Source organism: Myxocyprinus asiaticus, chromosome 5 (genome assembly GCF_019703515.2).
Source record: "Myxocyprinus asiaticus isolate MX2 ecotype Aquarium Trade chromosome 5, UBuf_Myxa_2, whole genome shotgun sequence".
NCBI lineage: Eukaryota > Metazoa > Chordata > Actinopteri > Cypriniformes > Catostomidae > Myxocyprinus > Myxocyprinus asiaticus.
In genome coordinates, this window is record NC_059348.1 from 1,552,739 (window position 1) to 1,624,827 (window position 72,089).

The 72,089-nt window shown below is 40.8% G+C and overlaps 1 protein-coding gene across 2 annotated transcripts; it reads right to left on the bottom strand.

The window, feature by feature from the left end:
• Positions 1–12,030: 12,030 nt before the first annotated feature.
• On the bottom strand, positions 12,031–48,174 carry LOC127440781 (gastrula zinc finger protein XlCGF57.1-like). Of its 2 annotated transcripts, none has more exons than XM_051697676.1 (3): positions 47,832–48,172; positions 47,541–47,601; positions 12,031–21,785 (listed from the first exon to the last, which is right to left on the bottom strand). In XM_051697676.1, exons 2-3 carry the CDS (start codon positions 47,554–47,556, stop codon positions 20,530–20,532), a joined length of 1,272 nt encoding a protein of 423 aa, XP_051553636.1. In that variant the 5' UTR covers positions 47,557–47,601; positions 47,832–48,172; the 3' UTR covers positions 12,031–20,529. The 2 variants fall into 2 exon arrangements, with proteins under 2 accessions (XP_051553636.1, XP_051553635.1); XM_051697675.1 differs by lacking the exon at positions 47,541–47,601 and having other exon boundaries at positions 12,032–21,785; positions 47,832–47,961; positions 48,069–48,174.
• Between the last annotated feature and the right edge of the window lie 23,915 nt (positions 48,175–72,089).

Below are 72,089 nucleotides of genomic sequence, written 5' to 3' on the forward strand. Positions count from 1 at the left end.
AAGACATCATCTTAATGGCAACACATGTCTCTCTAGAATCCCAATATACGCCTCTGCATCAATGATACTTTCACACATATGCAAGTCACCCATGCCGTGGGCACTGATGCACCCCCACACCATGACAGATGTTGGCTTTTGCACCTTTTGCTGATAAAAGTCAGGTTAGTCCCTTTCATCTTTGGCACAGAGAACTCAACATCCGTTTTTCCCAAAAACAAACTGAAACGTGGACTCATCTGACCACAGCACACATTTCCACTCTCTTTCGGACCATCTGAGATGAGCTCGGGCCCAGAGAACTCGGCAGCGTTTCTGCATAGAATTGATGTATGGCTTTCTCCTTGCGTAATATTGTTTCAAGTAGCATTTCTTGATGCAGCGGCGGACTGTGTTAAGTGACAACAGTTTTCCGAAGTACTCCCCATGTGGCTATACTTAACACAGTAGCGTGACGGTTTCTCATGCAGTGCTGTCTGAGGGCTCAGTGGTTTCTGGCCTTGTCCTCACAGACTGCAATTCCTCTGGATTCCCTGAATCTTTTCACAATATACGGTAGATAGTGAAAGACCTAAATTCTTTGTAATCTTGTGTTGAGAAATGTCATTTTTTAACTGTTTGACAATTCTCTCACAAAGTTGTAGCCATTACCCATTTTTTTTGCAAAGACTAAGCCTTTGGTGGATGCTCCTTTTATACCAAATCTTGATACAGTCATCTGTTACCAATTCACCTGCTTATTGTAGAATGTTTCAAAACAGTGTGACTTGAACATTCTATAAACTTTTCACTCTTATTTTGCCCGTTCCAACTTTTTTTGAGTGTGTTGCAGGCATCAAATTAAAAATGTGTTTATATTTGCAAAATACAATGAAGTTGGTCAGCCAAAACATTAAAAGTCATTTCTTTGTACTTTTTGTCAGTTAAATAGGATCGATAGAATTAACAAATCACAGATTCTTGTTTTTAATGCATTTTACAAAATATCCCAACTTTTCTGGAAATGGGGTTTGTACACTGGCCTTATCTTTTAAAGTGCCACTATGCCATGAAATAAATTAAAATAACACCCCCTGAGTTTAAACCCTCTGACATATGTGATGTGTGGTTAAGCATGTACTAAAATAATACAGAAAATGATTCTTTAAAGTAGTCAGCTGTACTATAATTTTACTATTTAGTTTTTATAAACTTGTAAACTTGCATTTTAATGTGTAAAGATTGCTTATGTAAATCCTTTAATGTTAGCTGAACACTGTAAATGTGAAGAGATTTGCTTTCAAAAGCAACTTGTGATGTACTTTGAGTTCTTGAGCATTTTGAATAGTGTAAATAGAGATTTGCAGTCAGTATGAATTACTTGGGGATGTATTTTGCAATAATTATTGACATTTGTACATCTTCAAAGCTATATTTAAACAACGAATGTGTAAGAACTGTTTAAATCCTTAATATGTCTGATTGTGTAAATATACAGAAATTTCTCTTTGAATGCAGCTACTTATTAAAGGATTAGTTTGGTATTTTGAACTCTGGGCCCAAATGACATGTTTTTGGTCATGATCGCTATTAGTAGAAACCAGAACTTCACTAGCTCCCTGCTCTGACCGTCCCGTAACGCTGGAAAGCCCCCTCCTACTGTATTGCATGGGCATACGCGTCTTTGAAAACAATGATAAACGTTGTTTTGCAAGACACGACGCTCGCAGTGTAATCATATGTGTCAGTATGTTATCTTGAAATAATAATAATAAAAAAAGCTTTCTGTCAGCAGTTTTTATTCTTCTTCTGGCTCTCTTGGAGCTTACACCAGCTGAGAAGGTTAATATAATTTTTCCAAATAACGTACTGGCACCGGTATGATTATACTGTGAGCGTCGTGTTTTGAAAAGCGTTTTTCATAGTTTTCAAAGACTGTCTCATATGCCCATGCAGTAGAGTAGGAGGGGGCTTCCCGGTGTTACCGGAGAGGTGGAGCAAGGGAGCCAGTGAAGTTCTGGTCCCTACTAATAGGGATAATGAAAACATGTCATTTGGGCCAGTGTTCAAAATATTGAACTATTCCTTTAAGTATTTCTACTTATTTCCTAGTTTTTTTCACATGAAAAACAATTATCAGACAATTGTATAAAATAACTACTGAATACCTTACATTTACAGAGACTGCCTTTTAATATAGCTATTTTTCATGAGTTCTGACATACTAAGCTTGTTTTCCCACTGTCAAATGAACATTTTTAACAAATATTTGTTTGCAGTTCACTAAAATGACTGTTTAATGCCATAAATTAAAAGTACATTTTCTGTGTTTATACATTGTGTTGTAGTTTTTTTTACTTGGAGAAACAAAAATCTTACAGGAAATAACTGTAGGTAGATGGGGCAGTTGCATAAGGAAGCTACTAAATACCCTTAATTTACAGAGATTGTCCTTAAATGTAGCTATTTTTGATGTACTATGCTTGTTTTTCCACTGTCCAGTCAACTTTTTAAAATATAACAGTTCTGTAAAATGACTTATCAATATTGTAAATGTGCCGATATTGTCTTTGATTTTATGTACTTATTGCGTTTCTATACAATATTTCTTAGTTATTGTACATGAAGAAAACAACATTTTAATAAGAAATTATTGTAGATAGACAGGGCAGTTATGTTTAGCAGTGAAGTAAATTTACATCGCAAATTATGACAAATCAGCATTTCACTGTAGACTCTAGAAATGTCCCAAAAATAATTCTGACTCATTCCTTGTAAGGCTGGCACCAGGATGTCTACACCCAAAAAGCACCATTTCCGGTAAAAGTCAAAGAACTCTGTGAGAATTAATGTCATAGAACTCTCTCATAAAAGATGAAATCTTCACCTGAATATCACCACGTGTGATAAATTGCAAATCACCTTGCTGCCCCCTCTTCTTTCTCCCGCTTCTCCCCTTCAACAGCTCAGGACCAATACAAAGACACAAGATTTATATGTAAAAAATATAACAAATACCACGAAAACAAAGAATGCAACTGTATGTGTTTGATATCATTTAAGAGGTCTCTGTGCGACTGGTATAATGGTCTCTCTCCCATGTTAATAAAACTAATGGTGAAAAAGTTATAAGGTCTTTGCCAAATACTGCATAATTCTGGAGGTCGATCCCCCTCCTTGACCTACAATTTAAATGATCTCCTGTATGTTAACAAGGTTAAACCCCAGGAAGTCAAGAAACCATTCACCCCCAAATTCTCATAGTTCAAAGTATAATACCATTTGGTACACAATGTTTATTCTGTCTGGATATTTAAGGAAGGTTGGCCAAGAGCTCAGGGAGTCTGAATTCAGATATTCAGTTTTCCATTGCCAGGTATGTTTCTTTGACTTGTCTTTTATTTTTAGGAATGTTTATTTATTCTGATCATGTGTGAAATTGGCTTTGATTGATTTTGTAACTTACGTTTTCAATCCTACCTGGCAAATAAATTGTTACTTTTTGATTTATTCTGTATTCCTATCATCACTGGAGCTTATGAATAGGAGAAAACCACGTAAGACTACCAGTCACTGCTTAACACCGTCTTAGCAAGTTGTATGAAATGTGACTAAATAAAATCTGGTTAAATCATCTGGTTATGAGCAAGCAGTAGGTGGCCGAACCAGATGATATTAGTAAACCCTGCAACCGCTGACTATGAATGGGCTGGCGATTTTGTGTGCATGAGATCTATGCAATTAATCGGTCGGCATGTGACTCTAAGTGACAATCGGGACCCGAATGAAAGGATAATAAAAATTAAGATGATTCAGAGTAATCAATAACTTAAAAAGACCAAATTAAAAGAATGATCAGAAATCAATTAGAGCTGTAATCTAAATTAGAGGTCAATATAAATTGGAGTCAGATAAAATTAATCAATTGATAAAGTGCAAATGAATAAGTGTTTTTGGTTCAGCACTCAGAAAAGACAGAACAACACAGAAACCTTCAGGGACCATTCTATTGGAATCCAACATCGAACCAATTGTTTTGGTTTTACCCCTTTCCTATTTTTTACATCCTGCTTTTCTTTAAAAAGGTTAAAGTGTGGCACTTACAATGGAAGTCAATGGGGTCAATTTTTGGAGGGTTTAAAAGCAGAAATGTGAAGCTTATAATTTTATAAAAGCACTTTTATAAAAGATTCATTCTTCTACTAAAACTCATGCATTATTTGAGCTGTAAAGCTGTTTAAATCGTAATTTTTACAGTCATATTAAGGTTTTAGGGTTTGTTGACATTTTATCGTAATGGAAACAGTTGTAAAATTGGCTGTAACTTTACACAGAAAAGGTTAGAATGTGATTTTATCACACTAAAATCATGTTTACACGCATACAGTTTATGTCTTGTGGCTATACTTTTGAAACAGTGAGTATTTTAACGTTTATGGATTGGCAACATTCACTTCTATTGTCAGTGCCTCACTGGAACCCAGATTGTTGCTTTTTTCAAAGAAAGGAGTGGCAAGTCAAAATAATGTTTTGAGGTAATGAATATTATACCAAAAATGTTGTCGATTGAGCTTAAAGGAATGTTCCGGGTTCAATAAAAATTAAGCTCAGTTGACAGCATTTGTGACAAAATGTTGATTACCACAAAAATTAATTTCGACTTGTCCCTCCTTTCCTTTAACAAAAAAAGCAAAAATGGAGGTTACATTGAGGCACTTACAATGGAAGTGAATGTGGCCAATTTTTGGAGGGAAATGTGTATTAAAATAGAATGCAATGGATTTTTAAATAGAGGATCCAGAGAACATAGTTGATCAATTGGAGACAGTTTCATTTTTTTTAATAAGTGTGAAAAGTAAAAATGTGAGAAGGACAAAGTAATGCTCCTCTTTTCAATGAAGCTGTCGGCAAAAGTAAGGTGTTTCTGGGCCTTTGAGGTTCATAAATATAGGCTCTGGATGAAAGGGCAGCTTATATGCATGTGGCTGTAAAAGTAGTCAATGAGCAAGACAGATCCACATTAGATATCCCACTCCAAAGGACAAGCAGGTTATATGCCTTCATTGCTATTGTAATTAATTTAATAGTGGCATATGACTTAATACTACTTATTAAATGAAAGAGACTTACTGAAACAAAGTATTACTGGTTAGCACACATCACATCTCTGCTGATACGAATGTTCTGATTGGTTGCTCAGATGAGTTGGACTGTCTTTCTTGCACATGCCTTCTGTTCAGTGCTACTCATTGTTCTGGCAGCCATACATATCATCACTTATTTTAGGTGAGCATACGCAAAAGCATTAGAAAGATAGGTGGGCAAATGGCATGTGCTTGACTACACTATTGGAAGTAAATGAGAGAAGGAGGCTAATCAACTGGCCAAGATCTAAGTGACATTTTTTATGAAGAATGGTTAGGTAGATTTGGTGAAGCATTAGTGAAGAACAGTGGTTCCAGGGTGATGGGTAAGAGACAGAAGGAGATGAAAGAGTGGAAGCAGCTTTGTAAGGTATGGAGGAGGGCAGTGGAGTATGAGAAGGAGGACTTGAAGTTATTGCAGTATTGAGAAGGGCAGAGAGAATCTGACAGCAGAGAAAAGGAAGGAGATTGAGAGGGTGAAGGACCCTGTTAAGTTTGCTAGAAAACTGCTGGAAGAGAAAAGTAACAGGAAGCTGGTGATGGTGTATAAGGAACTAGAAGACCACACGAAACAGCAACTTGGTGATCCTCATAAACATAGCCTGCTCAGCTCCCTGGATATGTCCCACGACCAGCAGAGCCAGTAGTGGAATCTGATGGAGCGCCGCATAAGCTGACTAAGATCAGATATGTGATAGAATGAGCCAGGGCAATTTCAGCCTTGGGCCAGAATGGGATAGTCAAGTCAAGTCATTTTTATTTGTATAGCACTTATCACAACGCACATCGTTTCAAATCAGTTTTACGGAAAATTGTATATTAACAGAAAATGAAACTGTAATATCTATAAAGACAAAGGTGATGCAGGCAGAGATCAATGAGGAGCATTGCAGTTCAACCGGCAGGTCATTTTGGTGAGGTTCGGTGGGATCCATCCTAAGTCCAAGGTTCAGGCAGTGGCATATGAATCCCGAGTTTGTGACATAGAAACAAATAGAATAATATTAGCGTAGATGCCATTCAATTTTATGCAGATTTATAGATCATGATAGATGTTTCTGGTTCCGGCAGACCTAACTAAAGCAGCATAATTGTGAGCTGATGGATAAATTAGGTGTATGCTTGGCTAAATAGATGAGTCTTTAGTCTAGACTTAAACTGAGTGAGTGTGTCTGCATCCCGAACAGTGTTAGGGAGACTATTCAATAGTTTAGGAGTCAAATATGAAAAGGATCTACCTCCTTTTGTGGATTTTGATATTCTAGGAACTATTAACAATCCAAAATTTTGTGATCGTAATGAACGTGATGAATATAGTGTGTCAGAAGGTCACTTAAGTACTGTGGAGCTAGACCATTCAAAGCTTTGTATGTAGTTAACAGAATTTTAAATTAATTAAATTAACAGGTAGCCAATATTACGATGATAAAATGGGGCTAATATGATCCTATTTCTTGATTCTAGTCAGCAATTTGGCAGCTGTATTTTGAACCAATTGAAGTTTATTTATTGAACTTGCAGGACATCCTCCCAGTAATGCATTAAAATAATCTAGTCTTGAGGTCATGAACGCATGAATTAGTTTTTCGGCATCAGCAACAGAGAGCATGTGTCGTAGCTTAGCAATATTTCTGAGGTGGAAGAATGCTGTTCTACAAACATTGGAAATTTGATTTTCAAAGGACAGACTGGTTTCAAATATAACACCCAAGTTCTTCACTGTAGAAGATGACATGACAGTACATCCATCCAAAATATGCTGACCTGGCAGCTTTTAGTGCTTGTCTGTAGCTAAAGACATTATCCTTCCATGCACTGCAAAATACCTCTGTGACGAGGAGGAGGGCGTGGCGGGGCCGTGATGAATCAGCTGATCAGCGGGAGAACGAGATAAAGGGGCAGCCGGAGATGCCCCTCCGTCCCCAGGCAGGCGGCCGTGGCTGCTCCCCTGGCGGATGGCAGTGGCGAGGAATCCGCAACAGCGCATCCCTCCTCGCTCCCAGGTTTCGGCACCACTGTAAAAGTATAAGGATGGGCAAGGAGGAGGCAGGAACCGACTGAACAGTTAACATAAACTTTAATGGTAAACTTAAAACCCAACCCTCGAACCGGTGTCTCCGGCCGCCCCTTTGTTTCGCTCTCCCGCTGATCAGCTGATTCAGCGCCGGCCGTGCTCCATCACCTAATTTTGTATTCTTCCACTTTCGCTCCATTTTCCGAGCTGCTCTCTTGAAAGCATGAGTGTGATCATTGTACCATGGTGCAGGGCTTTTTTCTTGAATTGTCTTTAATCGAAGGGGGGTGACACTATCAAGAGTGCTAGAGAAGACTGTATTTATATTTTCTGTTATTACATCAAGTTCTTCTAGACTTTTTGGCTGTGAGACAATTCTGGAAGATTATTAGTGAAGCTATCTTTAGTGGTCGAAAGAATAGTTCTACCTGAACGATAGCATGGTGTAGATTGAGTGACATTAGCTGATCACAGCAAACAAGAGACAAGGTAATTATCTGAGATGTCATCGCGCTGCGGTAGAATTTCTATTGTATCAACATCAACTCCATATGACAAAATTAAATCTAGCGTATGATTATGGCGATGCATTGGTCCAGTCACATTTTGTCTGACTCCAAGAGAGTTGAGAATATTGATAAATGCTAAGTCCAATGTGTCATTTTAATTATCTGTTTGAATGTTGAAATTACCAACAATTAAAGCTCTAACTTCATTAGCTACTAGATCTGATAGAACATTTGCAAATTCAAGGAAATCTGAGTACGGCCCGGGTGATCTATATACTGTAGCAAGGTCAAAAGACAACAGAGATTTTTTATTTATATCTGACGGTGTCACATTAATTCTTAACATCAAAAGACTTAAACTTATATCCTGTCCTCTGAGTAACACCAAAAACTTCACTGTAAATTGTAGCAACACCTCCTCGACCCCTCAGACGAGGCTCATGTTTATAACCTGAAATTTTGACTCTCAAACTTTTTTCAAGTTTGACCTTAATCACATTTTTTCTAAATGATTTAGTGAGGGGTTTGTGTTTTGTAGCTCGAGGAACAGACACAGTCTCTATATGATATCTAGGCGATACAGTCTCTATGTGTTGTAGTTTATGTGACCTGTGTATCGTCTCAAGGCAGCTTGTAGACATTTGGATTAACCAGCTTGTCTGCTTCCTGACCTGGGCCCTCATGTAGCCTATTATAAATTAATATAATATAATTAAAGTAGTAATATAATATTTATTATGAATATCTTTCTGCCTAAAATACTATAGTTAATACAGTTAGTGTTACTATATTAAATTCGAGGTGGTGATGTGAAAAATATGTTAATTTATGTCTTTCCATGTCACAGTGTTTTCTCAGTGTTTCAATAGTGTTTTGTCTGGCCTTGTCGTGAAGTAGTTTCATAGAGGTTTGCACCAGAGAATTCTGTGCTGAATTCAAATGTTTCCACAACTCACACCGTGCTTCTCACTGGTTCTCACAGCGCTGTAATGATTTACGCTGCACAGTTGAAAGCTCTAGACTGGTCCACAAGACGCGAGTAAACGCACCTGCTTCACGCTGCTCTGTCCATTGATCCATGTAACAAATAGTGCTGTTTTATTCCGCTTTCGATGCATTTGCCATTTGATACTGCTAAACAAAAAATGTCAATGCTAAACATGGAGAGAGAGTCTTGTGCCAAGGCAGTCTTGCACCCAGCCAACATGTGCTGCAGATTTGCTCTTGGGGCCTCACAGAGGGGACAACACTACTCTTTGCCACACCACAGTGACAGATTTCCAGGGCTTGTAATGGTTTCATGGTTGGATCTTATTAGAAAACTTAGCCTTCCACAGGTCGGCCCATCCTAAAACTCTAGCAGATGTACTGTCCCATTCTGTCCAGCACCATTGCTGCTAGCTCACTGCTCTAACCATATACCCTTCCTCTTCCATCCTAGATACTTCTGTCACTACCATCATAAACATTCTTCTGCTTTCTGGAGGCTGCTGACCACAGTTTGGGAGACATCCACCATCCAAGGCCTGCTCTTCCTGACTGGGTTCTTCCAATAATCTTTTGATGCTTCAGCCTTCAAACCACCCTGTTTAGAACCTCCTCTGCCTTCCAAGCATGGCCTGTTCAGAACTAGGCTTGACCAGTACTCACAGACTGGTCTGTCGATCCCCTTAGCTCTAGGACCACAGAATTATTAATTCCTTTTCCAAGTTCTCAGGATACAAAGTCAATTGGTCTAAATCCGAAGCTTTGGCTCTGACAGTGTACTGTCCAGTAGCGGCCTTCCAGCTGGGTCCCTTCCAGTGGCCCAAACAGGGAATTAAGTATTTGGGTATTTTATTCCCAGTAAATTTGTCTGGTTTATTTAGAGTTAATTTTGACCCTTTAATAAAAAGGTTTTCGAGCAATGTGGACAGGTGGGCTTCATTACATTTATCTATGATTGGGAAGGTTAATGTTATTAAAATGAACTGTATTCCAAAATTCAGCTACCCGCTACAGTCACTCCCTATAGATGTCCCCCTCTCTTATTTCAAGCAATTTGAGAGCATAGCAAAGTCTTTTATTTGGAATGGTAAGCACCCCAGATTACATTTTAGTAAGCTGCATAGGCCGATTGACAAAGGTGTGAAAGGCCTACCCAAGATTATGTTTTATTATTATGAGTTCGGTCTCAGACACTTGGCTCATTGGTCACTTCCACCTGAAAGAGCCCCTCCCTGGTTCTGTATTGAAAAGGAATTTCTTGCCCCTATTTTGCCATTGCAAAGCTTTTCTATCAATCTAACCAGAGAAGTTAAATTACACCCCGTTATTTCGCATTTGCACTCGGTATGGACAAAAGTGTCCAGAGTGTTTAATTCGGATATTTATCAAAATGTTTCCTCAAGCTTATGGCTAAACCCCAAACTATGTATTAATAAGTCCCCTTTCTGCTGGTCAGAGTGGATTGAGAGGGGGGTTAATACACTTGGTGACCTATATGAGAGCAGTGTGTTGAGATCCTTTGAAAATTTGGTTCAACATTTTGGGATCCCCAGATCTCAGTTTTTTAGGTATCTACAGCTGCACCACTTGCTCTGTACTATTTATGGGAATAGCATACCCCCCAAAGCAGCAGATACTATAAGACTGGTAATTACTGCTTTTGGAAAAGGTCAAGAGGCATCAGTGTATTACTCTTGCTAATTCAGAGTCTAGGGGACGGAGCCTCAACCACTCTCAAGAGATTATGGGAGAAAGATTTAAACTTGGAATTGGAGGAGGGAGAGTGGGCTAGGATTCAAAACTGCATCTAGAGAAGCAAGGGTGCGCCTTATACAATTCAAGATTTTATTGTATAGGCTTGGTCTTAAAGACACACCCACCTGCTGGCAATGCCAATCAGAGGACGGAGACACAACCCATGTCTTTTGGAGGTGTGTTGAGATACAGAAGTTTTGGTTAAAGGTTCAGAGTCTGGTGTGCGATGTATTAGGCACTCGGGTATCATTTTGCCCCAGACTCTGTATCTTGGGTGATGAGGCGGTCATCAACATTGAAAGTGGACACATAAAGAGTTGGGTTTTAACCAGTTTCATGATCGTCAGGCAGATTATTTTAAGGGGCTGGAGGTTGGCTGGAGCTCCCTCTTTTCAGGAATGGTGTTCGGAGATGGGAAGGGTGGCGGCCTTTGAGGAAGGGGCATTTAGAAGAATGGGGAGGTACAACATGTTCGTGGAGAAATGGGGAAGGTATATGTCATTTATGGATATGGGATTATTATTATTATTATTTTTTTTTTTTTTTATCTATTTATTTTGTATTTTATTTATTCATTTATTTTTTATGTGCATGTGTGTGTCTATATCATTTGAGACCACTGTGATGTTGGGGTCAAGGTGGTATTGGGGAGGGGGAGGGGTAATAGTGGGGATTAAGATTGATTCTCTCTCTCTCTCTCTCTCTCTCTCTCTCTATATACACTGTATGTTTTGTTTTACGGTGTTCATTTATGTGAATCAATAAAAAAAAAATGTAATCTGAAAATATCTCTCCAAAAATATTTCAAATATACATGGGCAACCTAAAATCAATTAACAGCCTAAATCTCCTCTCTCTCTCTCTCTCTCTCTCTCTCTCTCTCCTGCATGTACACACTACTAAAAAGAGAACAGAATCATTTTTTTGGGCAACAGGAAGTTAAGAAATTCTGATAAATTACTGTGATAAAGCCTTTGGTTTTTGGTTTCATGGAAGGAAAAATATATATAATCAGAATGAAATGACATTTTGAACTGGTTACCAACATTTAAAATAATGTTTTCTCACTGGAACAACTGAAAGAGACTTTAAAAAGGGAAATTTTTAATTTTGTTCCTTGAAATGTCCATGGTTTAAAACCTGGTTTCAGATTGTGGAAATACCTGCAATCTAACTCATAAGCATCCCCACATGTATCCGTAAATCTATTACATAAAGTCAGAGTGGGTTAACAGATTAGAAGAGTTAGCAACTAAACTGGGCCAGTTTACTTCTAGTAAGTGGTTAACCTAAACTTCGGTTCAGAAAACCATAGTATCTTTCAGAATAACCATAACTAACCTGCTCCAGAGTAGGTTATGTTCTAGAGTTCGTTTATTTCAGGTAAATCCCATTAAGTTTCAGAGGTTGTCGGTGCATATGTGACCTTTTTATACCAACACAGTTGTCGTGGAAGGTCAGATTACAGATGACTCACAATATTATAATTTTAAAGCATTACATACACATGATATACAGCAATCTTTGCTTTACCTCTCAAATCTTCTGTCAGGCATTTCCAGTCTCACACACTGCAGATTTGAAAGATTTGAAAGTGAACAAATTGAGCTTTTATTAATGGGAAGGTTTTATACTGTAATATTTTCAACATAGAACACATTGTAAAGGCCTCCATACTCATAATTGTAAAGAGAGGGCTTAGCGTATTTATATTTAGCACAAATAATAATTTAATGATATTAATATTATTAACATACTGTATTTAAAATATCATAGAATAAAATTACACAACCCACAACTTTTTACAGTTCCTTCAGTCAATGAATGTTAATTTTAAAATGACATTGAATAGTATCAATATGCATGTAATTTCTGTCAATTTAAAGTTAAGGCAATAAAATTCATCACTCATTATTCTTCTTCACTAACTAGATAATATGTGATCATCTCATGGACCACAGATATACAGTAGCAAAGAGTTTAGGGAGTTGATTTATCACTTTAATTCATGTACATGAAAAAATGCACAGATTTCCAGACTTGTTCATTGCACTCTTTATTATCTGAAAATATAAATGAGACATGCTGTTATCAGTCACCTGCAGTGCCCTCCTTGAACTGGTGGTCAAGTGATTAAGTCTAAAGATATACTGAATCTCTCTGATGCTCAGCCTCCTCTACTCCACTTGGAGCTTTATATGGTCCTTCTCTAAATTACATTTTTAATCTGCCTTGCATAATTTACCTTTTACAGCTTCCTTTGCAACTAGGAAGAGATGAGAGTTACTTTTTCCTAATTTTGAGATCATAAACATCCACAATGTATAATCAGACACATGATTTTCAATTAAAACAACATCATTTCATTCAGTACCAAGTTGCTGGAGGCAGATGGACCCTCCTCTACATGAGAATGCCCAGCCATGGCCTTTTAGTTGACAAGACAACAAGCAAGTTTTAATGTCACACCAAATAAGAAAAGAACATAATGGACATGTAACTCCTATCATTGTCCACGTCTTTGTCATCTTATAATGCACATGAATAATCATGTGTGGCCAACTGAAAAACAGTACATTAAATCTATGGGAAATCACAACAACTGAAAGAGGGTCCATTAATGCAGTGACACCATCTGTCATCTGCAACTGTGAGAATTGAAAGATGCTAAATTTTTAGAAACCCAAATGTTAAACTGGGTACATCAAATGGTATTAAAAATAAAAGTACATACAGTACACATAACATACAGTACAATAAAATAAGCATGTACAGTACATGGTAAAACACCAGTAAAATTAACTGATTTTTTTTAGTTTTTTAGAGAACCTACAGAATACAGGTAATTATTCTAATGTTAATATCTGTTATGAAGTTTAGTGAAAACAAATAACAACGGTCGGCATATTAAACATTTAGGTAGCAGTAGGCTTTTAAAAGTATGGTAAAACTTTGGTTTTATGAATTAAAAAAATGCACACGTTGATTCTGTATGCTTTCCGTCAAGCAGACTCTCAGTCCTAAACCAATACAGCTATTGCTATTACGAGTGAAGACAACTTTATAATGCTCGTTCGGAGTTATTAGACATCATCTGTGACTTGGGGGTGCTGGTGGAGTGGCGGCTTATGCATTGGCACCAGTGTTGGGTGTAATGCATTACTTTTAAATTACTTTTTCATTGAAAAAAGTAATGATTACTCTTAATTTTTCAGTAATTTAATTACAGTTACTTCTGATGTAATTGCATTAAATACTGTATAGACTACAGAACAATTCTATATAAAACAATAGTGAATTTAAAATCTAAATTTAACGTCTAATGTTAAAATACAGGTGCTGGTCATATAATTAGAATATCATCAAAAAGTTGATTAATTTCACTAATTCCATTCAAAAAGTGAAACTTGTATATTATATTCATTCATTACACACAGACTGATATATTTCAAATGTTTATTTCTTTTAATTTTGATGATTATAACTGACAACTAAGGAAAATCCCAAATTCAGTATCTCAGAAAATTAGAATATTACTTAAGACCAATACAAAGAAAGGATTTTTAGAAATCTTGGCCAACTGAAGAGTATGAACATGAAAGGTATGAGCATGTACAGCACTCAATACTTAGTTGGGGCTCCTTTTGCCTGAATTACTGCAGCAATGCGGCGTGGCATGGAGTCGGTCAGTCTGTGGCACTGCTCAGGTGTTATGAGAGCCCAGGTTGCTCTGATAGTGGCCTTCAGCTCTTCTGCATTGTTGGGTCTGGCATATCGCATCTTCCTCTTCACAATACCCCATAGATTTTCTATGGGGTTAAGGTCAGGCGAGTTTGCTGGCCAATTAAGAACAGGGATACCATGGTCCTTAAACCAGATACTGGTTGCTTTGGCACTGTGTGCAGGTGCCAAGTCCTGTTGGAAAATGAAATCTGCATCTCCATAAAGTTGGTCAGCAGCAGGAAGCATGAAGTGCTCTAAAACTTCATGGTATACGGCTGCGTTGACCTTGGACCTCAGAAAACACAGTGGACCAACACCAGCAGATGACATGGCACCCCAAACCATCACTGACTGTGGAAACTTTACACTGGACCTCAAGCAACGTGGATTGTGTGCCTCTCCTCTCTTCCTCCAGACTCTGGGACCCTGATTTCCAAAGGAAATGCAAAATTTACTTTCATCAGAGAACATAACTTTGGACCACTCAGCAGCAGTCCAGTCCTTTTTGTCTTTAGCCCAGGCGAGACACTTCAGACGCTGTCTGTTGTTCAAGAGTGGCTTGACACAAGGAATGCGACAGCTGAAACCCATGTCTTGCATAAGTCTGTGCGTAGTGGTTCTCCCCCACAGTTTTGAATGGGTTTTGTTTCACAATCCTCTCCAGGGTGCGGTTATCCCTATTGCTTGTACACTTTTTTCTACCACATCTTTTCCTTCCCTTCGCCTCTCTATTAATGTGCTTGGACACAGAGCTCTGTGAACAGCCAGCCTCTTTTGCAATGACCTTTTGTGTCTTGCCCTCCTTGTGCAACGTGTCAATGGTCGTCTTTTGGACAACTGTCAAGTCAGCAGTCTTCCCCATGATTGTGTAGCGTACAGAACTAGACTGAGAGACCATTTAAAGGCCTTTGCAGGTGTTTTGAGTTAATTAGCTGATTAGAGTGTGGCACCAGGTGTCTTCAATGTTGAACCTTTTCACAATATTCTAATTTTCTGAGATACTGAATTTGGGATTTTCCTTAGTTGTCAGTTATAATCATCAAAATTAAAAGAAATAATCATTTGAAATATATCAGTCTGTGTGTAATGAATGAATATAATATACAAGTTTCACTTTTTGAATGGAATTAGTGAAATAAATCCACTTTTTGATGATATTCTAATTATATGACCAGCACCTGTATATGTTTTCTAATTTAACGCTGCTCCCTTAAATTCTTTGGCCAGTTCAAGAATAATTTATTTGATTTTATATTAATTATTTGAAAGAATTAAAAGAACAGTTTCATGTCAATCCTTGTATTTTTCATCTGGTCGAGGTTGATCAGGTTTTTAGAAAGTAATTAGTAATAAGTAATGCAGTTATTTTTCAGACAGAGTAATTAGTAAAATAATCTAATTACAATGTAGAAGATGTAATTAGTAGTTAGTAATTAATTACTTTTTTCGAGTAACTTACCCAACACTGATTGGCACAGGCGACTGCCTAGTATGCCTATGCCTAGAAACGGCCCTGATTCGGCGCTCTGCTGAGAATACCTTTCTGAGTTCACTGTGAACACGCATCAGAGACTATTTAACAGACACGGGTCACTTCTTTTCAAATGAATGAGAGAAAATGGAAGGGACTCTAAAAGGGACTTTTACATGCATAGACTCGCAAATTCAGGGTTGACTGAACTAACCCAAACTTATATTCTAGAGTAAATAACCGTGAGTAATCTCTGTTTAATCACCTCGGGGTTCATGCCAGAGTTGGTTAACGTGGCTTTCTGGAATACCCCCTGGTTTACAGACAGTTTTGTAATCCATATTCATCATGTTTGTTTGTTAACATGTCAGTCAAATAAACCCAAATCAGAATTCAAAGAATGTCTGTACACAAAGACCATAAACTAGACAGTAAGACAATGACCATGTTTACATACACTTAAGAAATCGGTTTATTCCAGGGTTTTGCAGAAAGTGGTGCTCTGAAACAAGAAACGCTGGTTTCCTTAAGCCATTAAAGGGAATTTTATAGAAAGTGGTTTAATGTGGCATGTAAACGCATAATCTGCATTCTGATGGGTGTTTGAAGAGTACACGTGTGTGAAACAGACTTACGACGTAGGATGGAGCCCAACAACAAGTCAACACAACAGGTAGAATTAAACAGGTTTGGGAGTACAATGGGAAACTAAACTATACCCATTCATACCCAGCAATTTAAAATATTGACAGTCCCTCAAGTTCGCATATATGCGCTCATACATTTGGAGAATCCCGGAGATTCTGCTGCATGTCGCGACAGAACACAAACACAGCAACATTTCTGGAATATCTGTAAATAAAGTGAAGCAATGGAGAATAAAATAATGAAGTCTTCCTTGGATACCATGATTGTTATTTACCAAAGCGTTGCAGAGAAATTACGTTACTATGAAAAAAGCTGCTTTCTGATCGAGTCGCATGTATACGGGAGTAAAGAGTACACGATTATACAGTGCAAGTAAACGTGATTGCAGCTTTCTTGCAAAAACCCGCTTTCTGGAGTCCATGTAAACGTAGTCAGTGCAAATAATTTCTCAATGCAACCCATGCTTTGCAAAGACACAGTAAAACAAAACATCTAGCCTAAACAATACAAACAGGAAATTAAGAAAAGGTAAGAACAATGAGAGTTTATAGATGAGCATTGATAGAGGTGAAACTCAGACAAGGTTCTCTCTGGTGGGATGAAGGGGATCATTTATACGCACTTCAGTTAAATCGTTACAGTTTTAGTACTGCTATAAAAAAAATCAGTTTCCCTTTTTTATATAACCACAGCATTATATTTCATCGAAGCAGGAATCTGCAGTACTACTAGAGTTGAAATGATTAACCAGTGTTCTCTCAAATTTGTTCTCTGAATCCATTAAATATAGGTCAATCAATACAAAACGTGCTCCTTTTAATTTCTGATCATTTTATTAAGAACAATAAGCACATTTAATTAAATACACACATTAGTGTCCTTGGTTATAAGACAAATAAATGAAATGAATTGAAATGAATTTAATTAATTTAAAAGTTTCTCAACTATTTTATTGCAAGCGTTGGACCTGAATTTGATTGGACAATAATTTTCTTTTGGACAATTCTTCACCAATATGAATTCTTTGGTGTCTTGTTTTGCTAAAGGCTTTCCCACACTCAAAACACACAAGAACTTCAGTGTGTATTTTAGAGATCGATCGCTATATCGCTTTTACCAATTATTTGGTGCCGATAGTTGTTTTTTGGAAGATATCTGCAAAAATCGACACTGAGTTTTTTTTTTTTTATTATTATTCCATGTTTCTCTGTGGTCAAAACCCTTTTTCTGGTGAATATTTAGACTACAAAAACAATTTTTTTTTTAATATTTTAATTCTGAGCAATGTAATGGAGCCAAGACTCTGCCACCATCGCCATTTATAGAGGAATTCACGATTATTAATGTGAAATGTTATAAGACATATGACAACTGACAAGCGATCACTGATTATCTACTGTTGATTAATTACTGCTCATACAGTATTTTTTTTAGGCCATAAGACAATGTTTACTTTATAGTGATTCTAGTACATTGTACATTCAATTAGACTGATTTTAAAAACCTCTGGCCAGTTAACCAGTTATCGTCCTCTTCCACAATCGGCCGACAACTTAGAATGCATTCTCTGGTTCTTTTTTCAACCACTTGCTTGATCTGCACAAATTTGGTGTCATTTTAAAACTTTGACTTTTATCTTTACAATGAATATAGCTGTTCTGACCAGTTCTAAAATACTGCTTTTAAATTTGCTGAAAAATAAAAAAAAAAGCACATTTGTGATAATCATATATAACAAAAAAGTAAAAAAGATACTAAATACCAAACAGCCATGTGTTACATATCTTTGGAAAGGTCTTGATTAGTAGAATATAATGAGCATATAATTTAATATAATATAATTTGTTTCATTCATAGACCAAACTACAGTGAGTATTAGCATGTGAAATCCACATGTATTTATATAAACTCAGCAAAAAAAGAAACGTCCTCTCACTTTCAACTGCTTTTATTTTCAGCAAGCTTAACATGTTTAAATATTTGTATGAACATAAAAAGATTCAACAACTAAGACATAAACTGAACATGTTTCACAGACATGTGACTAACAGAAATGGAATAATGTGTCCCTGAACAAAGGGGGGGTCAAAATCAAAAGTAACAGTCAGTATCTGGTGTGGCCACCAGCTGCATTAAGTACTGCAGTGCATCTCCCCCTCATGGACTGCACCAGATTTGCCAGTTCTTGCTGCGAGATGTTACCCCACTCTTCCACCAAGGCACTTGCAAGTTTCCAGACATTTCTGGGGGGAATGGCCCTGGCCCTCACCCTCCGATCCAACAGGTCCCAGGCGTGCTCAATGGGATTGAGATCTGGGCTCTTCGCTGGCCATGGCAGAACACTGACATTCCTGTCTTGCAGGAAATCACACACAGAACAAGCAGTATGGCTGGTGGCATTGTCATGCTTGAGGGTCATGTCAGGATGAGCCTGCAGGAAGGGTACCACATGAGGGAGGAGGATGTCTTCGCTGTAACGCACAGCGTTGAGATTGCCAGCAATGACAACAAGCTCAGTCCGATGATGCAGTGACACACCACCCCAGACCATGACGGACCCTCCACCTCCAAATCGATCCCGCTCCAGAGTACAGACTCGGTGTAACGCTCATTTCTTCGACGATAAACGCAAGTTCGACCATCACCCCTGGTGAGACAAAACCGCGACTCGTCAGTGAAGAGCACTTTTTGCCAGTCTTGTGTCATCCAGCGAAGGTGGGTTTGTGTCCATAGGTGACGTTGTTGCCGGTGATGTCTGGTAAGGACCTGCCTTATAACAGGCCTACAAGCCCTCAGTCCAGCCTCTCTCAGCCTATTGCGGACAGTCTGAGCACTGATGGAGGGATTGTGCGTTCCTGGTGTAACTCGGGCAGATGTTGTTGCCATCCTGTACCTGTCCCACAGGTGTGATATTCGGATGTACCTCCCTGTAGCGCTGTCTTAGGCGTCTCACAGTATGGACATTGCAATGTATTGCCCTGGCCACATCTGCAGTCCTCATGCCTCCATGCAGCATGCCTAAGGCACGTTCACACAGATGATCAGGAACCCTGGGCATCTTTCTTTTGGTGTTTTTCAGAGTCAGTAGAAAGGTCTTTAGTGTCCTAAGTTTTTATAACTGTGACCTTAATTGCCTACCGTCTGTAAGCTGTTAGTGTCTTAACGACCATTCCACAGATGCATGTTCATTAATTGTTTATGGTTAACAAGCATGAAAAACATTGTTTAAACCCTTTACAATAAAGATCTGTAAAGTTATTTGGATTTTTACAAAGTTATTTTTAAAATACAGTGTCCTGAAAAAGGGGCATTTCTTTTTTTTGCTGAGTTTATATATATAAAATGATAAACAGCCTTTCCATCATATTTTGGTTTATTACTTCATGAAAAATAAACATCATATAAAAAATGTAATATATCATAACTTACAGCAGGTAGTCCTGAATCAAACAAGCCCTCACTCGACATCATATGATCGGTAAATCCACAGATATACCTCAAAGAGTTTCACAAACAAGCTATGCTGGCTAGCGCTAATAGAGATCGCTATAGCAACGGCGACTCAATGAAACAGGATTCTTCACATCATATATATGTCAGATCACTGTCATTGGATATCCAGAGAGTGTCAGATTTCACAAGTTACGTGTTCCACATGTGGACCAGAACCAGTGCGCACATACATAGACTGCGCACAAGAGGGCACTCAATGCACTTTTTTTTTCTTTTTTTAGAGTGATGGAACAAGTGATGGAAAAATATGTGAAATGTGTTAAATGGGACTAGTTTAAGTATTTTTATATTTTTGCATTCATAGTTTTCAGTTATTCTGTTTTAATGTTCAATAAAACACATTTATTATTGTTTGGAGAGGTTATTTGGACACTTTGCTAAATAAAAGTCCACTATTGTTCCATAAGTTTAGATTGCTTTGTTCTATCAACTATTTTTTTTTTCCTGGTATAGTTGTATGACATGTTGTAGAACAACACCATAACATTTTTGACCATCCATACTTACTGTCTAAAAGGTATAATGTCAAATTTAATAATTAAAAAGTAAAATTTAAAAGTAAAACTTTAAAAGTAAATTTTTAGCGTTATGTTTGTATGTTTTGTCAGCAGTGTTTAAGAGTCTCTGAGCAGGATCCAAATATATTTTCATATATTTTGAAAGGTTTTCGAAAAATGTATACCAAGCAATTGATGTTCTTTGCCATTTTTTTAAAGTTATAAGCTCTTACTTTTGGGTATGCCATTTTAGTGGAAATCCCTGAAAATGCCTTCAGGGTGTAAGGGGTTAAGGTCTGTCATTTTTATGAATTGCCTGGTGTTTTTTTAAATATGATGCAAAGCTGAATTTTTTACTGCATTGGTCACAGCTAAATGGCCTTTCTATAGAGTGAGAGCGCAGATGACTTTTTAAATTGCGTAAGTCTACAAACCTCTTGCCACACTCAGAACATTGGTATGATTTCTCACCAGAATGAATTTTACCATGACTTATTAGGCTACTGTAATAGATGAAGCTCTTTCCACATTGATGGCATGAGTAAGGCTTTTCACCTGTGTGAATTCTAATGTGAATCTTAAGGTATTCTGGTAAAGTGAAACTCTTTCCACACTGAGGGCAAGTGTAAGACTTCTCTCCAGAGTGAGTTCTCATGTGATTCTCAAGGTTTCTTTTACTTGCGACACCCTTTCCACAATGAGGGCAAATGTAAGGCCTCTCTCCATTGTGAGTCTTTATATGGTTCTTCAAGCATCTTATCTGTGTGAAACACTTTCCACACTGAGGGCAGGTGTAAGGCTTCTCTCCAGAATGAGTTCTCTTGTGAATCTTAAAGTTTGATGGATCTGTGAAACTCTTTCCACAGTGATGGCAAGTGTAAGGCTTCTCTCCAGAGTGAGTTCTCATGTGAATCTGAAGACTTCTTTTGTGTTTGTAAATCTTTCCACACTGCTGGCATGTGAAATGCTTCTCTCCAGCATGAGTTCTCAAGTGAATCTGAAGGGTTTTTTTGTGTGTGCAAGTCTTTCCACACTGCTGGCATGTGAAATGCTTCTGTCCAGCATGAGTTCTCATGTGTATCTCAAGGGTTTTTTTGTGTGCGTAATTCAATCCACACTGATGGCATGTGTAAGGCTTCTCTCCACAGTGAGCTCTTACGTGAATCTCAAAGTTTGATTTGTCTGTGAAACTCTTTCCACACTGAGGGCATCTGAAAGGCTTCTCTCCAGCGTGAGCTCTCATGTGAATCTGAAAGCTTGATGGATGTGTGAAACTCTTTCCACACTGATCACATGTGTAAGGCCTCTCTCCAGTGTGAATTCTCATGTGAATCTTAAGGGTTCCTCTTTTTGTGAAACTCTTTCCACATTGAGGGCAGATAATAGGATTTTTGGCTCCTGTTTCTTTCAGTGAGATATAATTTTCACTCTGTATGAATCGAAGAAAAGATTTTTCTCCAGCTGAGACATTATCAGGTTCAAGATTCCGATGTTTCTTCTCCACTTCATTCAGTTCTAGACTTTCCTCTTTAACTTCCATCAGATCTAAAATGAATAAATTAAACATATTAGCTAATCAGTAGAATCAGGTGTGTTAGATAATGGAAACATCAAATCTATGTAGTGTTAGTGGTACTCCAGGAAATGATTGCGAAACACTGGTCTAAAGCAAGGGTCTTCAATAGGGGGTCCGCAAATTATTGTTTGATCCACCATTGGCACTCTTAATAGATAATCACTCACTCGTACATGAGCAATAGCAAGAGATGAATTTAGTTTAGTTAAAGCTGAAGTGTGTAATTTCTGCCCCACTGAACAGACTTGCAAAAATAAACATTGTTTTCAAAACAGAACACGCCCAACCCCCAACTCACGCCATTGACTGAATCAGTGTTGTTGTATGGGGCTTGATGGGCCAATCAAAAGAAACTGGAATTTCCATAGTGCCACAGAAACAATGTGTTAATAGTTTGAGAAAATGAACCCATGAATGGATTACTTATAGCTGCCTCTGCATATTAAGCTGGGATAGAAGAAAGTATTTTAATACTGAAAACGTTACACACTTCAGCTTTAAAAGTCCATCAACATGTTGAAGTCCCTCACACCTGCATGCAATATACTCCAAAATGTTGGGACAGTCGAGTGTTTACCACTGTGTAACATCACCATTTCTTCAAATAACACTTAAGCGTTTTATCAGCTTTGGCCCGAAGAACAGGATGGCTGTTATTTCCAAAACCTATTTGAAATGTTAGACTCGTTAGACCACAAAACACAATTTTACTGTTGTACTTTCTATCTCAGATGAGACCGAGCCCAGAGAAGTTGGCGGCACTTCTGGACAGTGTTGATGTATGGCTTCTGCTTTGTGAAGTAAAGCCTTAAAGCTGCACTATGTAAGATTGTTTGGGTAAAAATGAACAAATTGCCATTATTAATTGAGTACATAAACAATCAGTGTTCAAAACACTGTCCTTACCTTACTCGGATTCACTACGGTAAGCCTTTAAAAATGATTTGTATTTTGAATCGGGTCGGATTTGTTGTGAAATCACAGGCTTATGTCGTTCATCCTTGCATCATTACGTCATGTCCGTAAACACAGAAAATAAGTACCGGCTGTCACATGATCTGCTGGGGAAATTACACTGTTCAGTTCCGTCAGTCACACTCATGCAGCGCAGGACAGCACTGCTGCAGTCTGGATGGATATTTATCTGTTTGAAGTTATTTACCCGCTATAATGCTTGGATATGTTTCCTGGTAGAGTTGTTGAAGCTTATATTGGTTATCATGCTTTTATGAATTGAAAATTACTCATGTTAGCCGATCGCGATGTATCTACATTGTCCGTTGAAGTTACTGTAACATGTTTACTAGTATGTATGACTTCTAAAATTGACTTCTTTTAATTGTTATATTGCATAACTAGGCACATTATTTTCATGTTTAATAAAGTATATTTTATCCCCATCATTACTGAAATAATAAAGTCTTCCATTGAACAGCCATACAGCAAGTTTCAACTCTTTAACTGATAAGTGTAGTACAATAAAAATATTAATAGCAGATAAAACACTAGAATAATCATATGACAATATGATGGTAACTGGTGGTGATTGAGGAGAGTCCCCTGTTCCCGTTCGATTCAGTTCACTCGACATTGCGGGAATTGCTATGGGGAATTCCTTCTCCGACAACCTAGTTGAAACCCTTGTACAATAACACCAATCCTCTGACTGGCAATGGTGTTTGAGCCCCATCCCTTTAGGCGCACAGTTGCCCTAGATAAGCGGGCGCGAAATCACTATTTCTTCAGAATGTTTGTCCTTCAAGACTGTGAACATCATTCTCATCTTGGAAACCCTCTCTGCTTCACCATTGGGATACACCTTTTCAGCGGACAGGATCTTCTCTGCAAGATGCGGACAGGATGACTCATCGCCTGTACAACTCAGCACCTGCAGCAAGAGGGCTCACCGCTCCCCTGCAGTGTTCTGGTCAAGATTTTCTCTGCCTCGCCATTGAAGACGCTCTCTGTGAACAGGTTCTTTGCTTTAGATGCTCGTCGTTGAACATGGTGCTTCAGCGAGAGACAGACATGCTTCCCACAGCGTTCAGGCAGGAGTTACTGTATTCTTTACATACATATTTCAGTTACATACACTGGCAGCCAAAAGTTTGGAATAATGTACAGATTTTGCTGTTTCAGAAGGAAATTGGTATTTTAATTCACCAAAGTGGCATTCAACTGATCAAAGTATAGTCAGGACATTACTGATGTAAAAAACAGCACCAGGGAGGTCACGTGACACCATGCGAGGATTTTTCTGAGAACATCCGATAAAGATCTTGTGTTATGCTAGGAGTTATAAAGGAAGGCTTTCTTGGAAGAACCAAAAAATGTTCTTGTTCCCAGACTTTGAGAATTCGACAAGAGAGAAACGTAATCGATTCAAGGAATGCAAGAAACTTTTACATCAACGGAAGGTCGCTTTTGCACTGATATTCCTGGCCAAATTGAGAATAGATGCTAAGGATGGCCATAAAACATTCACATACCCACAGCAAGCAATGTCCTTCATAAAGTCAATGGAGTAAGTCATCTTGTTGTACTCACATTATTGCAGCCGAATGGACCGGCTCACTGAACATTCGCTGTTTGAAGAATCTGCGTGCTTTTTTTGTGCTGGTTCTGCCTAGTGGCTGGAGTTTATTTTGTAGAGTAACACACCTTCAGGACAGTTTTATGGATGAATCTACATGCTCTTTGTGTTTATTCCACATATTGGCTGGAGTTTGTTTTGTGGAGTATTTCTTACAAAGTCATTGGAATAAGTAATTTGCTTACATTCATGTTGCAGCCGAGTGGACTGGCTCACTGAACATTCGCTTGACTGTTTGAGAAATCTGAATGCTTTTTTTGTGCTGGTTCTGCCTTGCAGCTGGAGTTTATTTTGTAGAGTGTCACACCTTCAGGACAGTTTTATGGATGAATCTACATGCTCTTTGCCTTTATTCCGCCTATTGGCTGGAGTTTGTTTTATAGTTTATATTTTGCTGTGTAATTCTGTCTCATAAAATTTGTATAGAAACACCAGACTTGAGCAAACCAACGGCAAGGCTGTCGCGGGGGTTCTCGTAGGCACGCATTTACTGTTTGAGTTTGGAGGGATGGACGCCAGTTGGCGCTGTCATGCGCGGGGTTAATGTGCACGTTTTTCTTTTTTCTGTTTGTTTTGTTCTGGGGGATGTTTGGGTTTTGATGGTTGCACTAATGTTGGAATGTGGACTTTATAATCTTGTTTTTGACACTATGAATCTATTTTTTCTTATTTGTCAAAATGTCAAATGTTAATATGAGTGGATTGTCTCTCTCCACGTGGAATGTGAATGGGTTGGGACACCCCATAAGAAGGAAGGTTATTTCTCTTCTTAAGCGTAAGAAATATGATATAGCGTTTCTTCAAGAAACGCACCTTTCTCCACAGGAGGCTGAAAAATTTGGGAAGATATGGGGTGGGCATTTTTTTTATAGTGCCGGCTCGAGTAAGAGCAGGGGAGTCATTACGCTGATAAGTAAACTTCTACAATTCAAATGTCTCAAACGGATTAAAGATAAATTAGGAAGAGTCATTATTGTTTTAGCTGAAATTCAGGGACAAAGTCTTATTTTGGCTAATATTTATGCACCTAACATTGATGATCAGGGCTTTTTTATAGATCTTGAAGGGATGTTGCAAGCCGCTAGCACCCCTCATGATATAATATTGGGAGGAGACTTTAATCTTTTGATGGGCTCAGTCCTTGATCATAGTGAAGCAAAAGTGTGCAAGCCTCCTAGAGCAACACTGATGCTTCACAGGATGTGTAAAAATCTTGGTCTCACAGATATTTGGAGACTTTTGAACACATCTGGTAGAGACTATACATTTTTTTCCATCAGTCCATAAGATTTACTCTAGAATAGATTTTTTTTCATATATACACTACCGGTCAAAAGTTTTGAAACACTTATTCTTTATTAAATATTTTTTTTCACATTTAGAATAATAGTAAAGTCATCAAAACTATGGAATAACATAAATGGAACTTTGGGAATTATGTTGTGACTAAACAAAATCCAAAATAAACCAAAACTGTGTTATATTTTAGCATCTTCAAAGTAGTCACCCTTTGCCTAGAATTTGCAGACATGTACTCTTGACATTTTCTCAACCAACTTCTTGAGGTATCACCCTGGGATGATTTTTAAACAGTATTGAAGGAGTTCCTATCTATGTTGGGCACTTATTGGCTGCTTTATTATTTGGTCCAAGTCATCAATTTCAAAAACTTTTTTTTTCTTTAATTACATTTTAGTTTTATAATGAAATAAATGAATATGGTGGCACAATAATATTTTTGTCTACAAAACTAATTTCAAACATTTAAGCATACGCCATCAGATCAAAAGATTTTTAAGATCATGAGAAACATTTCAGTCAAGTGTTTCAAAACTTTTGACCGGTAGTGTATATATATATCTAAGTCCCTCATTTCATCCAACCATGACACAAGCCTGGATCAGTCTGATTCTTTAAAAGGACAAAGATCCAAGCGAGTGTAAGAGTTACTGTCCAATTTCCCTGATCCAGCTAGACATTAAAATATTGGCAAAATTTTGGCTAACCGATTAAGTTATGACATCTCCTATACATATAAATCAGGTGGTGTTTATTCGAGCCGTAGCTCTGCTGATAACATTAAGTGTTTCATCAATATCATGTTGACAGTGGTGAATGATCAGACTCTGGTCGTTGCCATCTCACTTGACGCCGAAAAGGCGTTTGATATGGTAGAATAGGACTATCTTTTTAAGATTTTGGAAATATTGGGAATCGTTTTATTGGATGGATTAAGTTACTTCATAGACACCCGGTAGCGGCGGTATAAACAAATGGATAAATATCAGATTATTTTACTCTGGATAGGGGCACCTGGCAGGGTTGCCCTCTTTCCCCATTATTGTTCTGTCTTGCCCTGGAAACATTAGCAGCCGCAATAAGAAAGGAGGATGATTTTCCAGGGGTGCTGGTGGGAGGTGTGGCGCATAAGCTTTTGCTTTACACAGATGATAGTTTATTATTCATCTCTGACCCTACAAGATCTATGCTTTGCCTCCACAGAATTATTAATTCCTTTTCTAAATTCTCAGGATACAGAGTTAATTGGTCTAAATAGCTCTGACAGAGTACTGCCCGGTAACGGTTTTTCAGCCGGGAGCCTTCCAGTGGCCCAAACAGGGCATTAAGTATTTGGGTATTTTATTCCCAGCAAATCTGTGTGGTTTAGTTAGAGTTAATTTTGAGTTTTTGAGCAATGTGGGCAGGTGGGCTATGATTGGGAAGGTTAATGTTATTAAATTCAACTACCTGCTACAGTCTCTCCCTATAGATGTCCCCCTCTCTTATTTCAAGCAATTTGATAGCATAGCGAAGTCTTTCATTTAGAATGGTAAACATCCCAGATTACATTTCAGTAAGTTGCATAGGCCGATTGACATAGGTGGACTAGGCCTACCCATGATTTTGTTTTATTATTATTAGAGGTGCACCAATCGACCGGCCAGGGACCGGAATCAGCTAATTTTCCGCATGCTTGGCCCGGACTGGTGACCAGCCGGTCAGTCTCACGTCTTTCAGATTCCGAGCCGGTCCGTTTTGTTGCCAGCAGCGCAGACAATAACGTCACAGCAACACTCGCAGCCGCATGTAAACATGTCGTTGCCGTGGAAGTTCTTCACTGTGAGTAAAGAAGACACAAATTTCGCAATTTGTAATAATTGTAAGGATAAAGTAAACCGTGGGGGAACCACCACGAAAATGTTCGGAACAACAAACCTAATTAGACACTTAAAATACCATCACCCAGCTGAACATGCCCAGTTTGAAGAAGCTAAAAAAGGGAAAGCGGCTAAAGTTAGCCAGTGATCAGAGCCAGCCACAAGTCAGCAGCCTCTCCTATCTTTCCTTGGTATGAGCAGCAAAAAGACCAAAGCAATTATGAGGAAAATTATGGAATTCATGGCCTTGGATGACCAGCCGTTCTCCATAGGAGAGGACAGAGGCTTCAGAAATCTGATCAATTTCCTCCAAAATACACAATACCGAGTAGGTGGTACTTTTCCGACATCGCGTTGCCCGAGTTGTTTAATCTCGTGTCATGTCACGCATGCAGCCTGTTACAAGCCGATCCTGAAGCAGCAATCAGTTTTACAACTGATATTTGGACATCTAACGTAAGCTTAATGTCAATGTTGAGCCTGACTGTACACTGGGTGGACAAAGATTTCCTGCGACAACAACTACTTCTGCACTGTCAAGAAATGACAGGGTCCCATACTGCTGCCAACCAAGCAGCAACATTTGACATGATGTTGCAGCGGTGGGGTTTGGACAAGAACAGGGTTCATGTCGTGCTTCGAGACAATGCAAGAAATATAAGCAAAGCACTTGACGAAGACAACATGGCAAGTTTGCCCTGCATGGCACATACATTACAACTGGTTGTGAATGAGGGTCTGCTGTCCCAGCGAAGCATCACTGATGTGGTGGCAATTGCCAGCAAGACTGTTGGACATTTTAAACACTCAACCCTAGCCTATTCGCGACTTCATGACATTCAGGCACAGTTAGGTCAGCCCAGTAAAAGACTGCAGCAAGATGTTCCGACCAGATGGAACAGCACATACTATATGCTGCACTCACTGGTGGAGCAGAGACGTGCTTTGGGAGCATACGCTGCGGAACACGAGCTGCCAGCCACACTCAACATGCATCAGTGGGGGCTTATTGAGAACATCATGATCCTGCTCGCACCATTTGAGGAACTCACAAAGGAAATTAGCTCCTCGACAGCAACAGCCGCAGACGTCATTCCAGCCATCACTGCACATAAATGGCTTTTGGAGAGAAGGGCAGACACAGATCGTGGAGTGGGCACTGCAAAAACCACACTGCTGGAGGCGGTTCAGAGACAGTTCAGCAACATTGAAAAGGAGCCACTGTATACTTTGGCCACTGTTATTGATCCCAGGTAGGTTATATAGCCAGCTGTTACTATATACTGTAAACATGATGATGATGATTATTATTAGCAATATTTCTGCTACTACCATCTACTACTACTGCTACTACTTACTACTACTAATAATATAACAACAAAAACAATACAATTATTGCCAATAATAATAATCATCATCATGTTAAAAACTTGAGTGTAGCCTAGAGTATAAAACAAATTGGATGAACATAGCTATATAGCTATAGGTTAATAGTTATGCTTTATGTTTTCCTAGCTATATTTGAAACACAATCATTTGAGTCAAATGATTGTGTTTCAAATATAGCTGGAAAAAATGTGCGATTCTTCTACCTTTTGCATAAACAAAGACAAGAAGGACTGGTCAAATGATTTGACCAATCCTTCTTGTCTTTGTCTGTTTATGCAAAAGGTACAAGAATCGCTACTTTTCAGCAGAAGTTAAAGACCAAGTGAAACAGGCGCTTTTGGCTATGCTGGAGGGGGAGACCAGACATGCAGTTGATGAACCTGTTGCAGAAGCGTCTGCAGTACCTGGTCCTGTCACAGAAGCACCTGCAGCCAAAATGCCATGTAGTCTACTACTTTCAGTACATGATGAAATACTGAAGGAGAATGCTGAGGTGGAGCAGCTGCTGGCCAGCCCCTCATCTGAGCAGGTACAGAGCTACCTCTCCGAGTTGCCCAGCAACGGAAGCGAAAACGCACTAACCTACTGGAGGATCAACAAAGATCGTTTCCCTGCGCTTGCTCCACTTGCCCGAGCCTACCTCTCTGCTCCATGTACAAGCACTGAAAGTGAGCACTTGTTGAGCTTGGCTGGACATGTGATAGATGAAAGGAGAAACCGATTATCAGGTGACAAGTCAGAGATGCTTCTGTTTGTCAAGAAAAACTTGCCATTAATGCTCAAGTAATAGCATTTTGCCTATACATATGTTGGCAACAAATAAAAGGTGCCTTATTTAATTGTTACCCACTGCTCCTATTATTATTTGGAAGAGTATTGTACACTTCAATTTTGTTCATAGGCTTGTAATCTTTGGACTTTTGTGAGATGAGTAAAAAAGAGAAAAAGATCAAGATCTGTTTTGTTATATAAAGCAACTCATTTTCAGTTAATTGTTATTTCTACCACTATCCAGTCACAGAGCACTTTATTTTGAGAGTTGTTTAAGTGACAGAAGATCCTGTGACAGTGCAGATTGGGGGAAATTGTAATGTTTAATAATCTCTTTTATTATGAAAATAACATTTTGCATTGAAGAAAAGTATATTTTTGTTTGTATATGCTGTCAATTATAGTTCTTAGAAAGAAAATCGGAATCTGCAAAAATCGGTATTGGCAGGTCACAAAAAAGAAAATCGGAAATCGGAATCGGCCAAGAAAATTGCAATTGGTGCATCTCTGATTATTATGCCTTCGGTCTCAGACATTTGGCTCATTGGTCGCTTCCACCTGAGAGAGCCCCTCCCTGGTTTTGTATTGAACATGAAGTTCTTGCCCCTATTTCGCAATTGCAAAGCCTATCAAACTAATCGGAGAAGTTAAGTTACACCCCGTTATCTCGCATTTGCACTCAGTATGGACAAAAGTGTCCAGAGTGTTTAATTCGGAAATGTATTTAAATGTTGCTTCGAGCATATGGCTGAACCCAAAGTTGTGTATTTATAAGTCCCCTTTCTGTTGGACAGAGTGGATTGTGAGGGAGGTTAATACGCTCAGTGACCTATATGAGAGTGGAGTGTTGAGATCCTTTGAAAATATGGTTCAACATTTTGGGATTCCCAGGTCTCTATTCTTTAGGTACTTACAGCTGTGCCACCTGCTTTGTACTATTTTTAGGAGAACCATACACCCCCCTAAAGCAGCTGATACTCTGGGAGTGGTGATTACTGCTTTTGGAAAAGGTCATGAGGCATCAGTGTATTACTCCCTGCTAATTCAGAATCTGGGCGACGGATCTTCAACTTCTCTCAAGAGATTATGGGAGAAAGATTTAAACTTGATATTGGAGGAGGGAGTGTGGGCTAGGTTTCTAAAAAAAAGTCTAAATCTAGAGATGCAAGGGTGCGCCTTATACAATTTAAGATTTTACATCGATTCTATTGGACCCCCTCTAGATTGTTTAGGCTTGGTCTTAAAGACACACCCACCTGCTGGCGATGCCAATCAGAAGATGGGGACACAACCCATGTTTTTTTGGTGGTGTGTTAAGATCCAAGAATTTTGGTTGAGGGTTCAGAGTTTTATGTGTGATGTATTGGGCACTCAAATTTCATTTTGCCCAGACAATTTTTTAGGCGATGGGGCGGTCATTAATATAGGTGATAAGTACATAAAACATTGGGTCCTAGCCAGTGTTACGTTCGGCAGACAGGTCATCCTTAGGGGATGGAAGTCGGCTGGAGTGCCCTCATTTCAGGAATGGTGCACAAAGATGGGCAGGGTGTCGGCATTTGTGGAGGTGTCATATAGAAGGCTAGGCAACCGGGAGTTGTACGATAAAAAGTGGGTTAGCTATCTGGCCTTTTTGGAGGGCTCTCGGGGTGGGGCAGTGGAGAGGGACTTGTAGTTTTAAATGTGTTTATTATTATTATTATTTTTTTTTATCTGCGTGTGTAGTCGGGATTTGGCCACAGGGATATCTGCTGGGGGTCGGGGTGGGGTTGGGGATTGGGAGGGGGGAATGGAAATAATGGGGTTTAAGGGGGATATTGGTTGACTCTGTACATGATTGTTTTTCTTTGTTATGTGTCATGCTTGAGGAGCAACCAATAAAAATGTTAATCTGAAAAACAGCACCATCACTATTTGAAAAAAGTCATTTTTGATCAAACCTAGACAGGCCCCATTTCCAGCAGCCATCATTCCAACACCTTATCCTTGAGTAATCAAGCTAAATTGCTAATTTGGTACTAGAAAATCACTTGCCATTATATCAAACACAGTTGAAAGCTATTTGGTTCCTTAAATAAAAATTAACATTGTCTTTGCGTTTGTTTTTGAGTTGCCGCAGTATGAATAGACTGGCATGTCTTAAGGTCAATATTAGGTAAAAAATGGCAAAAAAGAAGCAGCTTTCTCTAGAAACCTGTCAGTCAATCATTGTTTTGAGGAATGAAGGCTATACAATGCTTGAAATTGCCAAAAAACTGAAGACATCATACAAAAGTGTACACTACAGTCTTCAAAGACAAAGGACAACTGGCTCTAACAAGAACATAAAGAGATGTGGAAGGCCCAGATGTACAACTAAACAAGAGGATAAGTACATCAGAGTCTCTACTTTGAGAAATAGATGCCTCATGTCCTCAGCTGACAGCTTCATTGAATTCTACCCGCTCAACACCAGTTTCACGTACAACAGTCAAGAGAATACTCAGGGGTGCAGGCCTTATGGGAAGAATTGCAAAGAAAAAGCCACTTTTGAAACAGAAAATCAAAAATAAAAGCAAAGAAACAGACACTGGACAACAGATCATTGGAAAAGAGTGCTATGGATCTTAACCCCACTGAGCTTTTGTGGGATCAGCTAGACTGTAAGGTGTGTTAGAAGTGCCTAACAAGACAGCCACATCTATGGCAAGTGCTTCAGGAAGCGTGGGGTGAAATGTCACCTGAGTATCTGGACAAACTGACAGCTAGAATGCCAAGGATCTGCAAAGCTATCATTGCTGCACGTGGAAGATTTTTTGATGAGAACTCTTTGAAGTAGTTTAAGAAGTTCTGAACATTTTTTTCAAATTGTAATAGTAATTTTTCATGTCCTGACTATACATTGTAATCAGCTGAATGCCACTTTGGTGAATAAAAGTACCAGTTTCTTTCCATAAGAGCTAAATCTGTACATTATTCCAAACTTCTGGCTGTCAGTGTAAGCCTTAAGGCTTTTCACAAAAAGATCTGCCTGCGTGCAGCACGTCTTTTTCGAGATGTCGTTTTGTAAGTGTTCCCTATGCGAGTGGCACATCCCACTGCCAGACGAACATGAGAGCTGCGTTCATTGCCTAAGCCTCATGGAGACAGGATCTGTGACAGATCACTGCGAGGGCATGAGTTTCCAGATGCTTCACTCAAGGATTGCCCTCGTCCTGAGGGATGATCCCTCCTCCCCCACCCTCCCACCTGCCTCCTCTATGTTAGATCCCAACAGACCACATGAGGAGGTACGGCGGGGCCGCAAGGCTGAGATGCTTGAATTTGAGGAGGATCTTGCGCCGACGAAAGCCCTGCGAGCCCCCAGATTTTCTGATATAGCATCCTCGCCTGTGCAGTATGGGCATGATGAGCTCCAGCCCTCTATTTGAGCCTCATCATGTTTGAGGGTTCTGACGATGGGAATGACGCTGTGTCCCTTGCAGCAACAGGCAAGTGGTCCACGGAGGATGTTGCTGTCCCTTCCCCTCAGTGAGGTGAGGAGTGTGCACATGCCACTGATAAAGAGCTGCTTCGCGTCCTCTCACGAGAGGTTGAGGAGCTCGGTTTACAGTCGTCCCCTCCAGTCTCCCCTGGACGAATGGTTCCTGCAGTCCAGCTGCCGTCAATACACTGCGTCGCACAGGGCCTGCGTGTTAGCTCGCCTCATGAAGCGTTGGCCTTAGTCAGAGGACCACGGTTCAAAACCAGCCGTCGACTCAAGCTGACAGCTGACACCTGACACGACAGAGTCATGGAAGTGACATGAAAATTTGTGGTTGTTTAAGAATGGTGCTGTGGGTTACAAAAAGTTACCGGTGACTCAGTCTGATGACTCACCGCTCTACTTCGAGTCAGCGACCTGCAGAGAACCCCACCCCTGCTGCTCCGGCTCTGCCAAAGACAGCCTGAGCCATCAGTAAAGCCACGCAAACCATGGGCCGAGCGGTTTCTGAGTGTCTGTGTGTTGCCTGGGCCTCATGGTCAAACTGGGCGAAAAGCACACTTTCTCCTAGCCAACAGATCTCCTTTTTAGATGTCCTACTTGACTCTGCGAGCATGCACACACATCTCACAAGCAAGCGTGTCCAGACTATTCTTCAGTTTCTGTCTCAGTTTAAACTGGGGAAAACACTTCCACTGGTCCGTTGAAATAAAGCGAACTAAACTCACAACACTTCCTGAGATGACAGGAGATCATCTGTAGCATACTCATGGACCACATTATTCTTGCAAACAATTTTCAGATGAATGAAACAGAGAAAAAAAAGAGTGATAACTCTTTACATGCACCTGTTCCAGCTCGCGTTGCTTGCCTCTGAACAAAAAGTGTACCAGACACATGCATTGATGGCTTTTCTGTCATCTGTTCTTAAAAATATAATAAAGTGTGTTTCTTCAAGCACGTGTCTGTGTCTAACAGCATTTCTTGTCATGTGTCACTCCGAGACGTCTTACATGTCACCCGCCTGTTGCAGGTAGACTAGCAAAATTACCCGCGCTTGAAATTCCTGCATTTGGACGAGAAGCTCGCAAACTGGATTCAGCTTCGTTGCATTTGGCGGGTGCTAGTTTCACACCCTGGGTTACTGTTTAATATATTTGGCGACTTCTCAAATCCATGGTTTTGTTATTTCCCGATATTGTCGATCACCGTTTGTTATTGAGAGTCCTTATCGGCATCGGGATATTTGTAATATATCGTCAATATCCAATTACATCGTCCTATCGCCCAGCCCCTAATTCCCACAAAGTCCACGAGAACGTAGGGTGTCCCTTTTGACATTTTAGCACTCAGGGAGGTGCTAAGGAGTGACACCTTGCACCCTCAATGCACCCAAAAGTCCCGCTGCTGATCCTCTTGACCAATCACAGCAGACTGGAGTTTCCTAGCCAGAGAAAAAACATGGCGAACAAGGCGGTCAATTGCGAATTATATACTGATTTCAATAATAATTTTTTCCTGATTGTCACTGATGGATCACTTGCTTTTCTCGTGTGTAACTGGTTCAAAACTTTGTTTTATTCAGTTTTCCAGAGAAATTGGAATTACTCCTGTTCAGTAATTCCCAAGTTTTTCTTGGGGAAGTTTAACATTCACATAAGCTAACACTTATTGTGTTTCAAATAGGATCTTAGAATTATTATCAGACTCTAAAATATCAAGACAGGAGAGAATACTTTCCTGTACATTAGCTGTAGCTTGTAAGATTGCTTATTTAATTATATAGAAATGTTTGGTCTACCAGTGTTATTTATACCTGAAGAAGTGTGGATGTGTGTATAAATAAAGATTTTTGCGATCTACAGGGGCGTGTGAGACATATGTTCTTTCTATACATTTGACTGCGTTTTAAACATGTGCGGTATGTGTAAACCTCACTCCCCTGGCCTCAAGGGGAACACTAGCGATTGATGCTAGGGGTGTCCTTTGGCCTTTATCCTTCTCGGTAGCACGCCAGCCTTCCATGCCGGCTGACGCCGGTTTGAATCCCGCTTGGGTAGAAATTGTTATCACAATGATGTACGCCATCAAGGTACCGTGAGAGCAATTTGAGAGCCGCTGCCTAGCTCAGCTGCTTCAGAGGAGCTGCACAAGCTCTGATGACGACACAGCTTATTCACGATTGGCCAGATTTACAACAGAGACATGTGTTTCATGGGCTGCGTTCGCAATTGCATACTTCACATACTACTCTTACTACTTCTGTTATGTCAATGTATAATATAGTAGAATCATGTTTATATATATATATATATATATATATATATATATATATACACATACATATTAAACATTAAAAATAATTGAAAAAAATAATGTATGGACTTTCTCCTTGTTCATCAGCAGACACTGTATTAAAAGCAAATAACATTTTCAATTGAATGTTTCTGGTTGTTGTATGTAAATTTCAAAACCTCTGTCTATCTGAATTTCACTTCATCTGCAATAAAGAAAACAAACATTACATGATCTGCCGTGATTGATGTAGGTTCAGCACACGACAGGAATTGCAAAGGTGTCCGGCTTGACAGCTCTCTTTTCAACTCCTCCCCCGACTGCAACCGGCAAATCTCGCCAATCGGGTCATCGACCCCGTTTCCAATTGGTATTAAGATGCGTTTTTGGTGATCAATTTCACATGTGATCAGTGCTAAATACAGGTCTAAACGGGGTCTAAAATGTTTTGTGATTGGATTACAAAAACGCATGTGTACGCATCACATTTGATGTATGAACGCTAATCCGTCCTGTGTGCATCCCGGCAGCAGTGAAGTGCCACCCCTTGCCTATCACTCAACCGCTGCGCTAAAACAAGAGTTTAAACTTTGCCCGTTAAGAGTGGTTTTAAAAGGAAATAACCATTTGATCGTAAAATGTCAAAAAGCAGACACAAACAGAGGTCACGTGACGCCATGCAAGGAACAAACGTGCGCACTTTGCTAGTTTTTTAAATATTTTCGTGTTATAATCCGGTGAGATTCGATACACCTATTTACGTATTTGTTCTTTGAGGTAAACATGGCAAAGAAGTCAAAATCCTCGGACTCTGGAGACATTAAAAGACACTTACGTGCTCAAGCTGAAACCTCTGATGGGCCTGCAAACCGGGGACTCGATTTGGATGGCACAGCGGGAGAGATTCAACGCTAACTGTCCAACATGTTTGTGATGCTGACGAAGGTTGTTGCTGACTTGGAGGATCTCGCTGTAATACATCAATCGATTACGGCGATGGAAACAAAATTCTCTGAGTTGGTTAGAAGAGTGACAGATGTTGAGAAACGGATTGATTATCTGGAGTCATCGGAAAGGGAATTATCCGCTAATCCGCTCACAACCAAAATAGACCTGGAAAATATTTTGGAAAAACGGCACGGTTACTGGTGTAACCTCCGTTCCCTGATGGAGGGAACGAGACGCTGGAGTCAATGTAGTGACACTAGGGGTCACTCTTGGGAGCCCGAGACACCTCTGGTCTTTGATAAAAGGCCAATGAAAATTGGCGAGTGGTATTTGCATGCCACTCCCCCGAACATACGGGTATAAAAGGAGCTGGTATGCAACCACTCATTCAGGTTTTACGCTGAGGAGCTGATATAAGGTCCGGCCATTTCAGTGGGTAGTTCAGCGTTGTGGCAGGAGGGACCAACGTCTCGTTCCCTCCATCAGGGAACGGAGCATACACAAGTAACCATGACGTTCCCTATCTGTCACTCACTCGACGTTGGTGTCGATGTAGTGACACTAGGGGTCCCTATACAAAATGCCACAAGGCTGAACTGTGTTACGTGAACTGGCGGTGTGTGGTGGGCAGACTTGCTGTGTGCCTCATAGCCAGCACACCAGGTCGACACGTAACCTCCCCCGACACAGTTATGAGTGTCGAACGGCCCTTTTTGGGGACAAGTCGACTACCCAGAGATAGAGACAGGCTTAACCCAGTCGTGGCCTCTTTCCCCTTCTCTTTTTCCACTCCCTAAAAAATAAGGGGGATTATCCGACTGGGCCGCCAGGTCTAGTCGGGGGGTGTCCCTCTCAAGGGGAGGACACCGCGGAGACCACACCTCGCCCCAAGAGAGGGGGGGATATTTAAGTGGAAGAATACATCACATGGTCTTTCCAACCACGTGGAGAGCCTTCAAGGTAGATCCTACCCAATGGGGGAGGAGTTACTACAACATGGAGACAGGGGCAGAGGGGCTCTGCCCAAGGAAGACGCAGTTTGCCAGCAGGGAAACGAATTAGCGGAAGATATAGATCGCATGGGGTTAGCCTTACAGGTAACCGCCACATGCGGAGCACCTACCCCAGAACCGGACTCTTAGTTAGCGCGTGTACTGGGCCGGCAGCGAGTCTCTCCGAAAACTCGACTGCCACAGGGCTCGGAGGAAGTCAACCAGGGAACAACTTTTGTGAACACTACTGGGAATTAACAGCGCACGTCTTCAGCTCAAAAGGAGGTGAAAGGCGCTATGTGCAAGCGATACACCCAGCCGGCTATCCCGGGCTTATCCGCTTGTGTTGCATGCCACTACCTGGGATGAAACCGGTTCCACCCGGAGGTTGTAGAACCTTGCAAAGGTGTTGGGTGTTGCCCAGCCCGCTGCTCTGCAAATGTCTGTTAGAGAGGCACCTCTGGCCAGGGCCCAAGAAGCCGCTACACCACGGGTAGAATGGGCCCTACCGGGGGCGGCATGTTTTGGGCGAGATATGCCATAGTTGTGGCGTCAATGAGCCAGTGGGCGATCCTCTGCTTGGAGACAGCGCTTCCTTTCCGCTGTGCACCAAAGCAGACAAAGAGCTGCTCAGAGACTCTAAAGCTCTGCATGTGATCCAAATAGATGCGTAAAGCGCGCACCGGACACAGCAACGACAGGGCTGGGTCTGCCTCCTCCTGAGGCAGCGCTTGCAGGTTCACGACCTGGTCCCTAAAAGGAGTGGTGGGAACCTTGGGCACATAGCCCGGTCGGGGTCTCAGGATCACGTGAGAATAGCCCAGACCGAACTCCAGGCACATTTCGCTGACAGAGAACGCTTGCAGGTCACCTACCCTCTGGAAGCTCGGCTGACTGCAAAGCTCAAAGGGGGCTCTCTGTAGACCCTGAAAAACTACAGAGGTCCGATGAGGGAACGAGGCGCGGCCTGGAGGGATTCAGCCTCCTGGCGCCTTTTAGGAACCTGATGATCAGATCATGCTTCCCTAAGGACTTACCGACAACTGCGTCGTGGTGTGCTGCTATGGCAGCAACGTACACCTTCAAGGTGGAAGGAGACAGCTTCCCTTCCATCCTCTCTTGCAGGAAGGAAAGCACTGATCTGACTGCGCATCTCTGGGGGTCTTCCCGACGGGAAAAACACCACTTAGCGAACAGACGCCACTTAAAGGCATACAGGCGCCTCGTAGAGGGAGCCCTAGCCTGAGTGAACGTGTCTACCATCGCAGGTGGGAGACAGCTTAGGTCTTCTGCGTCCCGTCCAGGGGCCAGACATGGAGGTTCCAGAGGTCTGGGCGCGGGTGCCGGATGGTGCCCCTTCCCTGAGAAAGAAGGTCCTTCCTCAGGGGAATTTGCCCGGGGGGAGCTGTCGCGCCGTGACCTCCGTCGCTCGGAGAGCGAGGTCGGTCGCCGAGCGCAGTTCCTGCATCAATCCCGGGGCGGAACTACCCTCGTGCAGTTCCTTTAGCGCCTTGGCGGACTTGCAGGAGAGCCATGGCGTGCAGGGTGGAGGCGGCTTGTCCAGCGGCACTGTAGGTCTTGGCCGTCAGAGACGACGTAAACCTACAGGCCTTGGATGGGGGCTTTGGGCACCCGCGCCAGGTGGCGGCGCTCTGCGGGGATAGGTGCACCGCGAGCACCTTTATCCACCGGGGGATTGCCGAATAACCCTTGGCCGCCCCACCATCGAGGGTAGTGAGAGCGGGGAAGCTGAAAAGATCGGGAAAAAAGTGCCTCCCGCGACCTTGTCAGCTCTTCATGCACTTCCGGGAAGAAAGATACGGGGCGAGGCGTGGCTTTGAGCGGCGCCGCGAGCCCAGGAACCAATCGCCGAGCCGCGAGGGTTCAGGGAAGAGCGGTGAAATCCACTCTAACCGACGCTCGCGGCTACCCGGGAAAGCATGTCGTCATCTCCGCGTCAGCCTGTGACTGGGAGATCGACCCCGAAGGGAGAAGCCCAGCTGAGAACATGACCATCCACGAACGCTGTCTCCGCTGTGAGCAGTGCCCAGACACAAAAGACAGTGATCGTGACCATTAGAAGGCGAGAGATAACGAGCACAACCAGGAATAACACACAATCGGAAAAGCATCTTTAAAAAGACACGTCTTTAAAAAGACGTTCCGTGTGTGCGCTCTTTTAGAGAAATATATACTCTTTTAGAGGGGAAAAGTGCTCTTTCAGAAAATATACTCTCTAGTTTTTCTGCCGAAGCGCCCAGGGGCATTCTCTGCAGTGCACCAGTGCAGAGGAGGGAGAAGCTGCTGAAATGAGCCGTCAGATCCAGCAGAGGTGAAAGAACAGTAGTATTCAACTCAGTGAGCATGACCGTTCGGCTCAGAAGAGAAAATCTGAATGAGTGGTTGCATACCAGCTCCTTTTATACCCGTATGTTCGGGGGAGTGGCATGCAAATACCACTCGCCAATTTTAATTGGCCTTTTATCAAAGACCAGAGGTGTCTCAGGCTCCCAAGAGTGACCCCTAGTGTCACTACATCGACACCAACGTCGAGTGAGTGACAGATAGGGAACTGGAAGATCTTGAAAATAGGAACCGAAGAAATAATGTACGGACTGTTGGAATTCCTGAGGATGAAGAAGGCAGAGATATGGTGAAATTCCTAGATGAGCTCTTCCCGAATCTGCTCGACATAACAGGCCATGAGCTGGAAATCGAGTGAGCTCACAGAGTCCCGGCTTGCAGATCTGCTGAGGGGGACAGGCCCCTATCAATTCTGGCCAAATTTTTGAGATCATCCAATATCGTCTCATTTTGCGTGAGGCGAGGAGCAAAGGAAAGCTTTCTTGGAAGAATCACAATATTTTCTTGTTCCCAGATTTTGCGAATTCGACAAGAGAGAAATGCAATCGATTCAAGGAGTGTAAGAAACTCTTGCGTCAACGGAAGATCGCTTTTGCACTGATGTTTCCGGCCAAACTGAGAATAGATACGAAGGATGGCCACAAAGTATTTACATGTCCCAAACAAGCACTGTCCTTCATAAATACAATGAAGTAAGCCATTTGATGTTTTTCATGTGAGTGGATTGACTCGTTGAACATACACTCGATTGTCTGAGGAAACTGGGCGCCATTTTTGTTTCTGTTTGTGTTGGTTCCGCCTAGCGGCTGGAGTTTGTTTTGTGGAATAACACCTCTCCTTCAAGAAACTTTTACATTGACAGAGGATCGCTTTTACACTGGGGTTCCCGGCCAGTTTGAGAGTGGATGCTGGGGATGGCTGCAAAATATCTACATGCCCACACAAAGGATGTCTTTTATAAAGTTGACGGACTGAGTAAGTCATGGCGTATTTTTTCATGCGGCCACCGTGTGAATTTGACTCTTGACCATCCAAGGAACTGTGCGCCTGTTTTGTTTCTTTTTGTGCTAGTTCCGCCTAGTGGCTGAAGTTGATTTGTGGAATAACACTTCTTCAGGACAGTTGTGGATGAATCTGTTCATTCCTTGTGCTTATGCCTTCTGTTGGCTGAAGTTTGTTTTGTGGAGTATTTTTGCGGGACATTGGAATGATTACATCATCTGCTGCACTCATAAACAGCTGGCTCACTGAACACTTGTTTGTCTGTCTGAGGAAACTGAATGGCTTTATATAGAATTTGTTTTGTGGAGGAACACATCTTCGAGACAGTTCTGTGAATGAATCTACATGTTCTTTGTGTTTATTCTGCCTATTGGTTGAGTTGGTTTTTTGGGGGGTTTTTTTACAAAGTATTTTGTTATGTAATTTTGCCTTACAAAATTTATGCAGAAGCACCGGACTTGAGCAATCCAATGGCAAAGATGTCGCGGTGGCTCTCGTAGGCATACGTGGACCTTTTGAGTTTAGAGGGATTGACGCCGGTTGGCGCTGTCGTGCGTGGGGTTAATGCGCACGTTTTTCTTTTTTCTGTTTGTTTGGTTCAGGGTTTGATTGTTGCACTAATGTTGGAAGGTGGTCTGTATAATCTTGTTTTTGACACACAATTTATTTTGTCTATTATGTCAAAATGTCAAATGTTAATATGAGTGGGTTATCTTTCTCCACATGGAATGTGAATGGGTTGGGGCACCCCATAAAAAGAAGGAAAGTTATTCCTTTTCTTAACCGTAAGAAATGTGACATAGTGTTTCTTCAAGAAACACATCTTTCCCCGCAGGAAGCTGAAAAAATTTGGAAGATATGGGGTAAGAGTAAGGTAGTTATTACATTGATCAGTAAACATCTACAATTCAAATCTCTCAAACAGATTAAAGATAAATTAGGAAGAATCTTTATTGTTTTAACAGAAATTCAGGGGCAAAGGTTGGTTTTGGCAAATATATATGCGCCTAACGTTGATGATCAGGGCTTTTTTATTGATCTTGAAGGGATGTTGCAAGCCGCTGGCACCCCTCATGATATAATATTAGGAGGAGACTTTAATCTTTTGATGGACTCAGTCCTTGATCATAGTGAAGCAAAAGTGTGTAAGCCCCCTAGAGCAACATTGATGCTTCACAGGATGTGTAAAAATCTTGGTCTTGCAGATATTTGGTGACTTTTGAACCCAACTGGTAGGGACTATACATTTTTTTCATCAGTCCATAAGATTTATTCTAGAATAGATTTTTTAATATCTAAGTCCCTCATTTCATTCTTTGTTGATTGCTCAATTGGAAACATCTTAGTCTCAGATCACTCCCTGGTGAATTTAGAGATGTTGCCACATATGGAGAAAAAGAAATCATATAGTTGGCACTTTAATGTATCCCTGTTGCAAAATCCTGATTTCCAACAAATGTTAAAGACTGAAATCAATGTTTATATGGAGACCAACTGGTCCTCAGTATCTTCTGTGGGCGTGGCTTGGGAGGCACTTAAGGCGGTTCTTAGGGGTTGGATCATACAGTATGCCTCATTTACCAAAATATCCAAAGCACGGGAACTCGTGGAGTTGGAAGGAAATATTAAAAGTGCCGAGGTAGAGCTGAAGCGCCGAATGTCATCTGATGGCCGAACTGATCCGACTGAAATACAGATATAATAATATTTTGTCACGGAAAGTGGAGTTTTGGTTATTCAGGGCAAGACAGTCATACTTTGAGTCGGGGGACAAAGCAGGGAAGCTTTTGGCTAGATATTTAAAGCAGAGAGTCTTTTTTTACCATTCCCTCAGTGAAATCTGCTGGTGGTGAAATTATTACCTTGGCCATTGATATTAATAATGCCTTTAAACAGTTCTATCTTGATCTCTATAGTTCCACGTCTTTGTCTACTAATGAAGATATTAGAACATTTGTGGAACCATTAGAACTCCCTAAACTGACGACTAAGCAACAAAATTCTCTTGATTCTGAGATAACCTTGGAGGAGCTTGACGAGGTAATTAAGACCTTACCTACAGGCAAGGCTCCGGGGCCAGATGGTTTTGCCGCTGAATTCCACTTTTGTTAGAAGTTTATACGGAATCATTAAAGAATGGAAAGCTTCCCCCAACCATGACACAAGCCCGGATCAGTCTGGTTCTTAAAAAGGACAAAGATCCATGCGAGTGTAAAAGTTACCATCCAATTTCCCTGATCCAGCTAGATGTAAAAATGTTGTCAAAACTTTTGGCTAACTGGTTAAGTAAAGTTATGACATCTCTTATACATATAGATCAGGTGAGGTTTATCCGGGGCCGTAGCTCTTCTGATAACATTAGGCGATTATCAATATCACATGGTCAGTAGCAAATGATCAGTCTCCGGTCGCTGCCATCTCACTTGATGCTGAAAAAGCATTTGATATGGTAGAATGGAATTAACTTTTTAAGATTTTGGTAATGTATGGGTTTGGGAGTACATTTATTGATTGGATTAAGCTCCTTTATAGACACCCTGTAGCAGCGGTACAAACAAATGGATTAATTTCATATTATTTTACTCTGAATAGGGGCACTCGACAGGGTTGCCCTGGATCCATTAGCAGCCGCGATAAGAAAGGAGGATGATTTTGGGATGGCGGGAGGTGTGGCGCATAAGCTTCTGCTTTACGCAGATGATATTTTATTATTAGTTTCTGACCCTACTAGATCTATGCCTTGCCTCCACAGAATTATTCATTCCTTTTCCAAGTTCAGGATACAAAGTCAATTGGTCTAAATTCGAAGCTTTGGCTCTGACAGCGTACTGTCCAGTAACGGCCTTCCAGCCGGGTGCTTTCCAGTGAGGCATTTTGGGCACTCACATTTTACTTTGCCCCAGACTTTGTATTTTGGGCGATGTGGCAGTTATACATTTGGGGGACAAATATATAAAAAATTGGGTTCTGACTAGCATGATGATTGGCAGACAAATTATTTTAAGGGGTTGGAAGTCGGACGGAGCGCCACCATTTCCGGAGTGGTGTGCGGAGATGGGGAGGGTGGTGGCTTTTGAGGAGATGACAGATAAAAGGCTGGGGTTAGGGGACTTGTTTTTCAGGAAGTGGGGTAGGTATTTGGCAGTTTTGGGGGACTCTCGGGGAAGGGATGAAGAGAGAGAAGTTTAGTTTAATTATGTATGTTTATTATATATTTTACTTTTATCTATTATTTTTTTTGTGTGTGTGTGTATTATTTTATGTGACTACAGGGCTGTTCTGTGGGGCTGGTGTTTGGGGAGAGATATTAGTGAGGGTTAAAAGTTAAATGTTGATTTGGTGTGTATGTGTTGTGTTTTTTTCTGTTGTGTTATTTTCTTTGAATCAATAAAAAAATGTTAATTGCAAAAAACAAAACAAAAATGGACACAAACAAGCATGAGAACTTCACAGATTCTTCAGTGTGTCTGATATCAATGTGCAGGGACACTTACGAGAAGCACGAACATCTGCAGCTCAGGTTAATACAGGTCATCCACTAAAATAATGGACAATTCTGCTCTAAATGCTGTCTTTGGCTTAGATTAAATTTCAGCTTTATCTGGGAGAAATAGGGCACCAATTTTATTTCTTTGTCTTGGGGGGTGGGGGTGGTTGTCAAATCATTGATCAGCATAGATCAGCATTAAACCGTTTGAACTCAACGTCACATTATGCGGGCAGATTATATTTTGTTACACCTTGTTTTTTTACCCACAGAGCGTATGCATATGTTCTTCTGGAGTTAATTAAGTCCTGAATCAATTTTATACTGCTTTAATAATGGATTTTGGGATAAAACAAAAGGGAGCACACACTCATTGCTCTTTTCAAAACCTGAAATATCAGGAAATATTAAAATATTAAAAGTCTTTAATCAATATATATTGTTTTTCTCTACTCTAAATATTACATGAGCTTGAAATTGCTAAATGTGTAGAGTAGAACTTGATCGCAATCCAAAACAAAGTCTAGTTTGTCAGTGAATCTGTCTTTTCAGTCCGTTATTTTGAATGAGGACAAGTCATAGAAATTCATAGGTCAAAAAGGGTGGGAACTCTGACTTTAGCTGTAATAAACCAGCTAAAACCGAATGTGATCACAAACTAAGGCTTGAATGAAAATAAACTGCAAAAATAATTTTAATTTCAGGTCTGCTTCTCCGCCAAACTCCGGTCAAATCAAATCCGTATTAATGCATCATATCTAATTAACCTGAAACAATGGAGAAATTAACTAACTCTAATATTTTCTTTGTATATGTTTACTATTTTGTCATTATTGCCGTGATCAAAGAAATTAACTGGGCTGCCCCGTCACTCACCGATCCAGTTTCAAATGAAAAGTGCGTATGCGCATATTTGGAAGGCCGCAAGTACGGAATTCCGCCGTTGCATGTGTCCTCGCATCTGATACAGATCGGATATTGTTGCACACATGTAAACAGAAGTATCCACACGAGATCAGATTTTTTCGCATCCGATCTGAGCCACTTCCAAATGTGGTTGTAAATCAGATACATATCCGATATCTGGACAAAAACTCAAAGCTTCTCTTTATGAGGCGGTAAATTTGTATCCACTTCCTGTCCTCAAACGTGTGGACATCGCCATTAATAATTACTTTACAGACATACTGTATGTCCGGAAAACTAACCCTGTCAGAATAGGGTTTTAGCCACACTGTTCGTCTGACTGATGTTGAAATCATTAAAGCCATGCTTACCATGGCAGCAGTAAAAAGATGCTTTGGTCTTTTTTGTCTAATAATTGCAATCATGTGCAATTTTGCCTACTTTTGAAGGCCATTCAAAACCCGAGGGTGAACCATAGCACTCATATATGAAAGTGATCAGTAATGGATTCATTTGAGTTTGAGTGGAAGATTAATGTAAACACTAAACCCTAAACTTTGCAGTCTGATACAAATATTCGTTTACAGGTGCATTACATGTATTCCGAACAAAACTCCTGCGCATGCGAAGAGAGTCAGTCATTGTGTACTGAAGAAGCAACGAAAGACTGAGAAAGTGAGAATGGCACCAAAAACCGTAATTGATGTTTTTGCTTTGTTGAGATAAAGCTTTCTTCTTATGTTACTCACTCTACTTGGCAAACAAAGAATTAGAAGCAACGTCTAATACCCTGTCTGACTTAATCATGTATTTTCCTTATGCCCATTCCTCCTCCAGTCTAACCGTAGGCGAGTATGAAGTAAAGACAGGTGGGTGAGAGTTGTTCTTAAAAGAGTTTACAGATGTGGAATGGAAACTAAATAATAGGGACTTTTAAACAACAGCTGCAGACGGGACGCTACACAAATATCTAAGCAATAATGACGGTGGAATGGAAGGATTTAATCTTTCAAGGAAAAAAAAGGTAGTCTATTTAAAACATCAAGGGAAGGGTTGCTTGCAGTGTTAAATAACTATCAGAAGAAGAGTTTGACTCTTGTACGATATAAATTGCCTACATCTAAAACCTAGATATTATTATTAATAGTCTACCGATATTTTTGAGTTTTTTTATTCAAAGCCAATAACCGTGTGTAATTTAACATACAGTAAGTTTTGAGGAGGATGTTTAGACTATTTACTGTGTTCGCTTTGCATCATCTCTTGTAAAACATATTCTAACATTTACTTTCCTAATCTGTCACGGACGATCGACTGTCACTATGGCAAAGAAGAAATGCTTTAAAAATGATGGTTTCCATGTCAGCAAGTGAGTGAAGTCACGCACATACAATGGAACACAAAACACCGTAACCGTACCTGCTGCTTAAAGTCCCTATTAAGAATGACAAAGTGTTCTTTCTTGCTTTATGTGATGTCATGAAAGAACATATGTGCCCTGCAGAATATTCAGTGCGAGCCCGCATCCCCTTAATAATGCTTTTTATACATGTGAAGAGTATTATGTATAAACATACATATGCATCGCATCTCTGTGCATGAGCGCAAGGTATTTTAGAATATGATTGAGAAAGTAGTAGGATTCAAACATTTACATGGCTAATATTTTTATTTTAAAGTGATTATTTTAGGTCTACACCACCCCCTTCAATGGCAATTTCATTCGGATCCAGATCAATCGGATAATTTTGGTGTTTACATGAAGGCTTTTCAATCCAAATGAGCTATCAGTTGGATTCTAAACTGATTATTTGGTTGCAGTCTAAATGTAGCAACTGAAACGAGTTCATCAAGATTCAATTCAAATCGAGCACACCTATTGAATGAGATTGTGTCTCTTTGTCACCATCAGTGTAAACAGAGCTGTGCGGTTGAGCAGATGACAGTCTACAGTTTCTTGTATTATGAGTTGCTTCCTGCTGTCAGAGCAATAGCCTACTTGGTATTTTACAGAAATAGTTACCGCTGAGATTATGAAACTGGCATAGACTACACCAGTGGTTCCCAACCTTGTTCCTGGAGGCCCCCCCAACATTGCACATTTTGTATATCTCCCTTATCTGACACACCCAGTTCAGGTCTTGGAGTCTCCACTAATGAACTGATGAGTTGAATCAGGTGTGTTTGATTAGGGAGATATCCAAAATGTGTAGTGTTGGGGGCTCCAGGAACAGGGTTGAGAACCACTGGACTACACTGTCCTTTATATTCCATACATACAAGACAGTGACTCTCTAATCAACATAATGTTGACGTTAATCACATGAGTGACTTACATGAGATGAAGTAGACTAACCTGTTTTATTCTGCATGGAGACTGGAGAGGGTCTATCTGTCTATCTGTTATCTCTGTCTATCTTTTTGGAGGGGACATGGCAATGTTAAAATCAGAAAGGTTGAAGAGCCCTGCTATTCATCATTTATTAATTATTTTAATGGCTCTGCATGAAAACATCATCAAGCATATACATACATTAATATGGTGCCATAACCATAAAACGCTCAATTTTATACAGTATGTAACGGGTTTGTACTGGAAATAGTTGAAGAGACCCCTGATCTAAAGTTTTCAAGAATGGACACCAACCTCCATGTTCTTCAGTTTCTTCATTTTTCACTCTGCATGCTTCTGTTACTCTCATGTTTTCACGCTCTTCTTTAATAAACTCCATCTTTACAATCATAGATGTTTCCCGTAGATTGGAAGTGTGTCTTTTCTATAAGAAGAAAATCAAAGTACTCAGAAATGTTGCGCCATTTACGGGAAACTTACTATCTGCGTTTTAAAATATGCATCACAATATTACATTAGCTCATAATTTACATTCATTTCATATTTGCAAAAACTTTAAACCGCTTCAGAATGCTTTTATCGTTCTAAAAACAAACAAGCAGCGGCGCAGCGTTCTTCTTCTGGAGTTTAATGGCGGTTGGCATTCAACGAATGGTGCATTACCGCCACTAGCTGGTGAGGAGTATGGGTCGGCTTCTACTTCTTCTTCTTGTCAGTTCGCATTCTTAGATAGTGCATTACCGCCATCTACTGTATGGCGTGCGAACTGGTTCAAAAATAAGACTAATGACTTGTCTCTCAGCTATTGAGTCACTCACTGGGTTCTTAATGCTGCTCAATCTTTTCTCATTAAAAATTGCTTGTCTGGAAGCGCAGTTGCCAGTTGTGTGACGTCACTTCGCGTTCATCTGTCGGTTCAAACGCTGACCATAATACTACAATCATAATATCTTTATGATTTATGGGAAATATCACATTCATAAGCAGAAATTGGCTAATAGAAAATCTAATATCCACTAATTATATCCCCTCCCCTTTTCTTAAATTGTTGCATTGACCACCAAAAAACAACAGTCACATTTTTCATTGAAACGCTGTATCAGAGCATTATTCATTTATTATTTTTTATTTTATGAAAAACATGATCTACAACATCCGACGCCTGAAAACCACGTGACTGCTTCAGTATCTGGTTCAAGCAACTCCAGGGTGGTCTTCCTTACTCTAAACCATTATAATGTTTTGTTTAATGTTATAATTCATATATGAAGCCTATATGAGTCTATGAAATAACAGACGAAGGAGAAGGACTGAGGCATGGTTAAATAGACGGATCGCAGATTTTCCTTTTATGAATTTATTTTATTTATTTGACTTATATTAGTTCCAGTACAACCTAACGACTTAATCACTTCAACAAATGACTTTTAGTTATTTAAAATAAAAATCAGTTGCAGAACCAGATGTGAAACCAACATCTGTAAAGAGACACAGCAGTTTCTTAGGTGTTATTCAATCATTTTGACCACCAGATGGCCGCAGCGTACACAATGTTGAAAAGCTTCCGTTAATGTATGAACCCTTACGATGCAGTTGAGAGGAAACCTTCGTTTCTTCGCAAATCTACGTTTCACCATCAGCGAACGTCAGCGTCCGAATTTCGCACTTTATTTCATTAACTCCTTGCTAATGCATTCAACATCCATGCACTATATAAGTATGAATGAGTGAGCGATTTCGGACACACACAGAAACGGAATTTATGTACTAGAGTCGACTCCAACACTATTTAGAGTCAAGGAATCGACTCTTTTGGAGTCGACTCGCAAAAACTAGAGTATCTAACGCCACACATTTCCCGCCGTCAGTTTCTGTATTTGGTATTCTCGGAGTAAAAAAAAAAAAAAAAGTAGTACGTGGAATTTCATAAACTATTTTTTTAGAGTCAGAGTTTATAATTATGTTGAATTAAATTTGCCAGTCGTTTGCTTTGTTGACATGTGTCTTGTCTTGTTTTAAAAATAAACTAAAAGTTGGCTAATCTGTTGAGATAGTCTTAACTATTTTTAGTAATAGCAGGCTAACTGTATTTAGAAATCACAAACATGGTTTTTGCTGTCATTTAGAATCAGAATCAGCTTTATTGCCAAGTATGCTTACACATACAAGGAATTTGTCTTGGTGACAGGAGCTTCCAGTGTACAACAATACAAAAACAGCAGCAAGACATAGATAATAATAAAAAATAAAAAATAGTTATACACATACGTACAGACACACACATACATACAAACACACATACACAAACGTAGTGCAATCTAATACAATTCTGTTATCTGTTATGTACAGTGCAAATGTTTGTTTTTCTTCCAGAGGAATGAAATGGCAGAAAAGGTTGGATGTGTTGGATAAATATAAAAAAGACTAAACTGTGTATTGCACATAGTTACTGCTCAATGGGGCAATTAAACTGTTCATAGACCTGTTTGCTCGATAAGCAAATTGAAAGGGATCTAGAAACGGTCCAGTGATGTTCTTCAGGTGGGCCAACACTAGTCTCTCAAATTATTTCATGACCACAGACATCAGGGTGACAGGTCTGTAGTCATTAAGTCCTGTGATTTTTGGTTTCTTAGGGACAGGAATAATGATTGAGCATTTGAAGCAGCATGGGACTTCACACTGCTCCAGTAATCTACTGAAGATCTGTGTGAAGATGGGGGCCAGATGGTTAGCACAGGATCGAAGACACGCTGGTGATACGCCATCTGGGCCTGCAGCTCACATCATCTTTACAGATCTTAAGTGCAGGTTGAGTAGAAGGAGGGGGTAGGAGGGGGGTTGCAGGAGGTGTTGGTGTTTGTGTGAAGTGAAGGTCAGAGTGGGTGTGGGGTGTGAGATTGGGCCTTTCAAATCTGCAGTAGAACACATTCAGGTCATCAGCCAGTTGTTGGTCCACCACAGGGTTGGGGGTAGGAGTCCTGTAATTTGTGAGCTGTTTCATGCCACTCCACACTGATGCAGGGTCATTAGCTGAAAACTTGTTTTTCAGCTTCTTAGAGTATCTTCTTTTAACCACTCTGATTTCCTTGTTCAGTGTGTTCCTGGTCTGATTGTACAAGACTTTATCCCCACCCCTGTAAACATCCTCTTTGGCTTGACAAAGCTGCCTGAGCTCTGCTGTAAACCACGGTTTGTCGTTGTTGAACTTTAAATAAGTCCTAGTGGGAATGCACATATCCTCACAGAAACTGATATATGATGTAACAGTATCTGTGAGCTCGTCCAGGTCTGTGGCTGCAGCCTCAAAAACCCTCCAATCCGTGCAATTGAAGCAGGCTTGTAGTTCCCGCTCTGCTTCACTGGTCCATCTCTTTACAGTTCTTACTACTGGCTTGGTTGATTTTAATTTCTGCCTGTAGGTTGGAAGAAGATGAACCAGACAGTGATCAGAGAGTCCCAAAGCTGCTCTAGGGACAGAGCGATATACATCCTTTATTGTTGTGTAGCAATGATCCAGTATGTTCCTGTCTCTGGTGGGGCATGTAATGTGCTGTTTGTATTTGTGCAGTTCACGTGTGAGATTTGCTTTGTTAAAATCCCCAAGAATAATAATAACCGAGTCCAGGTATTGTTGTTCCGTGTCTGTGATTTGATCAGCCAGCTGTTGCAGCACCGCATTCAAACATGCGTTTGGCGCGATATACACACTCACCAGAATAAACGAGGAAAACTCCCGTGGCGAGTAGAAAGGCTTACAGTTAATAAAGAGCGCTTCCAAATTAGAACAGCACATCCTCTTTAACGTTGTTACATCTGTACACCAACTTTCATTGATGTAAAAGCATGTTCCACGCCTCTCATTTTCCCTGTTAATTCTGCGATGCGATCGTCTCTGAACAGCTGGAAGCCCGGCAGATGTAACACGCTGTCCGGAATGGCTTCACTCAGCCAGGCTTCTGTGAAGCACAAGGCAGCAGAGGTTGAAAAGTCCTTGTTTGTACGGGTGAGGAGATGTAGTTCGTCCGTTTTGTTAGGAAGTCTTTGAGTGACAAGGGATCAAAGTCCCATTGGAAGTAAATATATGAGGTAAATTTTAGGAGAGTTATAATGATATAGAGAGAAAATAAAATAGATTTTACAGGTGTACTTTTAGACTATAATTCTTTATTTTAATTATACATAATATATACTCTGCACCCGTCTACTGAGGTACTACAACTTGGGAATTAACATTACCTGCATTTGAACATCATATTTTCAGGCAAATTGGTGTAATTGTTTTTTTTTTTTTCAGACAAATTATGTTAATTTCCGTTGAAGCAAAGAATTTTGTGTTGTGCCAATGAAGGATACACCTCATGCATCCTCCGAATTCCCGTGAAAGAAGGTTGCATTCGAAGGCTGCATTTGGAGTGTCCTACTCACTTTTCTGAAACGAGACAGACTTCGATGACAAATGTGACCGACAAATGCGACCTCTGAAGGACGCAGCCTTTGAAACGAGACACAGCACATGATAACTTCTGTTTGTCCTATGAAGGCCATCTCATTTAAACGAGGCTTGTTTAAAGGGGGACGCTCAGTATACTGTAGCCTTCAAAGGATGTGTCCTACATAGCACGCAGCTTTTGAAACGAGACACAGCTACTATGTTCCCTTACCATAAATGGCGTCATGTCTTCTGAAGTCTCTCAAGTCCTTAGATGATGAGCACAAGTGTAAAACTAGGAAGTTCAAGCCTTATTTTCTCTTTAAAAGAGATGTTGTTTGTAATGTCTTTGTACCATGAAAGTGAAACAATCTTTTAAATATTTGAGTTGTTAAAAGGTTTAAAATGCACTCTAATATATTTTTATGTCATTTATGCCATTTATTTGTTATAATCACACTGTACGTTTGAATATCTTCAACGTAAATGAATGATAGTGTCATTTATTCAGTGATTTTGTTGATTAATAACAGCTGCGCTTCTATGTGCGAGCTCGTTAACATGTCGCAGGTGATTGAGTCATAAGTGTCCCAATATTCAGTGAATTCGTCTTTAACATATACTGATTCATGACATAGGGAGCTGATTGAGACACAGGGTGAGTCGGGAGGTGAACTAATCAATTCTGTTTCCTGTAGAGCCTATGTGCCTGTCACATGACTGTAACAGGGTAAAGGTGGGCAAGGAGGAGGCGGGAACCGGCTGAACAGTCAACGTAATGTTTAATATCAAACTCAACATAAAACAAACATAAACAAACACATGCAGCACAGCCGTGTGCATCTCTTTCTCTCTCGAACTGGTGTCTCTGTCCCCCCTTTATCTCGCCCTCCCGCTGATCATCTGATTCAGCGCCGGCCATGAACACTCACGGCCTGGCCATGCCCTCCTCCTCGTCACAGTTACTAATGAACGAAATTACTTGAATAAAGATTTGTTCATTTAGCTAACTAGATTCAAAGGTCCAAGTAAGTAAATTGATCCTATTTTCCCATCACTGTAATGATGAATTTGAGTCAGAACATATAAGAGCCCTCAAGTGTCTTATTTCCTCAAGCCACTGCAATGCCATTAAAATTGGCATTTCTCCTGTAAACACTGAGAGGTTGTCTTTTATTGACCTGAATATGGAAATCTGGAACCGTGAATGCCACACCTACATTTTTCTCTATGTTTTTGCATCAGAATAAACCCCTGATCCTTGTTGTCCTTATCCAACAATGTCATATCTACAGTAGGCTGCGGAAACAACCATTGAGTAGCTAATCATGGCACTGTTGGACTTATGGGAGTCTTAATTATTTTTGGTATTTTCCACCCAAAATTTTTATTTTCAGTTTTTCTTTTTCCCAACATGGTTTATTGATTCTTGTTTATGTTCTTGATTGTGCCCCTGGTTATTAATATTTCTCCCATTTCAAACTGTAATGCTGCGGTTGGTGTTGATCTAATGGCACCTGTACATAATCTGCCTGAAATTTAATTTTGTCTAACTCCTTCAGTATACCATTGGCAGCAGACTGAAAAAGCATACACCCATAGTCCAACACTGAACGTATTAAACCAATGTAAATACTTTTGAGAGCTGACCTCTCAGCCCCCCAATCCCTTCCCACCAAACACCTAATTAAATTCAGTACTTTTTTGCACTCAGTAATCTTCCCAATGTGTATTTTTAAGTTATTTTAGAGTTCTTCGTCAAACCATATCCCCAGAAAGTTAAAGCATGCCCCTCTTTCCACCTCTTAACCATATAATTTTAAGTTAAACTCACTGCTAATCTTCAGTTTTGAAAAAAAAAAAACTGTTCCCTATCTGTCACTCACTCGACGTTGTGTCAATGTAATGACAATAGGGGTCACTCTTGGGAGCCCGAGACGCCTCTGGTCTTTGATAAAAGGCCAATGAAAATTGGCGAGTGGTATTTGCATGCCATTCACCTCTGCTGGATCTGACGGCGCATTCAACGGCTTCTCCCCCCTCTGCACTGTTGCACTGCAGAGAATGCCCCTGGGCGCTTCGGCAGAAATAAAAGAGTATATTTCTCTAAAAGAGTATGTTTCTCTAAAAGAGCGGCACACACGGAACGTCTTTTTAAAGATGCTTTTCCGATTGTGTGTTATTCCTGGTTGCGCTCGTTATCTCTCGCGTTCTGAAGGTCACGATCACTGTCTTTCGTGTCTGGGCACTGCTCACGCGGAGACAGTGTTCGTGGATGGTCATGTTCTCATTGCGAGAATATGTCCATGGCAACGTTGCGGTCGCGGCTCGCCTTCATAAGAAAGCTAGCCACCCCAGAGGTTCCTGCCTCGGTCCTTTTACCCACGGGTATGAGGCCAGCGCGGCTAGCACTGGGGGCGATTTGGGGACCCCAATGGGACCGCCTCCGCCGGGTATCCCCCCACGGACCTCCCATTCCCCAGCACGCTCGTCTGCCCCGATCGGGCTTCTGGATGAGTCTGCCGGCTCGTCTCACGGCGAGTTTGACCTCTTATTCGGAGCCCGCGAAAGTGATGAGCTCTCGAGCGCAGCATTGGAGAGCGGGCTCGTCCAGTCGGAAGCCTCAGCTGGGCTCCTCCCTTCGGGGTCGATTGCCTAGTCACAGGATGACGCGGAGATGACGACATGCTTTCCCAGGCAGCAGCGAGCGTCGGCTAGAGTGGAACTCACTGCTCTTCCCTGAACCCTTGCGGCACGGTGATTGGTTCCTGGGCTCGTGGCGCCGCTCAAAGCCATGCCCCGCCCCCGTTCCTTTCTTCCCGGAAGTGCATGAAGAGCTGACAAGGTCGCGGGAGGCACTTTTTACTGCCCGGTCCCGATCTTTTCAGCTTCCCCGCCCTCACTACCCTCGATGGTGGGGCGACCAAGGGCTATTCGGCAATCCCCCGGTGGATAAAGGCGCTCGCGGTGCACCTATGACTGCAGAGTGCCGCCACCTGTTCGGGAGGAACATGGTTAATGTTCCTCCTGAACATTAACCACCCCACCCCACCACCCAACACAAACAGATACCCCAGTGGTCAAATACAATTGACAAAGACACACAAACAAACAATAAATTAGAAGAAAACATTTAGAAATACATAAAAAAAGTATATGTGCAAAAACAAAAAGGCTACAACATACACATTTAAAACAACACGTCTCCCTCCACTGTCCCTCCCCGAGAGCCCTCCAAAAAGGCCAAATAGCTGCCCCACCTCCTTATGAACATATCCATGTTGCCTAGCCTTCTATATCACAACTCTTCCCAAGATGCCACCCTACCCATCTCCTCACACCACTCACGAAACGAGGGGGCTCCAGCTGACTTCCATCCTCTAAGGATAACCTGTCTGCCCACCATAACACCGGCCAGGATCCAATTCTTCATGTACTTATCTCCTACATCAATGACCACCCCGTCACCCAAAATACAGAACCTGGGGCAAAAGGAGCCTGGGGCAAAAGGAGATCGAGTACCCAATACGTCGGCCATACAATTCTGGACCCTCAACCAGAACTCCTGTATCTTACAACACCCCCAAAAAACATGGGCGGTGTCTCCATCTTCTAAATGGCATCGCCAACAGGTGGGTGTGTCCTTAAGACCAAGTCTATACAATTTAGAAGGGGTCCAATAAAATCTATGTAGAATCTTAAATTGCATAAGGCGCACCCTTGCATCTCTAGATGCAGACTTGATATTTTTAAGAATCCTAGCAAACACTCCCTCCTCCAAAAACAAATTTAAATCTTCCTCCCATAATCCTTTGAGGGAATTTAAAGCCCCGTCCCCAAGACTCTGAATTAGCAGGGAATAATACACTGATGAATCATGACCTTTTCCAAAAGCAGTAATCACCACTTCCAGAGTATCTGCTGCACTAGGGGGGCTGTGTGCCACTCCCAAAAACAGTGCATAGTAGGTGCCGCAGCTGTAAATACTTATAAAATTGAGATCTGGGAATCCCAAAATTTTGAACCAAATTTTCAAAAGGTCTCAATACTCCACTCTCATATAGGTCACCGAGTGTATTAACCCCCCTCACAATCCAATCTGACCAACAGAAAGGGGACTTATTAATGCATAGTTTAGGGTTCTGCCATATGCTCGAGGCTACGTTTAAATAAATATCCGAATTAAACACTCTGGACACTTTTGTCCATATCAAGTGTAAATGCAAAATAACGGGGTGTGACTTAACTTCTCCGATTAATTTGATTGAAAGGCTATGCAGAGGCGAGATGGGGCAAGAGCTTCCTTTTCGATACAAAACCGGGGAGGGGCTCTCTCAGGTGGAAGCGACCAATGAGCCAAATGTCTGAGACCGAATGCATAATAATAAAACAAAATCTTGTGTAGGCCTAACCCACCTTTGTCATTCGGCCTATGTAACTTATTGAAATTTAACCTGGCATGCTTTCCATTCCAAATGAAGGACTTCGCTATGCTATCAAATTGCTTGAAATAAGAGAGGGGGACATTTATTGGGAGAGACTGTAACAGGTAGTTGTATTTTGGAATACAATTCATTTTAATTACATTAACCTTCCCAATCATCGATAAGTGTAATGAAGCCCACCTGTCCACATCATTCGAAAACCTTTTTATTAAGGGATCAAAATTTACTTTGACTAAATCAGACAAATTTGCTGGGAATAAAATTCCCAAATACTTAATGCCCTGTTTGGGCCACTGGAAGGTGCCCGGCTGGAAGGCCGTTACTGGACAGTGCGCTCCGGGTTTAGACCAATTGACTTTGTATCCTGAGAACTTGGAAAAGGAATTAATAATTCTGTGGAGGCAAGGCATAGTTCTAGTGGGGTCGGAGACGAATAATAAAATATCATCTGCGTAAAGCAGAAGCTTATGCGCCACACCTCCCGCCTTCACCCCTTGGAAAATCATCCTCCTTTCTTATCATGGCTGCTAATGATTCCAGGGCAAGACAGAATAATAATGGGGAAAGAGGGCAACCCTGCCGAGTGCCCCTATTCAGAGTAAAATAATCTGAAATTAATCCATTTGTTTGTACCGCTGCTACGGGGTGTTTATAAGGTTACTTAATCCAACCAATAAATGTACTCCTGAACCCATACATTTCCAAAATCTTAAAAAGATAATCCCATTCTACCATATCAAATGCCTTTTAGGCGTCAAGTGAGATGGCAGCGACCGGAGACTGATCATTCGCTACTGACCACATGATATTGACGAGACACCTGATGTTATCAGAAGAGCTACAGCCCCGAATAAACCCCACCTGATCTATATGTATAAGAGATGTCATAACCATACTTAATCGGTTAGCTAGAATTGTTGACAATATTTTTACCTCTAATTGGATCAGGGAGATTGGATGGTAACTTTTACACTCGCTTGGCTCTTTGTCCTTTTTAAGAATCAGAATGATCCGGGCTTGTGTCATGTTTGGAGGAAGCTTTCCCTTCTTTAATGATTCAGTATAAACTTCTAACAAAAGTGGAGCCAGTTCTGTAGAATAGGATCTAAAAAATTCTGCGGCAAAACCATCTGGCCCTGGAGCCTTGCCAGTAGGTAGGGACTTAATTACCTCGTCAAGCTCCTCCAAGGTTATCTCAGAATCAAGAGAGTTTTTTTGCTCAATCATCAGTTTCCACAAAGTTTCTAATATCTTCATCAGTAGATGAAGACGAGGAACTATAGAGATCAAGGTAGAATTCTTTAAAAGCATTATTAATATCAATGGAGGTAAACATTTCACCCCCAGCAGATTTCACTGAGGGAATGGTAGAAAAAGACTCTCTCTGCTTTATATATCTAGCCAGAAGCTTCCCTACCTTGTCACCCGACTTGTCACCTGACTTGCCCTGAATAACCAAAACTCCACTTTCCGCAACAAAATAGTATTATATCTATATTTCAATCGGGTCAATTCTCTGAGGTCATACGGCGCTTCAGCTCTGCCTCTGCACTTTTAATATTCTCTTCCAACTCCATGAGTTCTCGTGCTTTGGATTTTTTAATGAACGAGGCATACTGTATGATCCGACCCCTAAGAACCGCCTTAAGTGCCTCCCAAGCCACGCCCACAGAAGATACTGAGGACCAGTTGGTCTCCATATAAACACTGATTTCAGCCTTTAACATTTGTTGGAAATCAGGATTTTGCAAAAGGGACACATTAAGGCACCAACTATATGATTTATTTTTCTCTGTATATGGCAACACCTCTAAACTCACCAAGGCATGATCTGAGACTAAGATATTTCCAATTGAGCAATCAACAACAGATGAAATTAGAGATTTAGATATCAAAAAAAGATCTATTCTAGAATAAATCTTATGGACTGATGAAAAAAATGTATAGTCCCCACCAGATGGGTTCAAAAGTCTCCAAATATCCGTAAGACCAAGATTTTTACATATCCTGTGAAGCGTCAATGTTGCTCTAGGGGGTTTACACACTTTTGCTTCACTGTGATCAAGGTCCATCAAAAGATTAAAGTCTCCTCCCAATATTATATAATGAGGGGTGCCAGTGGTTTGCAGCATCCTTTCAAGATCTATAAAAAAGCCCTGATCATCAGCGTTAGGTGTGTAAATATTAACCAAAATCAACCTTTGCCCCTGAATTTCTGCTAAAACAATAAAGAATCTTCCTAATTTATCTTTAACCTTTTTGAGACATTTGAATTGTAAATGGTTATTTACCAATATAATGACTTCCTTGCTCTTACTTGAGCCAGCACTAAAAAAAACATGTCCACCCCATATCTTCCCAAATTTTTCAGCTTCCTGCGGGGAGATATGTGTTTATTGAAGAAACACTATATCATATTTCTTACGTTTAAGAAAAGTAATAACCTTCCTTCTTTTTATGGGGTGCCCCAACCCATTTACATTCCATGTGGAGAGAGATAGTACATTCATATTAACATTTGACATTTTGATATAGTAGAAAAAATAAATTGTGTGTCAAAAACAAAATTATACAGAGCACATTCCCCATTAGTGAAACAATCAAACCCCGAACTTCCCCCTGAACAAGACAAACAGAAAAAAGAAAAACGTGCGCATTAACCCCGCGCACGAAAGCGCCAACTGGCGACATTCCCCCTAAACTCAAAAGGTCCATGAACGCCCACGAGCACCCACGACAACTTTGCCATTGGATTGCTCAATTTTGCATCACAAATGTGTGAGGCAAAATTACATAACAGAAAATACTTTGTAAAATAAACCCCAGCAAATAGGAAGAATGAACACAAAGGACATGTAGATTCATTCACAGAACTGTCTCAAAGGTGTGATCTTCCACAAAACAAATTCAGCTGATATAAAATGTTCAGATTCCTCAGACAGACAAACGAATGTTCAATGAGCCAGATGTTATGAGTTCAGCGGATGGCGTAATCATTCCAATGTCCCGTAAAAATGCTCAACAAAACAAACCACAGCCAGCAGGAGGAATAAGCACGAAGAACGAACAGATTAATCCACAGCTGTTCCAAAGGAATGTTATTCAACAGAACAATCTCCAGCCGCTATGTGGAACCAATACAAAAGGAAACAAAACCGGCATCCCGGTTCCCCAGATGGTCGAGTCAATTCACTCAGAGGCCGCATAAACATATATACCATGACTTACACAATCCGTCAACTTTATAAAAGACAGCCTTTGTGTGAGCATGAAGATATTTTGCGGTCATCCGTAGCGTCCACTCTCAAACTGGCCGGGAACTTCAATGCAAAAAGTAATCTTTCGTCAATGCAAAAGTTTCTTTAAGGAAAAGTGTTATTCACAAAACAAGCTCCAGCCACTCGGCGGAGCCAACACGGTTTACTCGCTCATTGATTCTATAAAAGACATTGCCTGATTGGGACATGTAAATACTTTGCGACCGACCTTCGTTTCTATTCTCAGTTTGGCCAGAAACATCAGAGCAAATGAGATCTTTCGCCGATGCAAGAGTTTCTTACATTCCTTGAACCGATTGCGTTTCTCTCTTGTCAAACTCGCAATGTCCGGGAACAAGAAAATATTATGGTTCTTCCAAGAAAGCTTCCCTTTGCTCCTTGCCTGGCGCAACACCAGATCTTTATCGGATGATCTCAGAAACCTGTCCAGAATCGATCAGGGCCTGTCTCCCTCAGCAAATCTGTGAGCTGGGACTCTGTGAGCTCGCTCGATTTCCAGCTTGTGGCCTGTTATGTCGAGCAGACTCGGGAAGAGCTCGTCTAGGAATTTCACCATATCTCTACCCTCCTCATGCTCAGGAATTCCAACAATTCTAACATTATTCCCGCGGCTTCTATTCTCAAGATCTTCAAGCTTTTCAAGGAGATGTTCCAAATCAACTTTGGTCACGGGCGTATTAGCGGTTAATTACCTCTCCGAAGATTCCAGAAAATTGATTCGACTCTCAACATCAGTCACTCTTGTAACTATCTCAGAGAATTTTATTTCCATCGCCATAATCGATCGACGTATTACAGCGAGATCCTCCAAGTCAGCAAGAACCTTCGTCAACATCACCGACATGTTGGACAACTGACACTGGATCTCCTCTCCCGCCGCGCCATCCAAAATGAGTCCCCGGTCTGTAAGCCTGTCGGGGCTTTCATCCTGAACACGTAAGTGTCTTTTAATGTCTCCAGAGCCCAAGGATTTTGACTTCTTTGCCATGTTTTGCGTCAAAGAGCAAATGTGTAACTGGGTGTATCAAATTTCACCAGAATATAACATGAAAATAATTACAAATTTAGCAAAGTGCGCAGAGCTCGTCGCTCACACATCTGCTTCTTGCATGGCGTCACGTGACCTCCTTTAAGAAGGGGTTTAACAGAGGCATGCTTCAAATAATCGGGTACAATTCCAGTTTCAAGGCACTTATTTATAAAAATTAAAAGATTGGACCCAATCACATCAAATATTTTTTTTAAAGATGTGGGGAATAACATCAAAAGAGACACCAGTGGGCTTCAGCTTATTCACAATTTCTTGTAAAAGAGGAAGAGTATTTAAGAGAGTATTTAACATTCAAATATGTTATAAACAGCAGTGCAAGTAGAGGGGAGAGAGGGATCATAAGTAGTGGGCTAATGTTCGATCTGATGTTACTAATTTTGTCAACAAAAAATTGCAAAAAAACTTTCACACATAGCTGAAGACTCAGCAGGATATATAGTGACAGAAGGATTTACAAGTGTTTATAATAGTGAAAAGGTTTCTAGGTCTGTGACAGCTCTTTTCAAAGAGGTCAGAAAAGTACTTTGCTTTAGCTGACCTCACAGCTCTCTGGAATTGAGAAAGAGTAACCCTCAGAATTTCATAGGAGACCTGGAGCTTGTCTTTATTCCATTTTCTTTCAGCTCTTCTGCAGGCCTGTCTAAGACCATGGGTAGTGTCACTCTTTTTTTATTTTATTATTATTTATTTATCACACATTCTACATTTGCATATATACAGTGACATTCTTTTTTTCACATATCCCAGCTAAGCTGGGGTCAGAGTGCAGGGTCAGCCATGATATAGCACCCCTGGAGCAGACTGGGTCAACGGCCTAACAGTGGCATCTTGGCAGTACTGGGGCTTGAACCCCTGACCTTCTGATCAGCAACCTAGAGCCTTAACCACTGAGCCATCACTGCCCCTTCAGCCAGGGTTTCGACTTAGGTTTGAGATGTTTGGAATATAGAGGAGCCACTGCATATAGCATAGTAGCACAGACAGAGTTAAACCAGCTGAGGTGCTCATCGGCACTCAGGTCATTGGTAGAGAGAACACAGGATTGAGAAACCTCCTTAAATGCTGCTGAAAAATCACCACTGGTAGTAGATGTAAATATCAGAGTCCAATGCATAGATTTAGCACACTTGTCAGTATGAGATATGAGGGAAACAGTGAACAGAATAGGGCCGTGATTGGAAATAACATAATCACATATATCAATGTCACCAATAGATAAGCCATGCGATAATACAAGATCAAGTGTATGACCATGTGTATGAGTAGGGCCTTTCACCAGTTTTGTTAAATCAAAAGAATCCATTAGGCAGAAAATTTGCCAATGAGTTTGAAGGACAACACACATGAATATTAAAATCCCCAAGAATTAACAGTCTGTCAAAATTCGGAATGATACCCCCAAGAAAGTCTGCAAACTCACTGATGCAATCTTTGTGAGTGTTTGGTGGTCGATGTATCACTGCAATCACAAACGGAGTGTCAATTTCCAGTACCAACAGTTGGAATTCAAAGCTACTATATACATCAGTCATTAGAGTCCTACATCTAAAATTGTCTTTAAAAAAAAGCCAACCCTCCTCCCCGACCCGAAGTACGAGGAAAGTAAAAATAATGTACACTCAGGAGGTAAAATTTCAGACAAGGGGCTCAAATCCCCAGGCGAAAGCCATGTTTCGGTGACAAATAAAAAATCCAAGCCACGCAAGGCAAAAAAGTTATTTAGGATAAAAGTCTTATTTACCATCAATCTGGTGTTAATCAAGGCAATCCTCAGCCTCACCGAATCCTCAGTTGGCACAGCGAGTGGATATGGCGCACATCCACACCATCACAAGCGAGGCAGGCAATTCAGAGGGAGCTGAGGTGTCGAGTCTGGAACAACCGGAATATTCCAGAAGTGCAATGGTTCCAAGGAATGCTGCCAAACAAAGCAGCTGCCACAAATTTCTTGAGTAGAAGAGCCCAAGCAGTGCTGCAACTCCAGTCGGGCCGCCAGAAGAGACCTGAGCTTAACGGCAGCACCTCCCCGTCTTCCACAGCTTTTCCGGTGCTTCCTCCGGGATAGAGAGCACGGCAGGTGGTGCAGACATGCAGGCAAGGATGCCAGGAGAGGAGGCGGAGCGTGCTGCGAGCCTTGCTGAGCTCGATTTAAGAATTCATCAGCAGTGAATTTAATGTTCAAAAGTGATTGCCGGTCATACACTAGAAGTGGCGAAAAACTTTGGCTTAAAACAAACATAAAACACAAAAAAAACAAACAAACTAAGGACCAAGCCAGGTAGCTGATGGCATGCCACACACAACAGCGCCATCTTGAGTTTTATCCCAGAGTGCGGTCTGAGGACTCAGTCCATAAGGCGCTGAAACATTGCCGGGGCCCCAAACAAACCAAATGGAAGGGTCACAAATTGGTGTGAGCCAAACGTGTGGAGAAGGCCATTTCCTCACAGCACATAGGTGTTAAGGGGATCTGCCAATAACCCTTAGTTAAATCCAGTGTCGAATAAAAGCGAGCCACGCCCAACCGATTGAGCAGTTCATCAATACAAGGCATTGGATACGCATCAAATTTAGTTACCGCACTGACTATTCTGTAATCCACACAGAACTGGACCGAGCCATCTCTCTTCTGAACCAGCACCACTGGGCTGGCCCAGTCATTGTGGGATTCTTCTATTACCCCTGCATTGAGCATGGCCTTTAATTCTTCCCGAACCACTTTTTTTTGTGCTCGGGTAATCTGTAGGGATGACTGCATACCACTACCCCTGGGGTTGTTTCGATATGGTGTTTTATGAGGTTTGTATGACCGGGAAGGACAAGAACATGTCCGAGAATTATCTTTGCAACCAGGCAACATCCGTGACTTGCGACGGTGAGAGGTGGTCTCCGCAAGTGACCAGGGTGCCTCAACTGGCTTTTAAGCTTACCTCCTGCCTGAGCTTCTCCCTCTCTGGTATCACCATCACCAAAGCCACCGGAACCACCTCCCTCCACGGTTTTAAGAGGTTGAGGTGGTAAATATGCCGTGCCCCACCCCATCCATTCGACATCCCCCACTCGTCGTGTGACCTCAAAAGTCCCTTGCTACTTTGTGAGTAATTTAGAGCTTGATGTGGGTAGTAATACATGGACTTTATCTCCCTGTATAAATTCCCGTAGACGAGTTCCCGTTATGCAGCTGGGACTAATGTTCTTGAGCCTGTAGCAAATTCTCCTGTGATAGTTGCCCCAATGATTAAACTGTTCGACCAAGCCATACTTTTGTGGGTGATACACATTTGTCCGAATCCATTTAATACCCAATATTTCGTACAGCTTACGTAGTGTACGTGATATGAAAGTAGTGCCTTGATCAGTGAGGATTTCTTTTAGAATCCCCACTCGGGAGATGATTCTGAAGAGTGCCTCCTCAACACTACGTGCTGAAATGTTGCGTAGAGGCACTGCTTCTGGATATCGCGTTGCGTAGTCCACCAGAACCAACACAAAGCAATGTCCACGTGCCGTCCACTCTAAAGACCTGACGAGGTCCATACCAATTCTTTCGAAGGGGACCTTGATCAAAGGAAGTGAGCCCAAAGGCACTCTTGGGTTGGCCGGCGGATTCACCAGCTGGCATTCACGGCATGACGCACACCATCTGCGAACATCCCCGCGAATTCCGGGCCAATAGAAACAGGACATTAGATGGTTCAGTGTCTTTTCCTGCCCTAAGTGACCTGCAATCAGATTATATTGAGCCATCTGGAATAACATTTCTCGACGGCTCTTCTGTATCAACAACTGGGTTGCATCTTCTTTTGTCTGAGTGTCCTGCATCACTTGATACAACCGGTCATTTATAATAGAAAAGTACGGATATGCAAGTGCGATGTCTGGCTGAAGACATTGACCATCAATCACTTTCACTTGGTTGAAGGCATGCCTAAGGGTCTCTTCTCATGTCTGCTCCAGAAGGAAATCCTTGGCAGGGAATCCTCTAAGGGTTGGGGAAGCCGAGACTTCCCCCTCCCTTACATCATCCTGATGCGGAGCTGACATAGACGGCCTCGGCTCCGCCTCCCCAGCCAGCGCATCACAAATCCCACACCGAGACACTTTGTTACAGGACCCATCCACACAAATTTCCCTTAATAATGTGGTAAACGCTGGCCAATTCATACCCAAAATTAGCAGATGTATGTTTTGTTCCCGAAATTTTACCATCACAGTCACTACAGGATAATTGTGGATATCACCATACACCTTTACTTCACCTTGTGACTAGCACCCAAAGCCTTGTCCCGACCCAGGCATTGATGGATGGAGGTTTGGCTGCAACCCAAATCCACCAAGGCCTGGTATGTACCCCTCTTAATACTCACGGGTATGCACTACATCCCAGCTTGATTGGGGGTGGCCTGCGGCAAGTCTGGGACCTGAAACAATGTCCCCACCTCCGTAACCGGGCATTGGTCCCGAAAAGGCCCAGACTCCACACCCACGGCAGCAGGTCCACCAACCTGGATGTGAGAGCGGAGAGGGACAGATGACGCCGGGTGGTGGCACTGGACCCACTCTGCCATCCCTCTCAAAAGTCGAGCAATAAACTTCTCCAATACCACAGGTCGATCACAGCTCTGACGTTGCTTTGCTCAGCCCGCAACCACCTCCGGCAGGCATCCCAGAGCTGCTAGGCGAAGGCAAATGGGCAGCCGTGCTCGCCAATGGTCAGCAAGCAGAAGCATTGGCACTGCTGCTCATTTGTCCGGCCGACCTGTTGCAGGATGGCTTTCCTCAAGTTGGCGTATACCAGGAGGTCCTCCATCGGTAACTGCTGCGAGTTGGGCTTCCCCGGACAATAGTGGTATTAAAAGGACCACCCACTGGGGGCTCGGCCATCCGCAGGCCCCCACTGTCCGCTCAAAGAGCTCTTGGAAGGCCTCTGGATCGTCTTGGGGGCCCATTTTGACTAGCGGAACATGGGGCGGGGCAATCACGGGGACCATAACAAAGTATTTTTGCCATTTCTATCTCTCCCAGCTTCTTTTTTAACTTCCTGGTCAGTGCAATTGGACTTAGACTTATATGTTCATCTTCTTTCCGAAATACAAGAATGATTTTGAATTCCTCCTTTTCCACCCTTCTCTGAACCGTTTGCTCATTTTCTTCTGAACTATTTTCTTTCAGGCTCCTTTTTTTTAACTTATATTATCCCTATTCCTATTACCTACCACCACCTACAATATCGGAGTGTGCAGCATCATGGTTTCAGATTTAATTTGCTGCGTGTCTTGTTGGTATATAGAAATTGCCTTTACTTCTGTCTGTTACTAATAATCCCATAATATTAGTCTCCTAATTTTAGATATCGTTTTTAAAGTATTGTTCTCTCTGTATATGTTTTTACATTTCATTAACAAATATTCTACATTTTTACTGCATTTGCATGTCTCACATTTACCTTCTTTTGTTTTGTTCATGAGGAATAATGTGATGTTTGGCTGCGTGTCTCAATCTAGTTCTAGAATAGATTACTTCTCTTCTTTATCTACTATCTACAGTACTATGTTCTGATTTTAAAGGTGCACTCAGTCATTTTTTTTTACCTAATTTAAAAAGGTTTACTTCTAAAGAAATGAATACTTGAATAGTAATATTGAAACATATGTATAAAATCATGACCACTCATGTGAGATGAAGAGTTCAGTCATATCATTAACCAGTGCTCGAATTAAGGGGGGGGGCTGGGGGGATCCAGGCAGTGGCGATTTTAGGGGGTGGCCTGTGGTGGCCTGGGCCACCCCTGAAATCTCATTGGCCACCCTGTGGCCACCCCAGAACTGATTGGTAGTACATCATGTTCATCAGCACAAGAACGAAGAACCAATAGAAACACCTGTCAATCAAAGATGACATCTCAGGTCATTTGTTGATTTAGAGCCACACTGACCCAGGGTCAGTTTTATATTTCTGACCAGTGGTGGGACTGAAGCTGTGTGAGCTGATCTTTGATCAGTGGGGGAGGGGCAGGCCGCGGGTGGCCAGGCAGGTGCCGCAGGTCGCGGGCAGCGGGCGCCAGGTCTGGAGTATAATGGTCGGTCAGAAGTACGAAGCTGACATGAGCTAGCGTCTACCTCCAACTTCCAATGAGTTGACGACGTCGATTTGTGGTCAAAAAGAAAGCTGTTATTTGAGAGGTATGTTCATCTAATCTATCGTTTAATTTATTCCGAATATCCATGTGAATGTGAAAATTTTTTTTCATTGTTACAGTAGCTAGGTTAAAGAGTAAGCTAGACCCTACACCACATTCAACATGTTATCTTTATATTGACATGAAATATGAAATGCCATGTTTTCTGATTTAATGACGGAGGTGTGTAAAGCGTTTTACAGATGTATATGTTCAACATCTAAAGTTATATATATGGCTAACCTGTGTGTGAAATGGAAGGGTTTGTGCTGTGACTGTACTTTAAATCTTTACGTGAGTTATTTATGAACTCTTTATGTGTATTATTGGTCAGTCAGACCAATAAAATCTTTTAGTATATGTTTTAGTAAGTAAGGTATACGTTTTTATACCTTATTTGACATTTTAAATATGCAGAGGCAGGGCAAATTGCACTTAAATGCTGCAAATGATTTGACTAACTATTTTATTTGGTAATATTCAAAGTAATTGAAGCTATCAGAACATGTGGAAAATAAACCTGAGTAGACACTGTAAATAGAGTTTTGTTTTTTACTGTATTCAGAGCTCAATCTGCAATTTTGGGGTTTCCAGACAGACACCTATAAGCCTTCATAGCCAATTTCACACACTGATTTGTACCCAGTTTATCAATATTTCTGCTGGACAGTGCCGTTATAGCTAATAAATGAATGAATAATTGATTGAATGATTGAATTGCGCCTCAATCAGTTATCACCTGTACTTGTATCTTTTTATGATTATACACTATACCTGATGTTATACGCAGATTATTTCTCTACAATGAGAATAGCTCTTAAAAATGTGTAACTGACTTTTCCTAAACAATTACTGATTTAAAAACGGATGTTATGTTAAAATAACCAGAGATTCCCTGAAACTGTAATATGTTGAAATAGAACAGGAATAGAAAACTGTCAAATGTCAAAACAACAGTCTGATATTGAATACAAACAATTCAGTGAATGCTAACATGAGTTTAAGAATTCATTTATTCAACATGTGTAGATGTTGAAGCAAAGCAATGCGATATTTACACATTTTGATCATGTGCCATTCATAAAAGTTCTCCCGGTATCGCCACCCCACACTAGGTCTGTGCCCCATCTTGGCCACCCCAGTAAAAATGTCCTGGATACGCCACTGGATCCGGGACCCCCCATAAGGCATTAGAGACCCTCCATGAGAAGTAAAAAATAGACTTAGGGGGGTCCCCAAGATACTTATATTTTGGTAAAAATAATAATGACAAATCTGATTAAATTCATGCAGTAGATACGGTAAATTTCGTGAATTAATTATTTACAATCATTTATATTAAGTTTGTTTATAGGCTAGTTGTCATGTATTTTTAAAATGTAAACGCCCCGCCCCACATCTAAAGACCGCTAAGCGCATGACATCGTTGACATGACTGCTTGCTTGGCACCACTCCGGTGAAGCTAACTTTAGCTAAAAATGGAGAATAATAAACCTCCACTCGCAGTCGGGACGAGAAAGCTTCTTACTGACTTTTTTGAAGGGTAATTTTCTCTCGCTATATATCTATCCACTCCATGTAGGGGCTTTTGTATTCCTTGCATAAATTGGAAACATTTAGGCTTGCTCATTTTTCATTATTAATAGGCCTGGTTCTACGGGGGTGCTAGAGATCGCGATGAAGATGAGTGACTTTTTAGTGATTATAAAGGGAGTGCTCATTGTGTACTTTCTATGCTGTATATAATCCATTCAGGATTTGTATAAAACTTGTTTTTCATGCTGTTAAGAAGAGGACCAACGGCCACGTACACGCTGCAAAGTTTCGGGAATTACATCCGCATATAAATGCGGGATTCACTCTTGAAATAGCAATGATTGACATATTGGCAACCATAGCATTGTTTGTTCCTGAATAAAGCAGCCTTTTTGACTGAAATGGTTGAATAGTGTGCTGACTGACTCACTCATAACCTTCTGACGTAACAATGTAACTGCACTGAAATCGTTGAAAAATCCACACCAACACTAACACACAGACTGACAGCCTGTCTGGTCACAATTGATATTTTTAATATCTAATAAACTAGTTTCATGCATTTAAACAAGTATTTTGTAACAAACATTATTATCACAAAGTGTCACCTCAATCATCCGGTTGTTTTTATGGTAGTAAATACTACATTGGTAAATAATGCTAGAATTATTCTGTTGGATGTACACTACTGTTCAAAAGTTCAAAAGTCTCTTCTGCTCACCAAGCCTGCATTGATTTGATCCAAAATACAGTAAAACAGTAATATTGTGAAATATTATTACAATTTAAAATAATAATAATAATAATACAATAGTCAAATGTAATTTATTCCTGTGATCAAAGCTGAATTTTCCAGTCTTCAGTGTCACATGATCCTTCAGAAATAATTCCAATATGCTGATTTGATGCTCAAGAAACATTTCTGATTATTATTAATGTTGAAAACAGTTGGATTCTTTGATGAATAGAAATTCAATTCGAGCACTGTCAGTAACCTTATAAAAGCTACATGGTGCAGGGGTGCCACATGACCATCTGCATACTACTCGCTTAATCTCAGTACCTGCCCTATTATTGAACAATTTGAATCATGGATTAAATTAATCCTGGTTTACTGTGCATAGTGAATTTCTACAACAGCATTGGTCACTGAAAAGTTTGAATGATGCAACTTACGTGCCACTAGGTGTCATTGTAAGCTAATGTATGTCATTTCGACATACTTAAAAAAAAATTACTAAGTGCACCTTTAACCATGTTTAAATGATGGGTGCTTCTCAAACGGAAGGCTGCAGCCTAGACCAGTCCTTCTGAGGCTGAAGGCTAGACAACGACTCAGTATTCAGCACTAGAATGAGATGGTCTAGTAAGTGTGCATGGCAAACCATTTGCATAGAACCATGAGATATTTTACTTTGTTTAGAAAATCCATATACTTGCTACCACCCATGGAGTTCGCTAGTTCGAATCCCAGGGCGTGCTGAGTGACTCCAGCCAGGTCTCCTAAGCAACCAAATTGGCCCGGTTGCTAGGGAGGGTAGAGTAGAGGGTAACCTCCTCATGATTGCTATAATGTGGTTCGTTCTCGGTGGGGCGCGTGGTGAGTTGAGCGTGGTTGCCGCGGTGGATTGCGTGAAGCCTCCACACGCGCTATGTCTCCGTGGCAACGTGCTCAACAAGCCATGTGATAAGATGCGTGGGTTGACGGTCTGCAGAGGCAACTGGGATTCGTCCACACCACCACGAGGACTTAAAAGCACATTGGGCATTCCAAATTGGGAGAAAAAGGGGAAAAATCCAAAAAAAAAAAAAAATAAATAAATAGAAAGAAAAGAAAACCCATATACTTCAGAAAACGAGAAATTATTTTAGCAAGATTTGTTATTCACAAAGCTAGAGTCACTCAAAAAAAGCCTTTATATAATACATTTTGCAACACTGATCTTTGCATTTATTTTTAAATCCTTTCAATAATGGAAAAACTGAACCCTATACTTGTAAAAACTATAAAACTTTTAAAGCTTTTCAAATTCATGAAATTGTCCTTTTATTATTATTATTTTTATTTTGTGTGTGTGTGTGTGCTTTGAATCTTCTAATTTGTGGTATTGTCTAAACTACTTGATTTTTTTTTCTTTTTTTTCTACATATTGTCATTGGTGCAAATGCAAATAAAAACTTGAAGAGTGAGAAAAAAAGTAAAGTGTTTCATAAATGTTTCCGCCTCCGCGGTCATGACTACTTATCTGCCTTTTTTTTTTTAAATAATTTGGGATATGTGCAAAGGATTGTGGGTGATTGAAGGCCACAAAGGACACACCCGATGCATCCTCCAAAATGGGGTTTCCAAGATGGTGGCTCTTTAAGACAACTTTTTGTAACACTGCTGACAGAAATTACTTTTTTAAGTATTTACACTACCTATTATACCTGTTATTTTGTGACCTTTCGTGTATATGTATGAATATATATATATATATATATATATATATATATATATATATATATATATATATGTGTGTGTGTGTGTGTGTGTGTGTGTGTGTGTGTGTTTGTGTGTGTGTATGAATGTGTGTGTATATGTATGTATATATATATATATATATATATATATATGTGTGTGTATGGATGTATGGATGTATATGTATATATATATATACTGTATGTATGTGTGTGTGCATATATACACGTGTATATATATATATATATATATATATATATATATATATATGTGTATATATGTGTGTGTGTGTGTGTGTATATGTATATATATATATATATATATATATATATATATATATATACACAGTATATATATATATTGTCTATTGTGTATTCTATATATACTTTTTTCTTTTCAATATTTATCTATTTTTTATTCTGACGATATACTGACGATACTATTGTTGCAGCAAGATGCCTAAAAGTGCTGAAAAACGTAAAGAACGAGCGAAAAATTTGATGGATGTGTCTGTGCAAATGCATGACTACACGCTACCGGATAACACTTCAAGAACTGAGGATACGCTTTTTCCTGATACTCCAATTAAGCCAGCACCTAAGAAAGGCAAGATAGAATCATTGGACGACATGGCTGCGATGTTATAGTCACTTTCTTCGTTGGTCAACGAGCACTCTGACTCTCTGGAGAAGATGATGAGTGCTAACGCTATGAGAATTGAGGGTCTAAAAGAAACTGGATTTCACCTCCGCTGAAGTGAAAGACATCAAAGTCAAATCTGAGCAGCTTGATTCCAGGCAAAAACTCAGGGAACAAAGAATTGAGAACTGTGAATCCCGTCTCTCTGATTTGTAGAGGTACTCGAGGCGTTGGAATCTTCGGCTGCAGGGAATACCTGAGAAAGAAAATGTGAGCAACAGGGATGAAGTCATCTGCATATGTGAATACACTTATCCAGATGGTAAGGACAAATTTTCCTTCACCATAGACACAGTTCATAGACTGGGGAGAAAGCAGGATCAAGTTGGCAGCAAATCTAACCCACGCGCTGTTATTATACAGTTCGTTTCACGCGTTGTAAGAGATGCCGTATGGAAAGCAGCAAAATCCTCACCTTTTCTAAAGGAAAATGGGTTACGGTTTGCAGAAGACCTTTCCCCAATGGACAGA

What these genes read in the sequence shown, in the direction of transcription:
- LOC127440781 (XM_051697675.1), bottom strand. An exon ending in AGAAACTGAAGAACATGGAG is followed by an intron (nt 21,786 to 47,831) that starts GTTGGTGTCCAT and finishes TATTCATTTTAG; the next exon opens with ATCTGATGGAAGTTAAAGAG.